The sequence below is a fragment of the Pseudophryne corroboree genome, chromosome 2, assembly GCF_028390025.1.
Source record: "Pseudophryne corroboree isolate aPseCor3 chromosome 2, aPseCor3.hap2, whole genome shotgun sequence".
In the NCBI taxonomy this organism is placed as follows: Eukaryota; Metazoa; Chordata; class Amphibia; order Anura; family Myobatrachidae; genus Pseudophryne; species Pseudophryne corroboree.
The window spans coordinates 321,636,631-321,708,719 of record NC_086445.1 but is presented as its reverse complement, the minus strand read 5'-3'; the positions used below and the strand labels follow the sequence as shown (position 1 = coordinate 321,708,719).

The window sequence follows — 72,089 nt, the reverse complement described above, 5'->3', positions numbered from 1 at the left end:
GGAGTGTGATGGTCCGGCTATTGAGGGGTGGAGGAGGCCGGAGTATTACTTCCCTATCATCCTCCCACGTGGGAGGCTGCTAGGGAAGTAAAACAGTAAGGAGTGTGACGGTCCGGCTATTGAGGGGTGGAGGAGGCCGGAGTATTACTTCCCTATCATCCTCCCACGTGGGAGGCTGCTAGGGAAGTAATACAGTAAGGAGTGTGATGGTCCGGCTATTGAGGGGTGGAGGAGGCCGGAGTATTACTTCCCTATCATCCTCCCACGTGGGAGGCTGCTAGGGAAGTAATACAGTAAGGAGTGTGATGGTCCGGCTATTGAGGGGTGGAGAAGGCCGGAGTATTACTTCTCTATCATCCTCCCACGTGGGAGGCTGCTAGGGAAGTAATACAGTAAGGAGTGTGATGGTCCGGCTATTGAGGGGTGGAGGAGGTCGGAGTATAACTTCTCTATCATCCTCCCACGTGGGAGGCTGCTAGGGAAGTAATACAGTAAGGAGTGTGATGGTCCGGCTATTGAGGGGTGGAGGAGGCCGGAGTATTACTTCCCTATCATCCTCCCACGTGGGAGGCTGCTAGGGAAGTAATACAGTAAGGAGTGTGATGGTCCGGCTATTGAGGGGTGGAGGAGGCCGGAGTATTACTTCTCTATCATCCTCCCACGTGGAAGGCTGCTAGGGAAGTAATACAGTAAGGAGTGTGATGGTCCGGCTATTGAGGGGTGGAGGAGGCCGGAGTATTACTTCTCTATCATCCTCCCACGTGGGAGGCTGCTAGGTAAGTTAAACAGTAAGGAGTGTGATGGTCCGGCTATTGAGGGGTGGAGGAGGCCGGAGTATTACTTCCCTATCATCCTCCCACGTGGGAGGCTGCTAGGGAAGTAATACAGCAAGGAGTCTGATGGTCCGGCTATTGAGGGGTGGAGGAGGCCGGAGTATTACTTCTCTATCATCCTCCCACGTGGGAGGCTGCTAGGGAAGTTATACAGTAAGGAGTGTGATGGTCCGGCTATGGAGGGGTGGAGGAGGCCGGAGTATTACTTCTCTATCATCCTCCCACGTGGGAGGCTGCTAGGGAAGTAATACAGTAAGCAGTGTGATGGTCCGGCTATTGAGGGGTGGAGGAGGCCGGAGTATTACTTTTCTATTATCCTCCCACGTGGGAGGCTGCTAGGGAGGTAATACAGTAAGGAGTGTGATGGTCCGGCTATTGAGGGGTGGAGGAGGCCGGAGTATTACTTCCCTATCATCCTCCCACGTGGGAGGCTGCTAGGGAAGTAATACAGTAAAGAGTGTGATGGTCCGGCTATTGAGGGGTGGAGGAGGCCGGAGTATTTCTTCCCTATCATCCTCCCACGTGGGAGGCTGCTAGGGAAGTAATACAGTAAGGAGTGTGATGGTCCGGCTATTGAGGGGTGGAGGAGGCCGGAGTATTACTTCCCTATCATCCTCCCACGTGGGAGGCTGCTAGGGAAGTAATACAGTAAGGAGTGTGATGGTCCGGCTATTGAGGGGTGGAGAAGGCCGGAGTATTACTTCTCTATCATCCTCCCACGTGGGAGGCTGCTAGGGAAGTAATACAGTAAGGAGTGTGATGGTCCGGCTATTGAGGGGTGGAGGAGGTCGGAGTATAACTTCTCTATCATCCTCCCACGTGGGAGGCTGTTAGGGAAGTAATACAGTAAGGAGTGTGATGGTCCGGCTATTGAGGGGTGGAGGAGGCCGGAGTATTACTTCTCTATCATCCTCCCACGTGGAAGGCTGCTAGGGAAGTAATACAGTAAGGAGTGTGATGGTCCGGCTATTGAGGGGTGGAGGAGGCCGGAGTATTACTTCTCTATCATCCTCCCACGTGGGAGGCTGCTAGGGAAGTTAAACAGTAAGGAGTGTGATGGTCCGGCTATTGAGGGGTGTAGGAGGCCGGAGTATTACTTCTCTATCATCCTCCCACGTGGGAGGCTGCTAGGGAAGTAATACAGTAAGGAGTGTGATGGTCCGGCTATTGAGGGGTGGAGGAGGCCGGAGTATTACTTCTCTATCATCCTCCCATGTGGGAGGCTGCTAGGGAAGTTATACAGTAAGGAGTGTGATGGTCCAGCTATTGAGGGGTGGAGGAGGCCGGAGTATTACTTCTCTATCATCCTCCCACGTGGGAGGCTGCTAGGGAAGTTATACAGTAAGGAGTGTGATGGTCCGGCTATTGAGGGGTGGAGGAGGCCGGAGTATTACTTTTCTATTATCCTCCCACGTGGGAGGCTGCTAGGGAGGTAATACAGTAAGGAGTGTGATGGTCTGGCTATTGAGGGGTGGAGGAGGCCGGAGTATTACTTCCCTATCATCCTCCCACGTGGGAGGCTGCTAGGGAAGTAATACAGTAAAGAGTGTGATGGTCCGGCTATTGAGGGGTGGAGGAGGCCGGAGTATTTCTTCCCTCTCATCCTCCCACGTGGAAGGCTGCTAGGGAAGTAATACAGTAAGGAGTGTGATGGTCCGGCTATTGAGGGGTGGAGGAGGCCGGAGTATTACTTCCCTATCATCCCCCCACGTGGGAGGCTGCTAGGGAAGTAATACAGTAAGGAGTGTGATGGTCCGGCTATTGAGGGGTGGAGGAGGCCGGAGTATTACTTCTCTATCATCCTCCCACGTGGGAGGCTGCTAGGGAAGTTATACAGTAAGGAGTGTGATGGTCCGGCTATTGAGGTGTGGAGGAGGCCAAAGTATTACTTCTCTATCATCCTCCCACGTGGGAGGCTGCTAGGGAAGTTATACAGTAAGGAGTGTGATGGTCCGGCTATTGAGGGGTGGAGGAGGCCGGAGTATTACTTCTCTATCATCCTCCCACGTGGGAGGCTGCTAGGGAAGTTATACAGTAAGGAGTGTGATGGTCCGGCTATTGAGGGGTGGAGGAGGCCGGAGTATTACTTTTCTATTATCCTCCCACGTGGGAGGCTGCTAGGGAGGTAATACAGTAAGGAGTGTGATGGTCTGGCTATTGAGGGGTGGAGGAGGCCGGAGTATTACTTCCCTATCATCCTCCCACGTGGGACGCTGCTAGGGAAGTAATACAGTAAAGAGTGTGATGGTCCGGCTATTGAGGGGTGGAGGAGGCCGGAGTATTTCTTCCCTATCATCCTCCCACGTGGGAGGCTGCTAGGGAAGTTATACAGCAAGGAGTGTGATGGCCCGGCTATTGAGGGGTGGAGGAGGCCGGTGTATTACTTCTCTATCATCCTTCCACGTGGGAGGCTGCTAGGGAAGTTATACAGCAAGGAGTGTGATGGTCCGGCTATTGAGGGGTGGAGGAGGCCGGAGTATTACTTCTCTATCATCCTTCCACGTGGGAGGCTGCTAGGGAAGTTATAAAGTAAGGAGTGTGATGGTCCGGCTATTGAGGGGTGGAGGAGGCCTAAGTATTACTTCTCTATCATCCTCCCACGTGGGAGGCTGCTAGGGAAGTTATACAGTAAGGAGTGTGATGGTCCGGCTATTGAGGGGTGGAAGAGGCCGGAGCATTACTTACCTATCATCCTCCCACGTGGGAGGCTGCTAGGGAAGTTATACAGTAAGGAGTGTGATGGTCCGGCTATTGAGGGGTGGAGGAGGCCGGAGTATTACTTCTCTATCATCCTCCCACGTGGGAGGCTGCTAGGGAAGTTATACAGTAAGGAGTGTGATGGTCCGGCTATTGAGAGGTGGAGGAGGCCGGAGTATTACTTCTCTATCATCCTCCCACGTGGGAGGCTGCTAGGGAAGTTATACAGTAAGGAGTGTGATGGTCCGGCTATTGAGGGGTGGAGGAGGCCGGAGTATTACTTTTCTATCATCCTCCCACGTGGGAGGCTGCTAGGGAGGTAATACAGTAAGGAGTGTGATGGTCTGGCTATTGAGGGGTGGAGGAGGCCGGAGTATTACTTCCCTATCATCCTCCCACGTGGGAGGCTGCTAGGGAAGTAATACAGTAAAGAGTGTGATGGTCCGGCTATTGAGGGGTGGAGGAGGCCGGAGTATTTCTTCCCTATCATCCTCCCACGTGGGAGGCTGCTAGGGAAGTAATACAGTAAGGAGTGTGATGGTCCGGCTATTGAGGGGTGGAGGAGGCCAGAGTATTACTTCCCTATCATGCTCCCACGTGGGAGGCTGCTAGGGAAGTAATACAGGAAGGAGTGTGATGGTCCGGCTATTGAGGGGTGGAGGAGGCCGGAGTATTACTTCCCTATCATCCTCCCACGTGGGAGGCTGCTAGGGAAGATAATACGGTAAGGAGTGTGATGGTCCGGCTATTGAGGGGTGGAGGAGGCCGGAGTATTACTTCCCTATCATCCTCCCACGTGGGAGGCTGCTAGGGAAGTAAAACAGTAAGGAGTGTGACGGTCCGGCTATTGAGGGGTGGAGGAGGCCGGAGTATTACTTCCCTATCATCCTCCCACGTGGGAGGCTGCTAGGGAAGTAATACAGTAAGGAGTGTGATGGTCCGGCTATTGAGGGGTGGAGGAGGCCGGAGTATTACTTCCCTATCATCCTCCCACGTGGGAGGCTGCTAGGGAAGTAATACAGTAAGGAGTGTGATGGTCCGGCTATTGAGGGGTGGAGAAGGCCGGAGTATTACTTCTCTATCATCCTCCCACGTGGGAGGCTGCTAGGGAAGTAATACAGTAAGGAGTGTGATGGTCCGGCTATTGAGGGGTGGAGGAGGTCGGAGTATAACTTCTCTATCATCCTCCCACGTGGGAGGCTGCTAGGGAAGTAATACAGTAAAGGAGTGTGATGGTCCGGCTATTGAGGGGTGGAGGAGGCCGGAGTATTACTTCCCTATCATCCTCCCACGTGGGAGGCTGCTAGGGAAGTAATACAGTAAGGAGTGTGATGGTCCGGCTATTGAGGGGTGGAGGAGGCCGGAGTATTACTTCTCTATCATCCTCCCACGTGGAAGGCTGCTAGGGAAGTAATACAGTAAGGAGTGTGATGGTCCGGCTATTGAGGGGTGGAGGAGGCCGGAGTATTACTTCTCTATCATCCTCCCACGTGGGAGGCTGCTAGGTAAGTTAAACAGTAAGGAGTGTGATGGTCCGGCTATTGAGGGGTGGAGGAGGCCGGAGTATTACTTCCCTATCATCCTCCCACGTGGGAGGCTGCTAGGGAAGTAATACAGCAAGGAGTCTGATGGTCCGGCTATTGAGGGGTGGAGGAGGCCGGAGTATTACTTCTCTATCATCCTCCCACGTGGGAGGCTGCTAGGGAAGTTATACAGTAAGGAGTGTGATGGTCCGGCTATGGAGGGGTGGAGGAGGCCGGAGTATTACTTCTCTATCATCCTCCCACGTGGGAGGCTGCTAGGGAAGTTATACAGTAAGGAGTGTGATGGTCCGGCTATTGAGGGGTGGAGGAGGCCGGAGTATTACTTTTCTATTATCCTCCCACGTGGGAGGCTGCTAGGGAGGTAATACAGTAAGGAGTGTGATGGTCCGGCTATTGAGGGGTGGAGGAGGCCGGAGTATTACTTCCCTATCATCCTCCCACGTGGGAGGCTGCTAGGGAAGTAATACAGTAAAGAGTGTGATGGTCCGGCTATTGAGGGGTGGAGGAGGCCGGAGTATTTCTTCCCTATCATCCTCCCACGTGGGAGGCTGCTAGGGAAGTAATACAGTAAGGAGTGTGATGGTCCGGCTATTGAGGGGTGGAGGAGGCCGGAGTATTACTTCCCTATCATCCTCCCACGTGGGAGGCTGCTAGGGAAGTAATACAGTAAGGAGTGTGATGGTCCGGCTATTGAGGGGTGGAGAAGGCCGGAGTATTACTTCTCTATCATCCTCCCACGTGGGAGGCTGCTAGGGAAGTAATACAGTAAGGAGTGTGATGGTCCGGCTATTGAGGGGTGGAGGAGGTCGGAGTATAACTTCTCTATCATCCTCCCACGTGGGAGGCTGTTAGGGAAGTAATACAGTAAGGAGTGTGATGGTCCGGCTATTGAGGGGTGGAGGAGGCCGGAGTATTACTTCTCTATCATCCTCCCACGTGGAAGGCTGCTAGGGAAGTAATACAGTAAGGAGTGTGATGGTCCGGCTATTGAGGGGTGGAGGAGGCCGGAGTATTACTTCTCTATCATCCTCCCACGTGGGAGGCTGCTAGGGAAGTTAAACAGTAAGGAGTGTGATGGTCCGGCTATTGAGGGGTGGAGGAGGCCGGAGTATTACTTCTCTATCATCCTCCCACGTGGGAGGCTGCTAGGGAAGTAATACAGTAAGGAGTGTGATGGTCCGGCTATTGAGGGGTGGAGGAGGCCGGAGTATTACTTCTCTATCATCCTCCCACGTGGGAGGCTGCTAGGGAAGTTATACAGTAAGGAGTGTGATGGTCCAGCTATTGAGGGGTGGAGGAGGCCGGAGTATTACTTCTCTATCATCCTCCCACGTGGGAGGCTGCTAGGGAAGTTATACAGTAAGGAGTGTGATGGTCCGGCTATTGAGGGGTGGAGGAGGCCGGAGTATTACTTTTCTATTATCCTCCCACGTGGGAGGCTGCTAGGGAGGTAATACAGTAAGGAGTGTGATGGTCTGGCTATTGAGGGGTGGAGGAGGCCGGAGTATTACTTCCCTATCATCCTCCCACGTGGGAGGCTGCTAGGGAAGTAATACAGTAAAGAGTGTGATGGTCCGGCTATTGAGGGGTGGAGGAGGCCGGAGTATTACTTCCCTATCATCCCCCCACGTGGGAGGCTGCTAGGGAAGTAATACAGTAAGGAGTGTGATGGTCCGGCTATTGAGGGGTGGAGGAGGCCGGAGTATTACTTCTCTATCATCCTCCCACGTGGGAGGCTGCTAGGGAAGTTATACAGTAAGGAGTGTGATGGTCCGGCTATTGAGGTGTGGAGGAGGCCAAAGTATTACTTCTCTATCATCCTCCCACGTGGGAGGCTGCTAGGGAAGTTATACAGCAAGGAGTGTGATGGTCCGGCTATTGAGGGGTGGAGGAGGCCGGAGTATTACTTCTCTATCATCCTTCCACGTGGGAGGCTGCTAGGGAAGTTATACAGTAAGGAGTGTGATGGTCCGGCTATTGAGGGGTGGAGGAGGCCTAAGTATTACTTCTCTATCATCCTCCCACGTGGGAGGCTGCTAGGGAAGTAATACAGTAAGGAGTGTGATGGTCCGGCTATTGAGGGGTGGAGGAGGTCGGAGTATAACTTCTCTATCATCCTCCTACGTGGGAGGCTGCTAGGGAAGTAATACAGTAAGGAGTGTGATGGTCCGGCTATTGAGGGGTGGAGGAGGCCGGAGTATTACTTCCCTATCATCCTCCCACGTGGGAGGCTGCTAGGGAAGTAATACAGTAAGGAGTGTGATGGTCCGGCTATTGAGGGGTGGAGGAGGCCGGAGTATTACTTCTCTATCATCCTCCTACGTGGAAGGCTGCTAGGGAAGTTATACAGTAAGGAGTGTGATGGTCCGGCTATTGAGGGGTGGAGGAGGCCGGAGTATTACTTCTCTATCATCCTCCCACGTGGGAGGCTGCTAGGGAAGTTATACAGTAAGGAGTGTGATGGTCCGGCTATTGAGGGGTGGAGGAGGCCGGAGTATTACTTTTCTATCATCCTCCCACGTGGGAGGCTGCTAGGGAAGTTATACAGTAAGGAGTGTGATGGTCCGGCTATTGAGGGGTGGAGGAGGCCGGAGTATTACTTCTCTATCATCCTCCCACGTGGGAGGCTGCTAGGGAAGTTATACAGTAAGGAGTGTGATGGTCCGGCTATTGAGGGGTGGAGGAGGCCGGAGTATTACTTCTCTATCATCCTCCCACGTGGGAGGCTGCTAGGGAAGTTATACAGTAAGGAGTGTGATGGTCCGGCTATTGAGAGGTGGAGGAGGCCGGAGTATTACTTCTCTATCATCCTCCCACGTGGGAGGCTGCTAGGGAAGTTATACAGTAAGGAGTGTGATGGTCCGGCTATTGAGGGGTGGAGGAGGCCGGAGTATTACTTCCCTATCATCCTCCCACGTGGGAGGCTGCTAGGGAAGTAATACAGTAAAGAGTGTGATGGTCCGGCTATTGAGGGGTGGAGGAGGCCGGAGTATTTCTTCCCTATCATCCTCCCACGTGGGAGGCTGCTAGGGAAGTAATACAGTAAAGAGTGTGATGGTCCGGCTATTGAGGGGTGGAGGAGGCCGGAGTATTTCTTCCCTATCATCCTCCCACGTGGGAGGCTGCTAGGGAAGTAATACAGTAAGGAGTGTGATGGTCCGGCTATTGAGGGGTGGAGGAGGCCAGAGTATTACTTCCCTATCATGCTCCCACGTGGGAGGCTGCTAGGGAAGTAATACAGGAAGGAGTGTGATGGTCCGGCTATTGAGGGGTGGAGGAGGCCGGAGTATTACTTCCCTATCATCCTCCCACGTGGGAGGCTGCTAGGGAAGATAATACGGTAAGGAGTGTGATGGTCCGGCTATTGAGGGGTGGAGGAGGCCGGAGTATTACTTCCCTATCATCCTCCCACGTGGGAGGCTGCTAGGGAAGTAAAACAGTAAGGAGTGTGATGGTCCGGCTATTGAGGGGTGGAGGAGGCCGGAGTATTACTTCCCTATCATCCTCCCACGTGGGAGGCTGCTAGGGAAGTAATACAGTAAGGAGTGTGATGGTCCGGCTATTGAGGGGTGGAGGAGGCCGGAGTATTACTTCCCTATCATCCTCCCACGTGGGAGGCTGCTAGGGAAGTAATACAGTAAGGAGTGTGATGGTCCGGCTATTGAGGGGTGGAGAAGGCCGGAGTATTACTTCTCTATCATCCTCCCACGTGGGAGGCTGCTAGGGAAGTAATACAGTAAGGAGTGTGATGGTCCGGCTATTGAGGGGTGGAGGAGGTCGGAGTATAACTTCTCTATCATCCTCCCACGTGGGAGGCTGCTAGGGAAGTAATACAGTAAGGAGTGTGATGGTCCGGCTATTGAGGGGTGGAGGAGGCCGGAGTATTACTTCCCTATCTTCCTCCCACGTGGGAGGCTGCTAGGGAAGTAATACAGTAAGGAGTGAGATGGTCCGGCTATTGAGGGGTGGAGGAGGCCGGAGTATTACTTCTCTATCATCCTCCCACGTGGAAGGCTGCTAGGGAAGTAATACAGTAAGGAGTGTGATGGTCCGGCTATTGAGGGGTGGAGGAGGCCGGAGTATTACTTCTCTATCATCCTCCCACGTGGGAGGCTGCTAGGGAAGTTAAACAGTAAGGAGTGTGATGGTCCGGCTATTGAGGGGTGGAGGAGGCCGGAGTATTACTTCCCTATCATCCTCCCACGTGGGAGGCTGCTAGGGAAGTAATACAGTAAGGAGTCTGATGGTCCGGCTATTGAGGGGTGGAGGAGGCCGGAGTATTACTTCTCTATCATCCTCCCACGTGGGAGGCTGCTAGGGAAGTTATACAGTAAGGAGTGTGATGGTCCGGCAATTGAGGGGTGGAGGAGGCCGGAGTATTACTTCTCTATCATCCTCCCACGTGGGAGGCTGCTAGGGAAGTTATACAGTAAGGAGTGTGATGGTCCGGCTATTGAGGGGTGGAGGAGGCCGGAGTATTACTTTTCTATTATCCTCCCACGTGGGAGGCTGCTAGGGAGGTAATACAGTAAGGAGTGTGATGGTCTGGCTATTGAGGGGTGGAGGAGGCCGGAGTATTACTTCCCTATCATCCTCCCACGTGGGACGCTGCTAGGGAAGTAATACAGTAAAGAGTGTGATGGTCCGGCTATTGAGGGGTGGAGGAGGCCGGAGTATTTCTTCCCTATCATCCTCCCACGTGGGAGGCTGCTAGGGAAGTAATACAGTAAGGAGTGTGATGGTCCGGCTATTGAGGGGTGGAGGAGGCCGGAGTATTACTTCCCTATCATCCCCCCACGTGGGAGGCTGCTAGGGAAGTAATACAGTAAGGAGTGTGATGGTCCGGCTATTGAGGGGTGGAGGAGGCCGGAGTATTACTTCTCTATCATCCTCCCACGTGGGAGGCTGCTAGGGAAGTTATACAGTAAGGAGTGTGATGGTCCGGCTATTGAGGGGTGGAGGAGGCAAAAGTATTACTTCTCTATCATCCTCCCACGTGGGAGGCTGCTAGGGAAGTTATACAGCAAGGAGTGTGATGGCCCGGCTATTGAGGGGTGGAGGAGGCCGGTGTATTACTTCTCTATCATCCTTCCACGTGGGAGGCTGCTAGGGAAGTTATAAAGTAAGGAGTGTGATGGTCCGGCTATTGAGGGGTGGAGGAGGCCTAAGTATTACTTCTCTATCATCCTCCCACGTGGGAGGCTGCTAGGGAAGTAATACAGTAAGGAGTGTGATGGTCCGGCTATTGAGGGGTGGAGGAGGCCGGAGTATTACTTCCCTATCATCCCCCCACGTGGGAGGCTGCTAGGGAAGTAATACAGTAAGGAGTGTGATGGTCCGGCTATTGAGGGGTGGAGGAGGCCGGAGTATTACTTCTCTATCATCCTCCCACGTGGGAGGCTGCTAGGGAAGTTATACAGTAAGGAGTGTGATGGTCCGGCTATTGAGGGGTGGAGGAGGCAAAAGTATTACTTCTCTATCATCCTCCCACGTGGGAGGCTGCTAGGGAAGTTATACAGCAAGGAGTGTGATGGTCCGGCTATTGAGGGGTGGAGGAGGCCGGAGTATTACTTCTCTATCATCCTTCCACGTGGGAGGCTGCTAGGGAAGTTATAAAGTAAGGAGTGTGATGGTCCGGCTATTGAGGGGTGGAGGAGGCCTAAGTATTACTTCTCTATCATCTGGGAGGATGATAGGTAAGTAATGCTCCGGCCTCTTCCACCCCTCAATAGCCGGACCATCACACTCCTTACTGTATTACTTCCCTATCATCCTCCCACGTGGGAGGCTGCTAGGGAAGTAATACAGTAAGGAGTGTGATGGTCCGGCTATTGAGGGGTGGAGGAGGCCGGAGTATTACTTCTCTATCATCCTCCCACGTGGAAGGCTGCTAGGGAAGTAATACAGTAAGGAGTGTGATGGTCCGGCTATTGAGGGGTGGAGGAGGCCGGAGTATTACTTCTCTATCATCCTCCCACGTGGGAGGCTGCTAGGTAAGTTAAACAGTAAGGAGTGTGATGGTCCGGCTATTGAGGGGTGGAGGAGGCCGGAGTATTACTTCCCTATCATCCTCCCACGTGGGAGGCTGCTAGGGAAGTAATACAGCAAGGAGTCTGATGGTCCGGCTATTGAGGGGTGGAGGAGGCCGGAGTATTACTTCTCTATCATCCTCCCACGTGGGAGGCTGCTAGGGAAGTTATACAGTAAGGAGTGTGATGGTCCGGCTATTGAGGGGTGGAGGAGGCCGGAGTATTACTTCTCTATCATCCTCCCACGTGGGAGGCTGCTAGGGAAGTTATACAGTAAGGAGTGTGATGGTCCGGCTATTGAGGGGTGGAGGAGGCCGGAGTATTACTTTTCTATTATCCTCCCACGTGGGAGGCTGCTAGGGAGGTAATACAGTAAGGAGTGTGATGGTCCGGCTATTGAGGGGTGGAGGAGGCCGGAGTATTACTTCCCTATCATCCTCCCACGTGGGAGGCTGCTAGGGAAGTAATACAGTAAAGAGTGTGATGGTCCGGCTATTGAGGGGTGGAGGAGGCCGGAGTATTTCTTCCCTATCATCCTCCCACGTGGGAGGCTGCTAGGGAAGTAATACAGTAAGGAGTGTGATGGTCCGGCTATTGAGGGGTGGAGGAGGCCGGAGTATTACTTCCCTATCATCCTCCCACGTGGGAGGCTGCTAGGGAAGTAATACAGTAAGGAGTGTGATGGTCCGGCTATTGAGGGGTGGAGAAGGCCGGAGTATTACTTCTCTATCATCCTCCCACGTGGGAGGCTGCTAGGGAAGTAATACAGTAAGGAGTGTGATGGTCCGGCTATTGAGGGGTGGAGGAGGTCGGAGTATAACTTCTCTATCATCCTCCCACGTGGGAGGCTGCTAGGGAAGTAATACAGTAAGGAGTGTGATGGTCCGGCTATTGAGGGGTGGAGGAGGCCGGAGTATTACTTCTCTATCATCCTCCCACGTGGGAGGCTGCTAGGGAAGTTATACAGTAAGGAGTGTGATGGTCCGGCTATTGAGGGGTGGAGGAGGCAAAAGTATTACTTCTCTATCATCCTCCCACGTGGGAGGCTGCTAGGGAAGTTATACAGCAAGGAGTGTGATGGCCCGGCTATTGAGGGGTGGAGGAGGCCGGTGTATTACTTCTCTATCATCCTTCCACGTGGGAGGCTGCTAGGGAAGTTATACAGCAAGGAGTGTGATGGTCCGGCTATTGAGGGGTGGAGGAGGCCGGAGTATTACTTCTCTATCATCCTTCCACGTGGGAGGCTGCTAGGGAAGTTATAAAGTAAGGAGTGTGATGGTCCGGCTATTGAGGGGTGGAGGAGGCCTAAGTATTACTTCTCTATCATCCTCCCTCGTGGGAGGCTGCTAGGGAAGTTATACAGTAAGGAGTGTGATGGTCCGGCTATTGAGGGGTGGAAGAGGCCGGAGCATTACTTACCTATCATCCTCCCACGTGGGAGGCTGCTAGGGAAGTTATACAGTAAGGAGTGTGATGGTCCGGCTATTGAGGGGTGGAGGAGGCCGGAGTATTACTTCTCTATCATCCTCCCACGTGGGAGGCTGCTAGGGAAGTTATACAGTAAGGAGTGTGATGGTCCGGCTATTGAGAGGTGGAGGAGGCCGGAGTATTACTTCTCTATCATCCTCCCACGTGGGAGGCTGCTAGGGAAGTTATACAGTAAGGAGTGTGATGGTCCGGCTATTGAGGGGTGGAGGAGGCCGGAGTATTACTTTTCTATCATCCTCCCACGTGGGAGGCTGCTAGGGAGGTAATACAGTAAGGAGTGTGATGGTCTGGCTATTGAGGGGTGGAGGAGGCCGGAGTATTACTTCCCTATCATCCTCCCAAGTGGGAGGCTGCTAGGGAAGTAATACAGTAAGGAGTCTGATGGTCCGGCTATTGAGGGGTGGAGGAGGCCGGAGTATTACTTCTCTATCATCCTCCCACGTGGGAGGCTGCTAGGGAAGTTATACAGTAAGGAGTGTGATGGTCCGGCTATTGAGGGGTGGAGGAGGCCGGAGTATTACTTCTCTATCATCCTCCCACGTGGGAGGCTGCTAGGGAAGTTATACAGTAAGGAGTGTGATGGTCCGGCTATTGAGGGGTGGAGGAGGCCGGAGTATTACTTTTCTATTATCCTCCCACGTGGGAGGCTGCTAGGGAGGTAATACAGTAAGGAGTGTGATGGTCTGGCTATTGAGGGGTGGAGGAGGCCGGAGTATTACTTCCCTATCATCCTCCCACGTGGGACGCTGCTAGGGAAGTAATACAGTAAAGAGTGTGATGGTCCGGCTATTGAGGGGTGGAGGAGGCCGGAGTATTTCTTCCCTATCATCCTCCCACGTGGGAGGCTGCTAGGGAAGTAATACAGTAAGGAGTGTGATGGTCCGGCTATTGAGGGGTGGAGGAGGCCGGAGTATTACTTCCCTATCATCCCCCCACGTGGGAGGCTGCTAGGGAAGTAATACAGTAAGGAGTGTGATGGTCCGGCTATTGAGGGGTGGAGGAGGCCGGAGTATTACTTCTCTATCATCCTCCCACGTGGGAGGCTGCTAGGGAAGTTATACAGTAAGGAGTGTGATGGTCCGGCTATTGAGGGGTGGAGGAGGCAAAAGTATTACTTCTCTATCATCCTCCCACGTGGGAGGCTGCTAGGGAAGTTATACAGCAAGGAGTGTGATGGCCCGGCTATTGAGGGGTGGAGGAGGCCGGTGTATTACTTCTCTATCATCCTTCCACGTGGGAGGCTGCTAGGGAAGTTATAAAGTAAGGAGTGTGATGGTCCGGCTATTGAGGGGTGGAGGAGGCCTAAGTATTACTTCTCTATCATCCTCCCACGTGGGAGGCTGCTAGGGAAGTAATACAGTAAGGAGTGTGATGGTCCGGCTATTGAGGGGTGGAGGAGGCCGGAGTATTACTTCCCTATCATCCCCCCACGTGGGAGGCTGCTAGGGAAGTAATACAGTAAGGAGTGTGATGGTCCGGCTATTGAGGGGTGGAGGAGGCCGGAGTATTACTTCTCTATCATCCTCCCACGTGGGAGGCTGCTAGGGAAGTTATACAGTAAGGAGTGTGATGGTCCGGCTATTGAGGGGTGGAGGAGGCAAAAGTATTACTTCTCTATCATCCTCCCACGTGGGAGGCTGCTAGGGAAGTTATACAGCAAGGAGTGTGATGGTCCGGCTATTGAGGGGTGGAGGAGGCCGGAGTATTACTTCTCTATCATCCTTCCACGTGGGAGGCTGCTAGGGAAGTTATAAAGTAAGGAGTGTGATGGTCCGGCTATTGAGGGGTGGAGGAGGCCTAAGTATTACTTCTCTATCATCTGGGAGGATGATAGGTAAGTAATGCTCCGGCCTCTTCCACCCCTCAATAGCCGGACCATCACACTCCTTACTGTATTACTTCCCTATCATCCTCCCACGTGGGAGGCTGCTAGGGAAGTAATACAGTAAGGAGTGTGATGGTCCGGCTATTGAGGGGTGGAGGAGGCCGGAGTATTACTTCTCTATCATCCTCCCACGTGGAAGGCTGCTAGGGAAGTAATACAGTAAGGAGTGTGATGGTCCGGCTATTGAGGGGTGGAGGAGGCCGGAGTATTACTTCTCTATCATCCTCCCACGTGGGAGGCTGCTAGGTAAGTTAAACAGTAAGGAGTGTGATGGTCCGGCTATTGAGGGGTGGAGGAGGCCGGAGTATTACTTCCCTATCATCCTCCCACGTGGGAGGCTGCTAGGGAAGTAATACAGCAAGGAGTCTGATGGTCCGGCTATTGAGGGGTGGAGGAGGCCGGAGTATTACTTCTCTATCATCCTCCCACGTGGGAGGCTGCTAGGGAAGTTATACAGTAAGGAGTGTGATGGTCCGGCTATTGAGGGGTGGAGGAGGCCGGAGTATTACTTCTCTATCATCCTCCCACGTGGGAGGCTGCTAGGGAAGTTATACAGTAAGGAGTGTGATGGTCCGGCTATTGAGGGGTGGAGGAGGCCGGAGTATTACTTTTCTATTATCCTCCCACGTGGGAGGCTGCTAGGGAGGTAATACAGTAAGGAGTGTGATGGTCCGGCTATTGAGGGGTGGAGGAGGCCGAGTATTACTTCCCTATCATCCTCCCACGTGGGAGGCTGCTAGGGAAGTAATACAGTAAGAGTGTGATGGTCCGGCTATTGAGGGGTGGAGGAGGCCGGAGTATTTCTTCCCTATCATCCTCCCACGTGGGAGGCTGCTAGGGGAAGTAATACAGTAAGGAGTGTGATGGTCCGGCTATTGAGGGGTGGAGGAGGCCGGAGTATTACTTCCCTATCATCCTCCCACGTGGGAGGCTGCTAGGGAAGTAATACAGTAAGGAGTGTGATGGTCCGGCTATTGAGGGGTGGAGAAGGCCGGAGTATTACTTCTCTATCATCCTCCCACCGTGGGAGGCTGCTAGGGAAGTAATACAGTAAGGAGTGTGATGGTCCGGCTATTGAGGGGTGGAGGAGGTCGGAGTATAACTTCTCTATCATCCTCCCACGTGGGAGGCTGCTAGGGAAGTAATACAGTAAGGAGTGTGATGGTCCGGCTATTGAGGGGTGGAGGAGGCCGGAGTATTACTTCTCTATCATCCTCCCACGTGGGAGGCTGCTAGGGAAGTTATACAGTAAGGAGTGTGATGGTCCGGCTATTGAGGGGTGGAGGAGGCAAAAGTATTACTTCTCTATCATCCTCCCACGTGGGAGGCTGCTAGGGAAGTTATACAGCAAGGAGTGTGATGGCCCGGCTATTGAGGGGTGGAGGAGGCCGGTGTATTACTTCTCTATCATCCTTCCACGTGGGAGGCTGCTAGGGAAGTTATACAGCAAGGAGTGTGATGGTCCGGCTATTGAGGGGTGGAGGAGGCCGGAGTATTACTTCTCTATCATCCTTCCACGTGGGAGGCTGCTAGGGAAGTTATAAAGTAAGGAGTGTGATGGTCCGGCTATTGAGGGGTGGAGGAGGCCTAAGTATTACTTCTCTATCATCCTCCCTCGTGGGAGGCTGCTAGGGAAGTTATACAGTAAGGAGTGTGATGGTCCGGCTATTGAGGGGTGGAAGAGGCCGGAGCATTACTTACCTATCATCCTCCCACGTGGGAGGCTGCTAGGGAAGTTATACAGTAAGGAGTGTGATGGTCCGGCTATTGAGGGGTGGAGGAGGCCGGAGTATTACTTCTCTATCATCCTCCCACGTGGGAGGCTGCTAGGGAAGTTATACAGTAAGGAGTGTGATGGTCCGGCTATTGAGAGGTGGAGGAGGCCGGAGTATTACTTCTCTATCATCCTCCCACGTGGGAGGCTGCTAGGGAAGTTATACAGTAAGGAGTGTGATGGTCCGGCTATTGAGGGGTGGAGGAGGCCGGAGTATTACTTTTCTATCATCCTCCCACGTGGGAGGCTGCTAGGGAGGTAATACAGTAAGGAGTGTGATGGTCTGGCTATTGAGGGGTGGAGGAGGCCGGAGTATTACTTCCCTATCATCCTCCCACGTGGGAGGCTGCTAGGGAAGTAATACAGTAAAGAGTGTGATGGTCCGGCTATTGAGGGGTGGAGGAGGCCGGAGTATTTCTTCCCTATCATCCTCCCACGTGGGAGGCTGCTAGGGAAGTAATACAGTAAGGAGTGTGATGGTCCGGCTATTGAGGGGTGGAGGAGGCCAGAGTATTACTTCCCTATCATGCTCCCACGTGGGAGGCTGCTAGGGAAGTAATACAGGAAGGAGTGTGATGGTCCGGCTATTGAGGGGTGGAGGAGGCCGGAGTATTACTTCCCTATCATCCTCCCACGTGGGAGGCTGCTAGGGAAGATAATACGGTAAGGAGTGTGATGGTCCGGCTATTGAGGGGTGGAGGAGGCCGGAGTATTACTTCCCTATCATCCTCCCACGTGGGAGGCTGCTAGGGAAGTAAAACAGTAAGGAGTGTGACGGTCCGGCTATTGAGGGGTGGAGGAGGCCGGAGTATTACTTCCCTATCATCCTCCCACGTGGGAGGCTGCTAGGGAAGTAATACAGTAAGGAGTGTGATGGTCCGGCTATTGAGGGGTGGAGGAGGCCGGAGTATTACTTCCCTATCATCCTCCCACGTGGGAGGCTGCTAGGGAAGTAATACAGTAAGGAGTGTGATGGTCCGGCTATTGAGGGGTGGAGAAGGCCGGAGTATTACTTCTCTATCATCCTCCCACGTGGGAGGCTGCTAGGGAAGTAATACAGTAAGGAGTGTGATGGTCCGGCTATTGAGGGGTGGAGGAGGTCGGAGTATAACTTCTCTATCATCCTCCCACGTGGGAGGCTGCTAGGGAAGTAATACAGTAAGGAGTGTGATGGTCCGGCTATTGAGGGGTGGAGGAGGCCGGAGTATTACTTCCCTATCATCCTCCCACGTGGGAGGCTGCTAGGGAAGTAATACAGTAAGGAGTGTGATGGTCCGGCTATTGAGGGGTGGAGGAGGCCGGAGTATTACTTCTCTATCATCCTCCCACGTGGAAGGCTGCTAGGGAAGTAATACAGTAAGGAGTGTGATGGTCCGGCTATTGAGGGGTGGAGGAGGCCGGAGTATTACTTCTCTATCATCCTCCCACGTGGGAGGCTGCTAGGTAAGTTAAACAGTAAGGAGTGTGATGGTCCGGCTATTGAGGGGTGGAGGAGGCCGGAGTATTACTTCCCTATCATCCTCCCACGTGGGAGGCTGCTAGGGAAGTAATACAGCAAGGAGTCTGATGGTCCGGCTATTGAGGGGTGGAGGAGGCCGGAGTATTACTTCTCTATCATCCTCCCACGTGGGAGGCTGCTAGGGAAGTTATACAGTAAGGAGTGTGATGGTCCGGCTAGTGAGGGGTGGAGGAGGCCGGAGTATTACTTCTCTATCATCCTCCCACGTGGGAGGCTGCTAGGGAAGTTATACAGTAAGGAGTGTGATGGTCCGGCTATTGAGGGGTGGAGGAGGCCGGAGTATTACTTTTCTATTATCCTCCCACGTGGGAGGCTGCTAGGGAGGTAATACAGTAAGGAGTGTGATGGTCCGGCTATTGAGGGGTGGAGGAGGCCGGAGTATTACTTCCCTATCATCCTCCCACGTGGGAGGCTGCTAGGGAAGTAATACAGTAAAGAGTGTGATGGTCCGGCTATTGAGGGGTGGAGGAGGCCGGAGTATTTCTTCCCTATCATCCTCCCACGTGGGAGGCTGCTAGGGAAGTAATACAGTAAGGAGTGTGATGGTCCGGCTATTGAGGGGTGGAGGAGGCCGGAGTATTACTTCCCTATCATCCTCCCACGTGGGAGGCTGCTAGGGAAGTAATACAGTAAGGAGTGTGATGGTCCGGCTATTGAGGGGTGGAGAAGGCCGGAGTATTACTTCTCTATCATCCTCCCACGTGGGAGGCTGCTAGGGAAGTAATACAGTAAGGAGTGTGATGGTCCGGCTATTGAGGGGTGGAGGAGGTCGGAGTATAACTTCTCTATCATCCTCCCACGTGGGAGGCTGTTAGGGAAGTAATACAGTAAGGAGTGTGATGGTCCGGCTATTGAGGGGTGGAGGAGGCCGGAGTATTACTTCCCTATCATCCTCCCACGTGGGAGGCTGCTAGGGAAGTAATACAGTAAGGAGTGTGATGGTCCGGCTATTGAGGGGTGGAGGAGGCCGGAGTATTACTTCTCTATCATCCTCCCACGTGGAAGGCTGCTAGGGAAGTAATACAGTAAGGAGTGTGATGGTCCGGCTATTGAGGGGTGGAGGAGGCCGGAGTATTACTTCTCTATCATCCTCCCACGTGGGAGGCTGCTAGGGAAGTTAAACAGTAAGGAGTGTGATGGTCCGGCTATTGAGGGGTGGAGGAGGCCGGAGTATTACTTCTCTATCATCCTCCCACGTGGGAGGCTGCTAGGGAAGTAAAACAGTAAGGAGTGTGATGGTCCGGCTATTGAGGGGTGGAGGAGGCCGGAGTATTACTTCTCTATCATCCTCCCACGTGGGAGGCTGCTAGGGAAGTTATACAGTAAGGAGTGTGATGGTCCAGCTAATGAGGGGTGGAGGAGGCCGGAGTATTACTTCTCTATCATCCTCCCACGTGGGAGGCTGCTAGGGAAGTTATACAGTAAGGAGTGTGATGGTCCGGCTATTGAGGGGTGGAGGAGGCCGGAGTATTACTTTTCTATTATCCTCCCACGTGGGAGGCTGCTAGGGAGGTAATACAGTAAGGAGTGTGATGGTCTGGCTATTGAGGGGTGGAGGAGGCCGGAGTATTACTTCCCTATCATCCTCCCACGTGGGAGGCTGCTAGGGAAGTAATACAGTAAAGAGTGTGATGGTCCGGCTATTGAGGGGTGGAGGAGGCCGGAATATTTCTTCCCTATCATCCTCCCACGTGGGAGGCTGCTAGGGAAGTAATACAGTAAGGAGTGTGATGGTCCGGCTATTGAGGGGTGGAGGAGGCCGGAGTATTACTTCTCTATCATCCCCCCACGTGGGAGGCTGCTAGGGAAGTAATACAGTAAGGAGTGTGATGGTCCGGCTATTGAGGGGTGGAGGAGGCCGGAGTATTACTTCTCTATCATCCTCCCACGTGGGAGGCTGCTAGGGAAGTTATACAGTAAGGAGTGTGATGGTCCGGCTATTGAGGTGTGGAGGAGGCCAAAGTATTACTTCTCTATCATCCTCCCACGTGGGAGGCTGCTAGGGAAGTTATACAGCAAGGAGTGTGATGGTCCGGCTATTGAGGGGTGGAGGAGGCCGGAGTATTACTTCTCTATCATCCTTCCACGTGGGAGGCTGCTAGGGAAGTTATACAGTAAGGAGTGTGATGGTCCGGCTATTGAGGGGTGGAGGAGGCCTAAGTATTACTTCTCTATCATCCTCCCACGTGGGAGGCTGCTAGGGAAGTTATACAGTAAGGAGTGTGATGGTCTGGCTATTGAGGGGTGGAGAAGGCTGGAGTATTACTTCTCTATCATCCTCCCACGTGGGAGGCTGCTAGGGAAGTAATACAGTAAGGAGTGTGATGGTCCGGCTATTGAGGGGTGGAGGAGGTCGGAGTATAACTTCTCTATCATCCTCCCACGTGGGAGGCTGCTAGGGAAGTAATACAGTAAGGAGTGTGATGGTCCGGCTATTGAGGGGTGGAGGAGGCCGGAGTATTACTTCCCTATCATCCTCCCACGTGGGAGGCTGCTAGGGAAGTAATACAGTAAGGAGTGTGATGGTCCGGCTATTGAGGGGTGGAGGAGGCCGGAGTATTACTTCTCTATCATCCTCCCATGTGGAAGGCTGCTAGGGAAGTAATACAGTAAGGAGTGTGATGGTCCGGCTATTGAGGGGTGGAGGAGGCCGGAGAATTACTTCTCTATCATCCTCCCACGTGGGAGGCTGCTAGGGAAGTTAAACAGTAAGGAGTGTGATGGTCCGGCTATTGAGGGGTGGAGGAGGCCGGAGTATTACTTCCCTATCATCCTCCCACGTGGGAGGCTGCTAGGGAAGTAATACAGTAAGGAGTCTGATGGTCCGGCTATTGAGGGGTGGAGGAGGCCGGAGTATTACTTCTCTATCATCCTCCCACGTGGGAGGCTGCTAGGGAAGTTATACAGTAAGGAGTGTGATGGTCCGGCTATTGAGGGGTGGAGGAGGCCGGAGAATTACTTCTCTATCATCCTCCCACGTGGGAGGCTGCTAGGGAAGTTAAACAGTAAGGAGTGTGATGGTCCGGCTATTGAGGGGTGGAGGAGGCCGGAGTATTACTTCCCTATCATCCTCCCACGTGGGAGGCTGCTAGGGAAGTAATACAGTAAGGAGTCTGATGGTCCGGCTATTGAGGGGTGGAGGAGGCCGGAGTATTACTTCTCTATCATCCTCCCACGTGGGAGGCTGCTAGGGAAGTTATACAGTAAGGAGTGTGATGGTCCGGCTATTGAGGGGTGGAAGAGGCCGGAGCATTACTTCCCTATCATCCTCCCACGTGGGAGGCTGCTAGGGAAGTTATACAGTAAGGAGTGTGATGGTCCGGCTATTGAGGGGTGGAGGAGGCCGGAGCATTACTTCCCTATCATCCTCCCACGTGGGAGGCTGATAGGGAAGTTATACAGTAAGGAGTGTGATGGTCTGGCTATTGAGGGGTGGAGGAGGCCGGAGCATTACTTCCCTATCGTCCTCCCACGTGGGAGGCTGCTAGGGAGGTAATACAGGAAGTAGTGTGATGGTACGGCTATTGAGGGGTGGAGGAGGCCAGAGCATTACTTCCCTATCATCCTCCCACGTGGGAGGCTGCTAGGGAAGTAATACAGGAAGGAGTGTGATGGTCCGGCTATTGAGGGGTGGAGGAGGCCGGAGCATTACTTCCCTATCATCCTCCCACGTGGGAGGCTGCTAGGGAAGTAATACAGGAAGGAGTGTGATGGTCCGGCTATTGAGGGGTGGAGGAGGCCGGAGCATTACTTCCCTATCATCCTCCCACGTGGGAGGCTGCTAGGGAAGTTATACAGTAAGGAGTGTGATGGTCCGGCTATTGAGCGGTGGAGGAGGCCGGAGTATTACTTCCCTATCATCCTCCCACGTGGGAGGCTGCTAGGGAAGTTATACAGGAAGGAGTGTGATGGTCCGGCTATTGAGGGGTGGAGGAGGCCGGAGTATTACTTCCCTATCATCCTCCCACGTGGGAGGCTGCTAGGGAAGTAATACATTAAGGAGTGTGATGGTCCGGCTATTGAGGGGAGGAGTAGGCCGGAGTATTACTTCTCTATCATCCTCCCACGTGGGAGGCTGCTAGGGAAGTAATACAGTAAGGAGTGTGACGGTCCGGCTATTGAGGGGTGGAGGAGGCCGGAGTATTACTTCTCTATCATCCTCCCACGTGGGAGGCTGCTAGGGAAGTAATACAGTAAGGAGTGTGATGGTCCGGCTATTGAGGGGTGAAGGAGGCCGGAGTATTACTTCTCTATCATCCTCCCACGTGGGAGGCTGCTAGGGAAGTAATACAGTAAGAAGTGTGATGGTCCGGCTATTGAGGGGTGGAGGAGGCCGGAGTATTACTTCTCTATCTTCCTCCCACGTGGGAGGCTGCTAGGGAAGTAATACAGTAAGGAGTGTGACGGTCCGGCTATTGAGGGGTGAAGGAGGCCGGAGTATTACTTCTGTATCATCTTCCCATAGGGAAGGGTGCTAGGGAAAATAAGAATTTACTCACCGGTAATTCTATTTCTCGTAGTCCGTAGTGGATGCTGGGAACTCCGTAAGGACCATGGGGAATAGCGGGCTCCGAAGGAGGCTAGGCACTCTAGAAAGATCTTAGACTACCTGGTGTGCACTGGCTCCTCCCACTATGACCCTCCTCCAAGCCTCAGTTAGGTACTGTGCCCGGACGAGCGTACACAATAAGGAAGGATTTTGAATCCCGGGTAAGACTCATACCAGCCACACCAATCACACCGTACAACTCGTGATATGAAACACAGTTAACAGTATGAAACAATAGAGCCTCTCAACAGATGGCTCAACAATAACCCGATTTAGTTAACAATAACTATGTACAAGTATTGCAGATAAACCGCACTTGGGATGGGCGCCCAGCATCCACTACGGACTACGAGAAATAGAATTACCGGTGAGTAAATTCTTATTTTCTCTAACGTCCTAGTGGATGCTGGGAACTCCGTAAGGACCATGGGGATTATACCAAAGCTCCCAAACGGGCGGGAGAGTGCGGATGACTCTGCAGCACTGAATGAGAGAACTCCAGGTCCTCCTCAGCCAGGGTATCAAATTTGTAGAATTTTGCAAACGTGTTTGCCCCTGACCAAGTAGCTGCTCGGCAAAGTTGTAAAGCCGAGACCCCTCGGGCAGCCGCCCAAGATGAGCCCACCTTCCTTGTGGAATGGGCATTGACAGATTTTGGCTGTGGCAGGCCTGCCACAGTATGTGCAAGCTGAATTGTACTACAAATCCAACGAGCAATAGTCTGCTTAGAAGCAGGAGCACCCAGCTTATTAGGTGCATATAGGATAAACAGCGAGTCAGATTTTCTGACTCTAGCCGTTCTGGAAACATATATTTTCAGTGCCCTGACAACGTCTAGCAACTTGGAGTCCTCCAAGTCCCTAGTAGCCTAGGCACCACAATAGGCTGGTTCAGGTGAAACGCTGACACCACCTTTGGGAGAAACTGGGGACGAGTCCTCAATTCTGCCCTATCCATATGGAAAATCAAATAAGGGCTTTTACAAGACAAAGCCGCCAACTTTGATACTCGCCTGGCAGAAGCCAAGGCCAATAACATAACCACCTTCCACGTGAGATATTTCAGATCCACGGTTTTTAGTGGTTCAAACCAATGTGATTTTAAGAAACTCAACACCACGTTGAGATCCCAAGGTGCCACAGGAGGCACAAACGGGGGCTGACTCTGCAGCACTCCTTTTATAAATGTCTGAACTTCAGGTACTGAAGCTAGTTCTTTTTGAAAGAAAATTGACAGAGCCGAGATCTGTACCTTAATGGAACCCAATTTAAGGCCCATAGTCACTCCTGCTTGCAGGAAATGCAGAAATCGACCTAGTTGAAATTCCTCTGTTGGGGCCCTTTCGGCCTCACACCATGCAACATATTTTCGCCATATGCGGTGATAATGAGTTGCTGTAACCTCTTTCCTGGCTTTAGTAAGCGTAGGAATGACTTCCTCCGGAATGCCCTTTTCCTTCAGGATCCGGCGCTCAACCGCCATGCCGACAAACGCAGCCGCGGTAAGTCTTGGAACAGACAGGGCCCCTGCTGCCGCAGGTCCTGTCTGAGTGGCAGAGGCCATGGGTCCTCTGATATAAATTCTTGAAGTTCTGGGTACCAAGCTCTTCTTGGCCATCCACGAGTATCGTTCTTACTCCTCGCCTTCTTATTATTCTCAGTACCTTTGGTATGAGAGGCAGAGGGGAGAACACATAAACCGACTGGTACACCCACGGTGTTACCAGAGCGTCCATAGCTATCGCCTGAGGGTCCCTTGACCCGGTGCAATATCTTTTATAGCTTTTTGTTGAGGCGGGACGCCATCATGTCCACCTGTGGCCTTTCCCAATGGTGTACAATCCTATTGGAAGACTTCTGGAGGAAGTCCCCATTCTCCCGGGTGGAGGTCGTGTCTGTTGAGAAGATCTGCTTCCCAGTTGTCCACTCCGGGAATGAACACTGCTGACAGTGCTAACACATGATTTTCCGCCTATCGGAGAATCCTTGTGGCTTCTGCCATCGCCATCCTGCTTCTTGTGCCGCCCTGTTGGTTTACATGGGCGACTGCCGTGATGTTGTCTGATTGGATCAGTACCGGCTGTTTTTGAAGCAGAGGCCTTGCCGGCCTCAGGGCATTGTAAATGGCCCTCAGGTCCAGAATATTTATGTGTAGGGAAATAACCTGACTTGACCAAAGTCCCTGAAAATTTCTTCCCTGTGTGACTGCCTCCCAGCCTCAAAGGCTGGAATCCATGGTCACTAGGACCTAGTCCTGTATGCCGAAACTGCGGCCCTCTTGAAGATGGGCACTCTGCAGCCACCACAGTAGAGATACCCTGGTCCTTGGAGACAGGGTTATCAGCCTATGCATCGGAAGATGCGATCCGGACCACTTGTCCAACAGGTCCCTCTGAAAAGTTCTTGTATGGAACCTGCCTAATGGGATTGCTTCGTAGGAAGCTACCATTTTTCCCAGGACTCGCGTGCAATGATGCACTGCTACCTATTTTGGCTTCAGGAGGTCTCTGACTAGAGATGACAACTCCTTGGCTTTCTCCTCCGGGAGAAACACTATTTCTGGTTTATGTCCAGAACCATCCCCAGGAACAGTAGACGTGTCATAGGAACCAGCTGTGACTTTGGACTGTTTAGAATCCAACCATGCTGTTGTAGCACTTTCCAAAATAGTGCTACCCCGACTACCAACTGCTCCTTGGACCTCGCCCTTATAACGAGATTGTCCAAGTACGGGATAATTACAACTCCCTTTTTTTGAAGGAGTATCAACATCTCGGCCATTACCTTGATAAAACACCCTCGGTGCCATGTACAGTCCAAACGGCAGTGTCTGGACTTGGTAATGGTAATCCTGTACCACAAATCTGAGGTACTCCTGGCGAGGATGGTAAATGGGGACATGCAGGTAAGCATCCTTGATGTCCCAGGATACCATGTAATCCCCCTCGTCCAGGCTTGGAATAACCGCCCTGAGCGATTCCATCTTGAACTTGAATTTTTGTGTTCAAGGATTTTAAATATAAAATGGGTCACACCGAACCATGCGGTTTCGGTACCCCAATCCGTGTGGAATAGTAACCCCGTCCTTGTTGAAGTAGGGGCACCTTGAGTATTACCTGCTGGGAATACCGCTTATTAATTGCCTCTAGCACAGCCTCCCTGCCTGAGGGAGTTGTCAGCAAGGCATATTTTAGGAAACGGCTGGGGGGAGACATCTCGAATTCCAGCTTGTACCCCTGAAATACTACTTGAAAGAAACAGGGATCCACCTGTGAGCGAGCCCACTAATTGCTGAAATTTTTTAGACGGCCCCTTACCGTACCTGGCTACACCTGTGGAGCACCCGCGTCATGGTGTGGCCTCACAGGAGGCGGGGGAAGAATCTTGATTCTGGGAACAGGCTGACTGGTGCAGCTTTTTTCCCCTTGTCTCTGTACAGAAAGGAAGCGCCATTTGACCCGCTTGCTTTTCTGAAGCCGAAAGGACTGTACCTTTGTCTGTGAGGAAACCTGAGGTAAAATTATTTCTTCCCAGCAGTTGCTGTGGATACGAGGTCCCAGAGACCATCCCCAAATAATTCCTCACCCTTATAAGGCTCTCTATGCGCTTTTTAAGTCAGCATCACCTGTCCAGTGACAGGTCTCTAATACCCTCCTGACAGAATGGACATTACATTTATTTTGGATGCCAGCCGGCAAAATATCCCTCTGTGCATCCCCCATATATAAGACGACGTCTTTAATATGTTTTTATGTTTGCCAACTAGTATCCCTGTTTGACAGGGTCACCGACCACGCTGCAGCAGCACTATCTGCAGGTCTCAGTCTAGTACCTGAGTGTGTAAATACAGACTTCAGGATAGCCTCCTGTTTTTTTATCAACAGGCACCTATTAAAGTGGCCGTATCCTAAGACGGCAGTGCCACCTTTTTTGACAAACGTGTGAGCGCCTTATCCACCCTAGGGGATATCTCCCAGCGTAACTTATCCACCTGGCGGGAAAGGGTACGCCATCAGTAACTTTTTATAAATTACCAGTTTCTTATCGGGGGAACCCACGCTTTCACACACTTCATTTATTCATCTGATGGGGGAACAAAACACTGCCTGTTTTTTCTCCCCAAACCTAAAACCCATTTTTAGAGGTGCTTGGGTTAAAGTCAGAAATGTATAACACATTTTTTATTGCCGGGATCACGTCACGGATGTTCCTAGTGGATTGTGTATATGTCTCCACCTTGTCGACACTGGAGTCAGACTCCGTGTCGACATCTGTGTCTGCCATCTGAGAGAGCGGGCGTTTTTGAGCCCCTGATGGCCTTTGAGACGCCTGGGCAGGCGCGGGCTGCGAAGCCGGCTGTCCCACAGCTGTTACGTCATCCACCCTTTTATGTAAGGAGTTGACACTGTCGGTTAATACCTTTCACCTATCCATCCACTCTGGTGTCGGCCCCACAGGGGGCGACATCACATATATCGGCCTCTGTTCTGTCACCATATAAGCCTCCTCATTCAACATGTCGACACAGCCGTACCGACACACCGCAGACACACAGGGAATGCTCTAAACGAGGACAGGACCCACAAAAGCCCTTTGGGGGGACAGAGTAAGAGTATGCCAGCACACACCAGAGCGCTATATATATACAGGGACTAACTGAGTTATGTCCCTAATAGCTGCTTTTTATATAATATATTGTATACAGTGCCAATTTTAATGCCCCCCCTCTCTTTTCCCTCTTACTGTACTGTAGTAATTGCAGGGAAGAGCCAGGGAGCTTCCTTCCAGCCGTACTGTGAGGGAAAAATGGCGCCAGTGTGCTGAGGAGATAGGCTCCGCCCCTTTTTCGCGGCCTATTCTCCCGTTTTTTATGGAATTCTGGCAGGGGTATTTACTAGAGATGAGCGCCTGAAATTTTTCGGGTTTTGTGTTTTGGTTTTGGGTTCGGTTCCGCGGCCGTGTTTTGGGTTCGACCGCGTTTTGGCAAAACCTCACCGAATTTTTATTTGTCGGATTCGGGTGTGTTTTGGATTCGGGTGTTTTTTTTCAAAAAACCCTAAAAAACAGCTTAAATCATAGAATTTGGGGGTCATTTTGATCCCAATGTATTATTAACCTCAAAAACCATAATTTACACTCATTTTCAGTCTATTCTGAATACCTCACACCTCACAATATTATTTTTAGTCCTAAAATTTGCACCGAGGTCGCTGTGTGAGTAAGATAAGCGACCCTAGTGGCCGACACAAACACCGGGCCCATCTAGGAGTGGCACTGCAGTGTCACGCAGGATGTCCCTTCCAAAAAACCCTCCCCAAACAGCACATGACGCAAAGAAAAAAAGAGGCGCAATGAGGTAGCTGACTGTGTGAGTAAGATAAGCGACCCTAGTGGCCGACACAAACACCGGGCCCATCTAGGAGTGGCACTGCAGTGTCACGCAGGATGTCCCTTCCAAAAAACCCTCCCCAAACAGCACATGACGCAAAGAAAAAAAGAGGCGCAATGAGGTAGCTGACTGTGTGAGTAAGATAAGCGACCCTAGTGGCCGACACAAACACCGGGCCCATCTAGGAGTGGCACTGCAGTGTCACGCAGGATGTCCCTTCCAAAAAACCCTCCCCAAACAGCACATGACGCAAAGAAAAAAAGAGGCGCAATGAGGTAGCTGACTGTGTGAGTAAGATAAGCGACCCTAGTGGCCGACACAAACACCGGGCCCATCTAGGAGTGGCACTGCAGTGTCACGCAGGATGGCCCTTCCAAAAAATCCTCCCCAAACAGCACATGACGCAAAGAAAAAGAAAAGAAAAAAGAGGTGCAAGATGGAATTGTCCTTGGGCCCTCCCACCCACCCTTATGTTGTATAAACAGGACATGCACACTTTAACCAACCCATCATTTCAGTGACAGGGTCTGCCACACGACTGTGACTGATATGACGGGTTGGTTTGGACCCCCCCCAAAAAAGAAGCAATTAATCTCTCCTTGCACAAACTGGCTCTACAGAGGCAAGATGTCCACCTCATCATCATCCTCCGATATATCACCGTGTACATCCCCCTCCTCACAGATTATCAATTCGTCCCCACTGGAATCCACCATCTCAGCACCCTGTGTACTTTGTGGAGGCAATTGCTGCTGGTGAATGTCTCCACGGAGGAATTGATTATAATTCATTTTAATGAACATCATCTTCTCCACATTTTCTGGATGTAACCTCGTACGCCGATTGCTGACAAGGTGAGCGGCGGCACTAAACACTCTTTCGGAGTACACACTTGTGGGAGGGCAACTTAGGTAGAATAAAGCCAGTTTGTGCAAGGGCCTCCAAATTGCCTCTTTTTCCTGCCAGTATAAGTACGGACTGTGTGACGTGCCTACTTGGATGCGGTCACTCATATAATCCTCCACCATTCTTTCAATGGTGAGAGAATCATATGCAGTGACAGTAGACGACATGTCCGTAATCGTTGTCAGGTCCTTCAGTCCGGACCAGATGTCAGCATCAGCAGTCGCTCCAGACTGCCCTGCATCACCGCCAGCGGGTGGGCTCGGAATTCTGAGCCTTTTCCTCGCACCCCCAGTTGCGGGAGAATGTGAAGGAGGAGATGTTGTTGACAGGTCGCGTTCCGCTTGACTTGACAATTTTCTCACCAGCAGGTCTTTCAACCCCAGCAGACTTGTGTCTGCCGGAAAGAGAGATCCAAGGTAGGCTTTAAATCTAGGATCGAGCACGGTGGCCAAAATGTAGTGCTCTGATTTCAACAGATTGACCACCCGTGAATCCTTGTTAAGCGAATTAAGGGCTCCATCCACAAGTCCCACATGCCTAGCGGAATCGCTCCGTGTTAGCTCCTCCTTCAATGTCTCCAGCTTCTTCTGCAAAAGCCTGATGAGGGGAATGACCTGACTCAGGCTGGCAGTGTCTGAACTGACTTCACGTGTGGCAAGTTCAAAGGGCATCAGAACCTTGCACAACGTTGAAATCATTCTCCACTGCGCTTGAGACAGGTGCATTCCACCTCCTATATCGTGCTCAATTGTATAGGCTTGAATGGCCATTTGCTGCTCCTCCAACCTCTGAAGCATATAGAGGGTTGAATTCCACCTCGTTACCACTTCTTGCTTCAGATGATGGCAGGGCAGGTTCAGTAGTTTTTGGTGGTGCTCCAGTTTTCTGTACGTGGTGCCTGTACGCCGAAAGTGTCCCGCAATTCTTCTGGCCACCGACAGCATCTCTTGCACGCCCCTGTCGTTTTTTAAAAAATTCTGCACCACCAAATTCAAGGTATGTGCAAAACATGGGACGTGCTGGAATTTGCCCAGATTTAATGCACACACAATATTGCTGGCGTTGTCCGATGCCACAAATCCACAGGAGAGTCCAATTGGGGTAAGCCATTCCGCGATGATCTTCCTCAGTTGCCGTAAGAGGTTTTCAGCTGTGTGCGTATTCTGGAAACCGGTGATACAAAGCGTAGCCTGCCTAGGAAAGAGTTGGCGTTTGCGAGATGCTGCTACTGGTGCCGCCGCTGCTGTTGTTGCGGCGGGAGTCCATACATCTACCCAGTGGGCTGTCACAGTCATATAGTCCTGACCCTGCCCTGCTCCACTTGTCCACATGTCCGTGGTTAAGTGGACATTGGGTACAGCTGCATTTTTTAGGACACTGGTGACTCTTTTTCTGAGGTCTGTGTACATTTTCGGTATCGCCTGCCTAGAGAAATGGAACCTAGATGGTATTTGGTACTGGGGACACAGTACCTCCAACAAGTCTCTAGTTGGCTCTGCAGTAATGATGGATACCGGAACCACGTTTCTCACCACCCAGGATGTCAAGGCCTCAGTTATCCGCTTTGCAGTAGGATGACTGCTGTGATATTTCATCTTCCTCGCAAAGGACTGTTGGACAGTCAATTGCTTGGTGGAAGTAGTACATGTGGTCTTACGACTTCCCCTCTGGGATGACCATCGACTCCCAGCAGCAACAACAGCAGCGCCAGCAGCAGTAGGCGTTACACGCAAGGATGCATCGGAGGAATCCCAGGCAGGAGAGGAATCATCAGAATTGCCAGTGACATGGCCTGCAGGACTATTGGCATTCCTGGGGAAGGAGGAAATTGACACTGAGGGAGTTGGTGGGGTGGTTTGCGTGAGCTTGGTTACAAGAGGAAGGGATTTACTGGTCAGTGGACTGCTTCCGCTGTCGGCCCAAGTTTTTGAACTTGTCACTGACTTATTATGAATGCGCTGCAGGTGACGTATAAGGGAGGATGTTCCGAGGTGGTTAACGTCCTTACCCCTACTTATTACAGCTTGACAAAGGGAACACACGGCTTGACACCTGTTGTCCGCATTTCTGGTGAAATACTTCCACACCGAAGAGCTGATTTTTTTGGTATTTTCACCAGGCATGTCAACGGCCATATTCCTCCCACGGACAACAGGTGTCTCCCCGGGTGCCTGACTTAAACAAACCACCTCACCATCAGAATCCTCCTGGTCAATTTCCTCCCCAGCGCCAGCAACACCCATATCCTCCTCATCCTGGTGTACTTCAACACTGACATCTTCAATCTGACTATCAGGAACTGGACTGCGGGTGCTCCTTCCATCACTTGCAGGGGGCGTGCAAATGGTGGAAGGCGCATGCTCTTCACGTCCAGTGTTGGGAAGGTCAGGCATCGCAACCGACACAATTGGAGTCGGACTCTCCTTGTGGATTTGGGATTTCGAAGAACGCACAGTTCTTTGCGGTGCTACTGCTTTTGCCAGCTTGAGTCTTTTCATTTTTCTAGCGAGAGGCTGAGTGCTTCCATCCTCATGTGAAGCTGAACCACTAGCCATGAACATAGGCCAGGGCCTCAGCCGTTCCTTGCCACTCCGTGTGGTAAATGGCATATTGGCAAGTTTACGCTTCTCCTCCGACAATTTTATTTTAGGTTTTGGAGTCCTTTTTTTACTGATATTTGGTGTTTTGGATTTGACATGCTCTGTACTATGACATTGGGCATCGGCCTTGGCAGACGACGTTGCTGGCATTTCATCGTCTCGGCCATGACTAGTGGCAGCAGCTTCAGCACGAGGTGGAAGTGGATCTTGATCTTTCCCTAATTTTGGAACCTCAACATTTTTGTTCTCCATATTTTAATAGGCACAACTAAAAGGCACCTCAGGTAAACAATGGAGATGGATGGATACTAGTATACAATTATGGATGGACTGCCGAGTGCCGACACAGAGGTAGCTACAGCCGTGGACTACTGTACTGTGTCTGCTGCTAATATAGACTGGTTAATAAAGAGATGTAGTATGTATGTATAAAGAAGAAAGAAAAAAAAAACACGGGTAGGTGGTATACAATTATGGACGGACTGCCGAGTGCCGACACAGAGGTAGCTACAGCCGTGGACTACCGTACTGTACTGTGTCTGCTGCTAATATAGACTGGTTGATAAAGAGATGTAGTATGTATGTATAAAGAAGAAAGAAAAAAAAACCACGGGTAGGTGGTATACAATTATGGACGGACTGCCGAGTGCCGACACAGAGGTAGCTACAGCCGTGGACTACCGTACTGTACTGTGTCTGCTGCTAATATAGACTGGTTGATAAAGAGATGTAGTATGTATGTATAAAGAAGAAAGAAAAAAAAACCACGGGTAGGTGGTATACAATTATGGATGGACTGCCGAGTGCCGACACAGAGGTAGCTACAGCCGTGGACTACTGTACTGTGTCTGCTGCTAATATAGACTGGTTAATAAAGAGATGTAGTATGTATGTATAAAGAAGAAAGAAAAAAAAACCACGGGTAGGTGGTATACAATTATGGATGGACTGCCGAGTGCCGACACAGAGGTAGCTACAGCCGTGGACTACTGTACTGTGTCTGCTGCTAATATAGACTGGTTGATAAAGAGATGTAGTATGTATGTATAAAGAAGAAAGAAAAAAAAAACCACGGGTAGGTGGTATACAATTATGGATGGACTGCCGAGTGCCGACACAGAGGTAGCTACAGCCGTGGACTACTGTACTGTGTCTGCTGCTAATATAGACTGGTTGATAAAGAGATGTAGTATGTATGTATAAAGAAGAAAAAAAAAAACCACGGGTAGGTGGTATACAATTATGGACGGACTGCCGAGTGCCGACACAGAGGTAGCTACAGCCGTGGACTACCGTACTGTACTGTGTCTGCTGCTAATATAGACTGGTTGATAATGAGATGTAGTATGTATGTATAAAGAAGAAAGAAAAAAAAACCACGGGTAGGTGGTATACAATTATGGATGGACTGCCGAGTGCCGACACAGAGGTAGCTACAGCCGTGGACTACTGTACTGTGTCTGCTGCTAATATAGACTGGTTGATAAAGAGATGTAGTATGTATGTATAAAGAAGAAAGAAAAAAAAACCACGGGTAGGTGGTATACAATTATGGACGGACTGCCGAGTGCCGACACAGAGGTAGCTACAGCCGTGGACTACTGTACTGTGTCTGCTGCTAATATAGACTGGTTGATAATGAGATGTAGTATGTATGTATAAAGAAGAAAGAAAAAAAAAACACGGGTAGGTGGTATACAATTATGGATGGACTGCCGAGTGCCGACACAGAGGTAGCTACAGCCGTGAACTACCGTACTGTGTCTGCTGCGACTGGATGATAAATAATGATATAAAAAATATATATATATCACTACTGCAGCCGGACAGGTATATATTATATAATGACGGACCTGCTGGACACTGTCTGTCAGCAGAATGAGTTTTTTATAGAATAAAAAAAAAACACCACACAAGTCACACGACGAGTGTTTAACTTTTTCAGGCAATCACAATATAGTATACTACTAACTATACTGGTGGTCAGTGTGGTCAGGTCACTGGTCAGTCACACTGGCAGTGGCACTCCTGCAGCAAAAGTGTGCACTGTTTAATTTTAATAATATGTACTCCTGGCTCCAGCTATAACCTATAACTGGCACTGCTCCCCAGTCTCCCCCACAATTATAAGCTGTGTGAGCACAGTCAGATATATACATAGATGATGCAGCACACTGGGCTGAGCAGTGCACACAGATATGGTATGTGACTGAGTCACTGTGTATCGTTTTTTTCAGGCAGAGAACGGATTATATTAAATAAAACTGCACTGTCTGGTGGTCACTGTGGTCAGTCACTACTAAACTCTGCACTCTCTACAGTACTCCTAAGCTCCAGTAAATCAAGTGTCTCTGTCTCAAATCAATCTCACTCTCTCTCTTCTAATCTAAATGGAGAGGACGCCAGCCACGTCCTCTCCCTATCAATTTCAATGCACGTGTGAAAATGGCGGCGACGCGCGGCTCCTTATATAGAATCCGAGTCTCGCGATAGAATCCGAGCCTCGCGAGAATCCGACAGCGTCATGATGACGTTCGGGCGCGCTCGGGTTAACCGAGCAAGGCGGGAAGATCCGAGTCGCTCGGACCCGTGAAAAAAAACATGAAGTTCGGGCGGGTTCGGATTCCGAGGAACCGAACCCGCTCATCTCTAGTATTTACCTCATATATAGCCCCTGGGGCCATATATTGAGGTATTTTAGCCAGCCAAGGTGTTTTTATTGCTGCCTCAGGGCGCCCCCCCCAGCGCCCTGCACCCTCAGTGACCGGAGTGTGAAGTGTGTGAGAGGAGCAATGGCGCACAGCTGCAGTGCTGTGCGCTACCTTGGTGAAGACAGAGTCTTCATGCCGCCGATTTTCCGGACCATCTTCTTGCTTCTGGCTCTGTAAGGGGGACGGCGGCGCGGCTCCGGGACCGAACATCAAGGCTGGGAATGCGGTCGATCCCTCTGGAGCTAATGGTGTCCAGTAGCCTAAGAAGCCCAATCCGGCTGCAAGCAGGCGAGTTCGCTTCTTCTCCCCTTAGTCCCTCGCTGCAGTGAGCCTGTTGCCAGCAGGTCTCACTAAAAATAACAAATTCTAAGACTATAACTTTCTAAGAGCTCAGGAGAGCCCCTAGTGTGCATCCAACCTCGGCCGGGCACGAAATCTAACTGAGGCTTGGAGGAGGGTCATAGTGGGAGGAGCCAGTGCACACCAGGTAGTCTAAGATCTTTCTAGAGTGCCCAGCCTCCTTCGGAGCCCGCTATTCCCCATGGTCCTTACGGAGTTCCCAGCATCCACTAGGACGTTAGAGAAAATAAGAATTTACTTACCGATAATTCTATTTCTCATAGTCCGTAGTGGATGCTGGGGACTCCGAAAGGACCATGGGGAATAGCGGCTCCGCAGGAGACTGGGCACAAAAGTAAAAGCTTTAAGACTACCTGGTGTGCACTGGCTCCTCCCCCTATGACCCTCCTCCAAGCCTCAGTTAGGATACTGTGCCCGGACGAGCGTACACAATAAGGAAGGATTTTGAATCCCGGGTAAGACTCATACCAGCCACACCAATCACACCGTACAACTTGTGATCTGAACCCAGTTAACAGCATGATAACAGAGGAGCCTCTGAAAAGATGGCTCACAACAATAATAACCCGATTTTTTTGTAACAATAACTATGTACAAGTATTGCAGACAATCCGCACTTGGGATGGGCGCCCAGCATCCACTACGGACTATGAGAAATAGAATTATCGGTAAGTAAATTCTTATTTTCTCTGACGTCCTAGTGGATGCTGGGGACTCCGAAAGGACCATGGGGATTATACCAAAGCTCCCAAACGGGCGGGAGAGTGCGGATGACTCTGCAGCACCGAATGAGAGAACTCCAGGTCCTCCTCAGCCAGGGTATCAAATTTGTAGAATTTAGCAAACGTGTTTGCCCCTGACCAAGTAGCTGCTCGGCAAAGTTGTAAAGCCGAGACCCCTCGGGCAGCCGCCCAAGATGAGCCCACTTTCCGTGTGGAATGGGCTTTTACAGATTTTGGCTGTGGCAGGCCTGCCACAGAATGTGCAAGCTGAATTGTACTACAAATCCAACGAGCAATAGTCTGCTTAGAAGCAGGAGCACCCAGCTTGTTGGGTGCATACAGGATAAACAGCGAGTCAGATTTTCTGACTCCAGCCGTCCTGGAAACATATATTTTCAGGGCCCTGGCTACGTCCAGCAACTTGGAATCCTCCAAGTCCCTAGTAGCCGCAGGCACCACAATAGGCTGGTTTAAGTGAAATGCTGAAACCACCTTAGGGAGAAATTGGGGACGAGTCCTCAATTCTGCCCTGTCCGTATGAAAAATTAGGTAAGGGCTTTTATAGGATAAAGCCGCTAATTCTGAGACACGCCTGGCTGAGGCCAGGGCTAACAGCATTACCACTTTCCATGTGAGATATTTTAAGTCCACAGTGGTGAGTGGTTCAAACCAATGTGATTTTAGGAACCCCAAAACTACATTGAGATCCCAAGGTGCCACTGGAGGCACAAAAGGAGGCTGTATATGCAGTACTCCCTTGACAAAACGTCTGAACTTCAGGAACTGAAGCTAGTTCCTTTTGGAAGAATATTGACAGGGCCGAAATTTGAACCTTAATGGACCCTAATTTTAGGCCCATAGACAGTCCTGTTTGCAGGAAATGCAGGAAACGACCCAGTTGAAATTCCTCTGTAGGGGCCTTCCTGGCCTCACACCACGCAACATATTTACGCCAAATACGGTGATAATGTTGCACAGTTACATCCTTCCTGGCTTTGATCAGGGTAGGGATGACTTCATCCGGAATGCCTTTTTCCTTCAGGATCCGGCGTTCAACCGCCATGCCGTCAAACGCAGCCGCGGTAAGTCTTGGAACAGACATGGTCCCTGCTGGAGCAGGTCCTTTCTTAGAGGTAGAGGCCACGGGTCTTCCGTGAGCATCTCTTGAAGTTCCGGGTACCAAGTCCTTCTTGGCCAATCCGGAGCCACGAGTATAGTCCTTACTCCTCTCCTTCTTATGATTCTCAGTACCTTGGGTATGAGAGGCAGAGGAGGGAACACATACACTGACTGGAACACCCACGGTGTTACCAGAGCGTCCACAGCTATTGCCTGAGGGTCCCTTGACCTGGCGCAATATCTGTCCAGTTTTTTGTTGAGGCGGGACGCCATCATGTCCACCTTTGGTTTTTCCCAACGGTTCACAATCATGTGGAAGACTTCTGGGTGAAGTCCCCACTCCCCCGGGTGGAGATCGTGTCTGCTGAGGAAGTCTGCCTCCCAGTTGTCCACTCCCGGAATGAACACTGCTGACAGTGCTATCACATGATTTTCCGCCCAGCGAAGAATCCTTGCAACTTCCGTCATTGCCCTCCTGCTTCTTGTGCCGCCCTGTCTGTTTACGTGGGCGACTGCCGTGATGTTGTCCGACTGGATCAGCACCGGCTGACCCTGAAGCAGAGGCCTTGCCTGACTTAGGGCATTGTAAATGGCCCTTAGTTCCAGGATATTTATGTGAAGTGACGTTTCCATGCTTGACCACAAGCCCTGGAAATTTCTTCCCTGTGTGACTGCTCCCCAGCCTCTCAGGCTGGCATCCGTGGTCACCAGGACCCAGTCCTGAATGCCGAATCTGCGGCCCTCTAGAAGATGAGCACTCTGCAACCACCACAGGAGAGACACCCTTGTCCTTGGAGACAGGGTTATCCGCTGATGCATTTGAAGATGTGATCCGGACCATTTGTCCAGCAGATCCCACTGAAAAGTTCTTGCGTGGAATCTGCCGAATGGAATCGCTTCGTAAGAAGCCACCATTTTTCCCAGGACCCTTGTGCATTGATGCACTGACACTTGGCCTGGTTTTAGGAGGTTCCTGACTAGGTCGGATAACTCCCTGGCTTTCTCCTCCGGGAGAAACACCTTTTTCTGTACTGTGTCCAGAATCATCCCTAGGAACAGCAAACGTGTCGTCGGAATCAGCTGCGATTTTGGAATATTTAGAATCCATCCGTGCTGTCGTAGTACTACTTGAGATAGTGCTACTCCGACCTCTAACTGTTCTCTGGACCTTGCCCTTATCAGGAGATCGTCCAAGTAAGGGATAATTAAGACGCCTTTTCTTCGAAGAAGAATCATCATTTCGGCCATTACCTTGGTAAAGACCCGGGGTGCCGTGGACAATCCAAACGGCAGCGTCTGAAACTGATAGTGACAGTTCTGTACCACAAACCTGAGGTATCCTTGGTGAGAAGGGCAAACTGGGACATGGAGGTAAGCATCCTTGATGTCCAGAGACACCATATAGTCCCCTTCTTCCAGGTTCGCTATCACTGCTCTGAGTGATTCCATCTTGAATTTGAACCTTTGTATGTAAGTGTTCAAGGATTTCAGATTTAAAATAGGTCTCACCGAGCTGTCCGGCTTCGGTACCACAAACAGCGTGGAATAATACCCCTTTCCCTGTTGTAGGAGGGGTACCTTGATTATCACCTGCTGGGAATACAGCCCGTGAATGGCTTCCAATACCGCCTCCCTGTCGGGGGGAGACGTTGGTAAGGCAGACTTCAGGAACCGGCGAGGGGGAGACATCTCGAATTCCAATTTGTACCCCTGAGATACTACCTGCAGGATCCAGGGGTCCACTTGCGAGTGAGCCCACTGCGCGCTGAAATTCTTGAGACGGGCCCCCACCGTGCCTGAGTCCGCTTGTAAGGCCCCAGCGTCATGCTGAGGACTTGGCAGTAACGCGGGGGAGGGCTTCTGTTCCTGGGAAGAGGCTGTCTGCTGCAGTCTTTTTCCCCTTCCTCTGCCCCGGGGCAGATACGAGTGGCCTTTTGCCCGCTTGCCCTTATGGGGACGAAAGGACTGAGCCTGAAAAGACGGTGTCTTTTTCTGCTGAGAGGTGACCTGGGGTAAAAAGGTGGATTTCCCAGCCGTTGCCGTGGCCACCAGGTCCGATAGACCGACCCCAAATAACTCCTCCCATTTATACGGCAATACTTCCATATGCCGTTTGGAATCCGCATCACCTGACCACTGTCGCGTCCATAACCCTCTTCTGGCAGAAATGGACAGCGCACTTACTCTTGATGCCAGAGTGCAAATATCCCTCTGTGCATCTCTCATATATAGAAATGCATCCTTTAAATGCTCTATAGTCAATAATATATTGTCCCTGTCCAGGGTATCAATATTTTCAGTCAGGGAATCTGACCAAGCCACCCCAGCACTGCACATCCAGGCTGAGGCGATTGCTGGTCGCAGTATAATACCAGTATGTGTGTATATACTTTTTAGGATATTTTCCAGCTTCCTATCAGCTGGTTCCTTGAGGGCGGCCGTATCAGGAGACGGTAACGCCACTTGTTTTGATAAGCGTGTGAGCGCCTTATCTACCCTAGGGGGTGTTTCCCAACGCGCCCTAACCTCTGGCGGGAAAGGGTATAATGCCAATAATTTTTTAGAAATTAGCAGTTTTTTATCGGGGGAAACCCACGCTTCATCACACACCTCATTTAATTCATCTGATTCAGGAAAAACTACGGGTAGTTTTTTCACACCCCACATAATACCCTTTTTTGTGGTACTTGTAGTATCAGAAATGTTCAAAACCTCCTTCATTGCCGTGATCATGTAACGTGTGGCCCTACTGGAAAATACGTTTGTTTCCTCACCGTCGACACTGGAGTCAGTGTCCGTGTCTGGGTCTGTGTCGACCACCTGAGGTAACGGGCGCTTTAGAGCCCCTGATGGTGTTTGAGACGCCTGTACAGGTATTAACTGATTTGCCGGCTGTCTCATGTCGTCAACAGTCTTTTGTAAAGTGCTGACACTATCACGTAATTCCTTCCATAAGACCATCCAGTCAGGTGTCGACTCCCTAGGGGGTGACATCACTAATACAGGCAATTGCTCCGCCTCCATACCATTTTCCTCCTCATATATGTCGACACAACGTACCGACACACAGCACACACACAGGGAATGCTCTGATAGAGGACAGGACCCCACTAGCCCTTTGGGGAGACAGAGGGAGAGTTTGCCAGCACACACCAGAGCGCTATATATATACAGGGATAACCTTATATAAGTGTTTTTCCCTTATATAGCTGCTGTATAGATTTATCTGCCAAATTAGTGCCCACCCTCTCTTGTTTTACCCTGTTTCTGTAGTGCAGGACTGCAGGGGAGAGTCAGGGAGCTTCCCTCCAACGGAGCTGTGAGGAAAAATGGCGCCAGTGTGCTGAGGAGATAGGCTCCGCCCCCTTCTCGGCGGCCGTTCTCCCGCTTTTTTATGGAAAAACAGGCATGAGTTAAATGCATCCATATAGCCCAGGAGCTATATGTGATGCATTTTTTGCCCCCTAAGGTGTTTATATTGCGTCTCAGGGCGCCCCCACCCAGCGCCCTGCACCCTCAGTGACCGGAGTGTGAAGTGTGCTGAGAGCAATGGCGCACAGCTGCGGTGCTGTGCGCTACCTTATTGAAGACAGGACGTCTTCTGCCGCCGATTTTTCCGGACCTCTTCTGCTCTTCTGGCTCTGTAAGGGGGACGGCGGCGCGGCTCTGGGACCCATCCATGGCTGGGCCTGTGATCGTCCCTCTGGAGCTAATGTCCAGTAGCCTAAGAAGCCCAATCCACTCTGCACGCAGGTGAGTTCGCTTCTTCTCCCCTTAGTCCCTCGATGCAGTGAGCCTGTAGCCAGCAGGTCTCACTGAAAATAAAAAACCTAAAACTAAACTTTTTTCTAAGCAGCTCAGGAGAGCCACCTAGACTGCACCCTTCTCGTTCGGGCACAAAAATCTAACTGAGGCTTGGAGGAGGGTCATAGGGGGAGGAGCCAGTGCACACCAGGTAGTCTTAAAGCTTTTACTTTTGTGCCCAGTCTCCTGCGGAGCCGCTATTCCCCATGGTCCTTTCGGAGTCCCCAGCATCCACTAGGACGTCAGAGAAATAATTCAGTAAGGAGTGTGATGGTCTGGCTATTGAGGGGTGGAGGAGGCCGGTGTATTACTTCTCTATCATCCTCCCACGTGGGAGGCTGCTAGGGTAGTTATACAGTAAGGAGTGTGATGGTCCGGCTATTGAGGGGTGGAGGAGGCAGGAATATTACTTCTCTATCATCCTACCACGTGGGAGGCTGCTAGGGAAGTAATACAGTAAGGAGTGTGACGGTCCGGCTATTGAGGGGTGAAGGAGGCCGGAGTATTACTTCTCTATCATCTTCCCATAGGGAAGGGTGCTAGGGAAATAATTCAGTAAGGAGTGTGATGGTCCGGCTATTGAGGGGTGGAGGAGGCCGTAGTGGGAATAGTCCGTGTTGTTCAGCATGCTGATCGTCTGGATTTTCAGGGGGCGGGATGTAGGTGGATGTGTTGTGACCGGTGGTCACATAACTACATCCCGCTTTCTAACGTGTTCAGAGTTGAATGTAAAATATGACCCAGTGGTATTGATGATGGCACATGCATGCACTGCTTACTTTCTCCTGTATTCAGGGTGTCCATTGATCTTCTTGATGTGCCATAAAGATCCAGTTATGCCTGTGCTTGAGCTGCTTATGGTAGGCTTGCTTGTAATAGAGCAACATGATCCAAAATACTCTAACAAAATAACAAATGTGACATATTTTAAAGGAAGCAAAAGGCATGCATCAGGACAAAGTGATGAAAATTGCTTGTACACAGAGGAACTCTAAGGATTCCTATTACAGGTTGAGTATCCCTTATCCAAAATGCTTGGGACCAGAGGTATTTTGGATATCGGATTTTTACGTATTTTGGAATAATTGCATACCACAATGAGATATCATGGTGATGGGACCTAAATATAAGCACAGAATGCATTTATGTTTCATATACACCTGATACACACAGCCTGAAGGTCATTTTAGACAATATTTTTTATAACTTTGTGCATTAAACAAAGTGTGTCTACATTCACACAAATCATTTATGTTTCATATACACCTTATACACACAGCCTAAAGGTAATTTAATACAATATTTTTAAATACTTTGTGTATTAAACAAAGTTTGTGTACATTGAGCCATCAAAAAACAAAGGTTTCACTATCTCACTCTCACGCAAAAAAGTCCGTATTTCGGAATATTCCGTATTTCGGAATATTTGGATATGGGATACTCAACCTGTAATAAGGTCAAAATTTCCATCACCAGAAATGAAAAACAAATGCAAAGTCCTTTAGTCCCACAAAGCAGGGAATGCCCGCTGAATGTATATTTTCCATCCAGTTAACTCTTTTAAATAATTCAAGTCCCTGCCCCCCCACCCAAAAAAAAGAAAAATATATGAATGTGTGCGCAAAACTGCAGACAGTGCACTTAGTCTGCCTTTACCATGAAATGTTCCTTATCCTAATAACTATCCCATTTTCGCATAGCGGTCAATCAGGTCTGTACTGCGCATGCATATGCACTGCAATGCACCGGCGCGTCGTACGACTGCACCGGGCATCACTGCATAGCGACGGGATGGTGCGAAGAAAGCAATTGCATGGGCGATCGCAAGGTGACTGACAGGAAGAAGCCGTTTGTGGGTGGCAAATGACCATTTTAGAGGAGTGTCCGGGAAAACGCAGGAGGGACCAGGCATTTGGAGGGAGGGTTTCTGACATCAGCTCCGGCCCTGATCATCGCAGCGGCTGAGTAAGTCCTGGGCTGAGCAAAAACTGCACAAACTGATGTTTGTGCAGTTCTGCTACGAATGCGATTGCACACCTGCATACAGCTAATACCCTCCCCTGTAGGTGGCGACTATCTGATCACAGGGATGCAAAAAATGCACCCTAGCGATCAGGTCTGACTTACCCCCCTTGTTCCATTTCAGTGTATCTGACACATGCTAACACAGTGTATAATCGTTTCAGTAGGAGCCAGAGGAGGATTCAGGGACAGGCTGCACCTGGCTACACACTAAGGGCCCAATTCCTAGATGTGGCTGGACTTGCTAACACTGCTGCTACCTTTAATAGAGCATGTTGGAAACAGGTTGAATTGCAATATATAAAGTTAATATCCATAATAATACCAACCAATCTATAGTAGAAGAAAACTTCAGGTCAGATGAGTGGCGGAATCGGGGTCGGTGACACCTGATGCAGCCAAAAAAAATACTTGCGTGAGCCAAAGATGCGTGCTAGAAAAGGGGCATAGTTTTGCGGTCTTGTGAGGCCCTGCTGATGTCACTAATGGCGGCGTTGCCTCGCAGAGTAAGCCCCTGATTACCTCACTGTAAAGGTTGTGCAGGCTGCTCCAGAGTCTCTTCCACCACTGGCGGCTCATTCTCAGTGACAGGAGCTGAGTGCTGTTCCTCCTGCAGAGGTGTCACACCTTGGAAGGATGATACCCGGGTGCAGCCTGCACCCCCTTGTGAAGCTTCTGCTTCAGGTAATACAGTACATACAAGTTTTGTTTCTGTCTGATGTAATGACCACAGATTTATATTAAAGTTTTTTTCTAAGACAGCATCTGAAGGGTTTGGTATGATATGTGGGCAGTCATAACGTCATCTTTCATCATGTGAACATGACGACATGCCCATAGACACTGATGAAATGTGGACATGTTAGAATGTTGAAATAGTGTATCTAGTGGCCCAGCGGTGACTCTACTTCTCCTGGCAGCTGTAGCATCTCCACCAGCATCTTGTGGGTCCCGGTGGTCATAACTTCCTGGTCAGACCTCTGATTCTCCTGCATTCCAGTAAGTTATTTCTTCACTATCCTTAACCCTAAACCCTACCCCTCCCTCTATTGCCCTCCGCTTCCTAACCAAACCTTCCTGCCCGCAGCCTAACCCTAACCCGGGGGACACAGTGGTGGCCAGGGGCTATGGAAAACTAGGTGAGAGCAGGCAGCACTTCGCATGTGATGCAACCAAGCCAGGTAATATACACCTAGCTCCGGTTGCATCACGCGCGACTATGCCAGTTAAGTGGTTAATATTTCCAATTGCCTCACCAACACCACTGCAAACATAATATGAAAAATAATGTTAATGTAACTTACTGCATCATAGCAAGCTGAGAGGGATAAGCCTTGCATGAGTACACAGTATTCACACTACCAACTGTATATTCAGTACATGTGGATGACAATTTACCTAGGAGATGGAACAAATGTTTTAGAGCTTCAGGAAAGAAATACATAAATAAAAATGCCTTAAATGATTCCACTGTAATAGAAATTAATTACAGGCGTATGTGCTTAATGATTTAATATTGCAGCTTCATGTTCTATACATTAGTGATACACTTAGCAAAGTGGGGTGGAGGAAACAAGTTCAACATTGCACTGATTGTATTGTACCTTTAATATATAATATATGAACCTACTATGCAAATGGGATATATTCTATATTTGCTAGGTCTTTTTATCCACCTATATCAGCTGGATGTCCCCCATTGTACTTTTATTTTTTGTACAATAAAGAACTTGGGGAAAGATGTAGTAATAATAAGATTTTAAACCTACCGGTAAATCTTTTTCTCGTAGTCCATAGAGGATGCTGGGGACTCCGTAAGGACCATGGGGATAGACGGGCTCCGCAGGAGACATGGGCACTTTAAGAAAGACTTTAGGTCTGGGTGTGCACTGGCTCCTCCCTCTATGCCCCTCCTCTAGACCTCAGTTAGAGAAACTGTGCCCAGAGGAGACGGACAGTACGAGGAAAGGATTTTTGTTAATCCAAGGGCAAGATTCATACCAGCCCACACCAATCACATCGTATAACTTGTGTATCTATTAAACAGTTAACAGTATGAAAAAACAACATAGCATCAGTCCAACCTGATGCAACTATAACATAACCCTTATGTAAGCAAAACTATATACAAGTCTCGCAGAAGTAGTCCGCACTTGGGATGGGCTCCCAGCATCCTCTACGGACTATGAGAAAAAGATTTACCGGTAGGTTTAAAATCTTATTTTCTCTGACGTCCTAGTGGATGCTGGGGACTCCGTAAGGACCATGGGGAATAGCGGCTCCGCAGGAGACTGGGCACAGCTAAGAAAGATTTAGGACTACCTGGTGTGCACTGGCTCCTCCCACTGTGACCCTCCTCCAGACTTCAGTTAGAATCCTGTGCCCGGCTGAGCTGGATGCACACTAGGGGCTCTCCTGAGCTCCTAGAGAGAAAGTATATTTTAGGTTTTTTATTTTACAGTGAGATCTGCTGGCAACAGACTCACTGCAGCGAGGGACTAAGGGGAGAAGAAGCGAACCTACCTAACTGGTGGTAGCTTGGGCTTCTTAGGCTACTGGACACCATTAGCTCCAGAGGGATCGACCGCATGGAACCGGCCATTGATGTTCGGTCCCGGAGCCGCGCCGCCGGCCCCCTTACAGAGCCAGAAGCAAGAAGAATCCGGAAAATCGGCGGCAGAATACATCAGTCTTCACCAAGGTAGCGCACAGCACTGCAGCTGTGCGCCATTGCTCCTCATACACACTTCACACTCCGGTCACTGAGAGTGCAGGGCGCGGGGGCGCCCTGAGAAGCAATAAAAACACCTTGGCTGGCAAATATATCACAATATATAGCCCCAGAGGCTATATATGTGATAAATACCCCTGCCAGAATCCATAAAAAAGTGGGAGAAAAGTCCGCCGAAAAAGGGGCGGAGCTATCTCCCTCAGCACACTGGCGCCATTTCTCCCTCACAGCTCCGCTGGAAGGAAGCTCCCTGGCTCTCCCCTGCAGTCTACACTACAGAAAAGGGTAAAAAAGAGAGGGGGGGCACTAAATTTAGGCGCAATATACATATAGCAGCTATAAGGGGATATAATTTAGTTAATCCCTGATTTATATAGCGCTCTGGTGTGTGCTGGCATACTCTCTCTCTGTCTCCCCAAAGGGCTTTGTGGGGTCCTGTCTTCTGTCAGAGCATTCCCTGTGTGTGTGCGGTGTGTCGGTACAGCTGTGTCGACATGTTTGATGAGGAGACTTATGTGGAGGAGGAGCAGGTGCCTATAAATGTGTTGTCACCCACTGCGGGGCAGACACCGGAGTGGATGGACTTGTGGAAGGAATTACGCGAAAGTGTCGACTCCTTACATAAAAAATTTGACGACATGCCAAATGCGGGGCAGCCGGCTTCTCAGCCCGTGCCTGCCCAGACGTCTCAAAAGTCATCAGGGGCTCTAAAACGCCCGCTACCTCAGATGGCAGACACAGATGTCGACACGGATACTGATACCAGTGTCGACGACGAAGAGACTAATGTAATGTCCAATAGGGCCACTCGTTATATGATTGAGGCAATGAAAAATGTTTTACACATTTCTGAGGTGACCCCAGGTACCACAAAAAAGGGTATTATGTTTGGGGAGAAAAAACTACCAGTAGTTTTTCCCCCTTCTGAAGAATTAAATGAAGTGTGTGAACTAGCGTGGGCTTCCCCCAATAAAAAATTGGTAATTTCAAAAAAATTACTAATGGCGTACCCTTTCCCGCCAGAGGATAGGTCACGTTGGGAAACACCCCCTAGGGTGGATAAAGCACTTACGCGCTTATCAAAAAAGGTGGCACTGCCGTCCCAGGATACGGCCGCCCTAAAGGAACCTGCTGACAGAAAGCAGGAGGCTCTCCAGAAAGCTATATATACACACACTGGTATTATACTGAGACCAGCTATTGCCTCAGCATGGATGTGCAGTGCTGCAGCTGCATGGTCAGACTCCCTGTCAGAAAACATTGACACCCTAGACAGGGACACTATATTGCTAAACGTAGAGCATATTAAAGACGCTGTCTTCTACATAAGAGATGCACAGAGGGATATTTGCCGGCTGGCATCTAAAATAAGTGCACTGTCCATTTCTGCCAGGAGAGGGTTATGGACCCGGCAGTGGACAGGTGATGCAGATTCTAAAAGGCACATGGAAGTTTTGCCTTATAAGGGTGAGGAGTTGTTCGGGGATGGTCTTTCGGACTTAAGTGTCCACAGCAACAGCTGGGAAATCAGCATTTTTGCCACATGTCCCCTCACAACCAAAGAGAGCACCGTATTATCAAGTACAGTCCTTTCGCCCCCAAAAGAGCAGACGGGGTAGAGGCGCGTCCTTTCTGCCCAGAGGCAGAGGTAGGGGAAAAAAGCTGCAGCATACAGCCACTTCCCAGGAACAAAAGTCCTCCCCCGCTTCTTCTGCTAAGTCCGCCGCATGACGCTGGGGCTCAACAGGCGGAGCCAGGTACGGTGGGGGGCCGTCTCAAAAACTTCAGCAATCAGTGGGCTCGCTCACAGGTAGATCCCTGGATCCTTCAAGTGGTATCACAGGGGTACAGGCTGGAATTCGAGACATCCCCCCCCGCCGTTTCCTCAAATCTGCCTTACCAACGACTCCTTCAGAAAGGGAGGCTGTGTTAGAGGCAATTCACAAGCTGTATTCCCAGCAGGTGATAGTCAAGGTGCCCCTACTTCAACAAGGACGGGGTTACTATTCCACAATGTTTGTGGTACCGAAACCGGACGGTTCGGTGAGACCCATTTTAAATTTGAAATCCTTGAACACATATTTAAGAAAATTCAAGTTCAAGATGGAATCGCTCAGGGCGGTTATTGCAAGCCTGGAAGAGGGAGATTACATGGTATCTCTGGACATCAAGGATGCTTACCTGCATGTCCCCATTTACCATCCTCACCAGGAGTACCTCAGATTTGTGGTACAGGATTGTCATTACCAATTCCAGATGTTGCCATTCGGCCTGTCCACGGCACCGAGAGTATTTACCAAGGTAATGGCCGAAATGATGATACTCCTTCGGAAAAAGGGAGTTTTAATTATCCCATACATGGATGATCTCCTGATAAGGGCGAGGTCCAGAGAGCAGTTGTTGGTCGGCGTAGCATTATCTCAGGAGGTGCTACACCAGCACGGTTGGATTCTGAATATTCCAAAGTCTCAGCTGGTTCCGGCGACACGTCTACTGTTCCTGGGGATGATTCTGGACACAGTCCAGAAAAAAGAGTTTCTCCCAGAGGAGAAAGCCAAGGAGCTGTCATCTCTAGTCAGAGGCCTCCTGAAACCAAAACAGGTGTCGGTGCATCATTGCACGCGAGTCCTGGGAAAGATGGTAGTTTCCTACGAAGCGATTCCATTCGGCAGGTTCCATGCCAGAACCTTTCAGTGGGACCTGTTGGACCAATGGTCCGGATCGCATCTTCAAATGCATCGGTTGATAACCCTGTCTCCAAGGACCAGGGTGTCTCTGCTGTGGTGGCTGCAGAGTGCTCATCTCAGAGAGGGCCGCAGATTCGGCATACAGGACTGGGTCCTGGTGACCACGGATGCCAGCCTTCGGGGCTGGGGAGCAGTCACACGGGGAAGAAACTTCCAAGGACTTTGGTCAAGTCAGGAGACTTCCCTACACATAAATGTTCTGGAACTGAGGGCCATTTACAATGCCCTAAGTCAGGCAAAGCCCCTGCTTCAAAACCAGCCGGTTCTGATCCAGTCAGACAACATCACGGCAGTCGCCCATGTAAATCGACAGGACGGCACAAGAAGCAGGACGGCGATGGCAGAAGCCACAAGGATTCTCCGATGGGCGGAAAATCACGTGTTAGCACTGTCAGCAGTGTTCATTCCGGGAGTGGACAACTGGGAAGCAGACTTCCTCAGCAGGCACGACCTCCACCCGGGAGAGTGGGGACTTCATCCAGAAGTCTTCCAACTGATTGTAAACCGTTGGGAAAGGCCACAGGTGGACATGATGGCGTCCCGCTTAAACAAAAAGCTAGAAAAATATTGCGCCAGGTCAAGAGACCCTCAGGCGATAGCTGTGGACGCTCTAGTGACACCGTGGGTGTACCGGTCGATTTATGTGTTCCCTCCTCTTCCTCTCATACCCAAGGTACTGAGGATAATAAGGAAAAAAGGAGTAAGAACTATTCTCATTGTTCCAGATAGGCCAAGAAGGTCTTGGTACCCGGAACTTCAAGAATTAATCTCAGAGGACCCATGGCCTCTGCCGCTCAGACAGGACCTGCTGCTGCAGGGGCCCTGTCTGTTCCAAGACTTACCGCGGCTGCGTTTGACGGCATGGCGGTTGAACACCGGATCCTAAAAGAAAAGGGTATTCCGGAGGAAGTCATTCCTACGCTCATTAAAGCTAGAAAAGATGTAACCGTACAACATATCACCGCATATGGCGAAAATATGTTGCGTGGTGTAAGGCCAGGAAGGCCCAAACGGAGGAATTCCAGCTAGGTCGATTTCTGCACTTCCTACAGTCAGGGGTGACTATGGGCCTAAAACTGGGTTCCATTAAGGTCCAGATTTCGGCTCTGTCGATTTTCTTCCAAAAAGAACTGGCTTCACTGCCTGAAGTTCAGACATTTGTCAAGGGAGTGCTGCATATTCAGCCTCCTTTTGTGCCTCCAGTGGCACCGTGGGACCTCAACGTGGTGTTGGGTTGCCTAAAGTCACATTGGTTTGAGCCACTTAAAACCGTGGATTTAAAATATCTCACGTGGAAAGTGGTCATGCTTTTGGCCTTGGCTTCGGCAAGGCGTGTGTCAGAATTGGCGGCTTTGTCATGTAAAAGCCCCTATTTGATTTTCCATATGGATAGGGCAGAATTGAGGACTCGTCCCCAGTTTCTTCCTAAGGTGGTATCAGCTTTTCACTTGAACCAACCTATCGTGGTGCCTGCGGCTACTAGGGACTTGGAGGACTCCAAGTTACTGGACGTAGTCAGGGCCTTGAAAATTTATGTTTCCAGGACGGCTGGAGTCAGGAAGACTGACTCGCTATTTATCCTGTATGCACCCAACAAGATGGGTGCTCCTGCTTCAAAGCAGACTATTGCTCGCTGGATTTGTAGCACAATTCAGCTTGCGCATTCTGTGGCTGGCCTGCCGCAGCCTAAATCTGTAAAAGCCCATTCCACGAGGAAAGTGGGCTCTTCTTGGGCGGCTGCCCGAGGGGTCTCGGCTTTACAACTTTGCCGAGCTGCTACTTGGTCAGGGGCAAACACGTTTGCAAAATTCTACAAATTTGATACCCTGGCTGAGGAGGACCTTGAGTTCTCTCATTCGGTGCTGCAGAGTCATCCGCACTCTCCCGCCCGTTTGGGAGCTTTGGTATAATCCCCATGGTCCTTACGGAGTCCCCAGCATCCACTAGGACGTCAGAGAAAATAAGATTTTACTCACCGGTAAATCTATTTCTCGTAGTCCGTAGTGGATGCTGGGCGCCCGTCCCAAGTGCGGACTGTCTGCAATACTTGTATATAGTTATTGTTAACTACAAGGGTTATTGTTGAGCCATCTTTTGAGAGGCTCTGTTATGTTCATACTGTTAACTGGGTATATTATCACGAGTTATACGGTGTGATTGGTGTGGCTGGTATGAGTCTTACCCGGGATTCAAAATCCTTCCTTATTGTGTCAGCTCTTCCGGGCACAGTATCCTTACTGAAGTCTGGAGGAGGGTCATAGTGGGAGGAGCCAGTGCACACCAGGTAGTCCTAAATCTTTCTTAGCTGTGCCCAGTCTCCTGCGGAGCCGCTATTCCCCATGGTCCTTACGGAGTCCCCAGCATCCACTACGGACTACGAGAAATAGATTTACCGGTGAGTAAAATCTTATTTTCTCTAACGTCCTAGAGGATGCTGGGGACTCCGTAAGGACCATGGGGATTATACCAAAGCTCCCAAACGGGCGGGAGAGTGCGGATGACTCTGCAGCACCGAATGAGCCAACCTTAGGTCCTCCTCAGCCAGGGTATCAAACTTATAGAACTTTGCAAAGGTGTTTGAACCCGACCAAGTAGCAGCTCGGCACAGTTGTAGTGCCGAGACCCCTCGTGCAGCCGCCCAAGACGAGCCCACCTTCCTAGTGGAATGGGCCTTGACCGATTTTGGTAACGGCAATCCAGCCGTAGAATGCGCCTGCTGAATCGTGTTACAGATCCAGCGAGCAATAGTCTGCTTCGAAGCAGGAGCGCCAACCTTGTTGGCTGCATATAGGACAAACAGTGCCTCTGTTTTCCTGACTCTAGCCGTTCTGGCCACATAAATTTTCAAAGCCCTGACTACATCAAGGGACTCGGAATCCTCCAAATCTCGTGTAGCCACAGGCACCACAATAGGTTGGTTCATATGAAAAGGTGAAACCACCTTAGGCAAGAATTGAGGACGGGTCCGCAATTCCGCCCTATCCATATGGAAAACCAGATAGGGGCTTTTATGAGACAAAGCCGCCAATTCCGACACTCGCCTAGCCGAAGCCAAGGCTAATAACATGACCACCTTCCAAGTGAGATATTTTAACTCCACCGATTGAAGTGGTTCAAACCAGTGCGACTTAAGGAAACTCAACACCACGTTAAGGTCCCAAGGTGCCAACGAAGGTATAAAAGGAGGCTGAATATGCAGCACTCCCTTCACAAAAGTCTGTACTTCTGGGAGAGAAGCCAATTCTTTTTGAAAGAAAATGGATAAGGCCGAAATCTGAACCTTAATGGAGCCTAACTTTAGGCCCAAATTCACTCCAGTCTGTAGGAAGTGAAGGAAACGGCCCAGATGGAATTCTTCCGTAGGAGCATTCCTGGCCTCACACCAAGAAACATATTTTCGCCATATCCTTCGTGGCCAATCTGGAACAATGAAAATTGTTCTCACTCCTCTTTTTCTTATTATTCTCAACACCTTGGGTATGAGAGGAAGAGGAGGAAACACATAGACCGACTGGAACACCCACGGTGTCACTAGGGCTTCTACTGCTACTGCCTGAGGGTCTTTTGATTTGGCGCAATACCTCTGTAGCTTTTTGTTGAGGCGGGACGCCATCATGTCTATCTGGGGCAGTCCCCACTGACTTGCAATCTGTGCGAAGACTTCCCGATGAAGTCCCCACTCCCCTGGATGCAGGTCGTGTCTGCTGAGGAAGTTTGCTTCCCAGTTGTCCACTCCCGGAATGAACACTGCTGACAGTGCGCTTACATGATTTTCCGCCCAGCAAAGAATCCTGGTGGCTTCCGCCATTGCCACTCTGCTCCTTGTGCTGCCTTGGCGGTTTACATGAGCCACTGCGGTGATGTTGTCTGACTGAATCAGAACTGGTTGGTCGCTTGACGTAGGGCGTTGTATATGGTTCTCCGCTTGACGTAGGGCGTTGTATATGGCCCTCAGTTCCAGGATGTTGATGTGAAGACAAGTCTCTTGACTTGTCCAAAGTCCTTGGAAGTTTCTTCCCTGTGTGACTGCTTCCCACCCTTGAGGCTCGCGTCCGTGGTCCCCAGGATCCAATCCTGAATGCCGAACCTGCGGCCTTCCAAAAGGTGAGCACTCTGCAGCCACCACAGGAGAGATACCCTGGCCTTGGGGGACAGGGTGATCAGCTGATGAATTTGTAGATGTGACCCGGACCACTTGTCCAATAGGTCCCATTGAAAAGTCCTTGCATGGAACCTGCCGAAGGGAATGGCTTCGTATGTTGCCACCATTTTTCCCAGGACTTGAGTGCAATGATGCACAGACACTTGTTTTGGCTTCAATAGGTTCTTGACTAGAGTCATGAGTTCCTGAGCTTTTTCCATCGGAAGAAAAACCCTTTTCTGGTCTGTGTCCAGAATCATGCCCAAGAAGGTCAGACGAGTCGTAGGAACCAGCTGTGACTTCGGGATATTGAGAATCCAGCCGTGTTGCTGAAACACCTTCAATGAAAGTGACACGCTGTTCAGTAACTTCTCCCTTGATCGCGCTTTTATGAGGAGATCGTCCAAGTATGGGATAATTGTGACACCTGCTTGCGCAGGAGCACCATCATTTCCGCCATTACCTTTGGATGAAAATCCTCGGGGCCGTGGAAAGCCCAAACGGCAACGTCTGAAATTGGTAATGACAATCCTGTACCGCAAATCTCAGGTACGCCTGGTGAGGTGGATAAATGGGGACATGAAAGTATGCATCCTTTATGTCCAGAGATACCATAAAATCCCCCCCTTCCAGGCTGGCGATGACCGCTCTGAGCGATTCCATCTTGAACTTGAACCGTTTTAAGTATAGGTTCAGGGATTTTAAATTCAATATGGGTCTGACTGAACCGTCCGGTTTCGGAACTACAAACAGGGTTGAGTAGTATCCCTTCCCTCTCTGAAGCAGGAGAACTTCGACCACCACTTGTTGAAGATACAATTTGTGAATAGCATTTAAAACTATCTCCCTTTCTAGGGGAGAAGTCGGTAGAGCCGATTTGAAAAACCGACGAGGAGGCACCTCTTCGAATTCCAGCTTGTATCCCTGAGAAACAATTTCTATTGCCCAGGGATCCACCTGTGAGTGAACCCAGATGTGGCTGAAAAGTCGAAGACGTGCCCCCACTGGGGCGGACTCCCTCAGCGGGGCCCCAGCGTCATGCGGTGGATTTTGCAGAGGCCGGGGAGGACTTCTGTTCCTGGGAACTAGCTGTGCTGTGCAGCTTTTCACCTCTGCCCTTACCTTTGGCAAGAAAGGACGATCCACGTACTCTTTTGCTTTTATTTGAACGAAAGGACTGCATTTGATAATGTGGCGCTTTCTTAGGTTGTGAGAGAACATAAGGCAAAAAAGTCGATTTACCTGCCGTAGCTGTGGAGACCAGGTCCGAGAGCCCTTCCCCAAACAATTCCTCACCCTTGTAAGGTAAGACCTCCATATGTCTTTTTGAGTCGGCATCACCTGTCCACTGCCGGGTCCAGAGGACTCGTCTAGCAGAAATTGACATAGCGTTTATTCTGGAACCCAGTAAACTAATGTCTCTTTGAGTATCTCTCATATATAAGACAGCATCCTTTATATGGCCTAGGGTCAATAAAATGGTATCCTTATCTAGGGTCTCAATTTCCGCTGATAAGGAATCTGTCCATGCTGCTACAGCGCTACAAACCCAGGCCGACGCAATTGCCGGTCTGAGTAATGTACCAGAATGTGTGTAAATGGATTTCAAGGTAACCTCCTGCTTGCGGTCAGCAGGATCCTTGAGGGTAGCCGTATCTTGGGATGGCAGCGCTATCTTTTTTGACAAGCGTGACAACGCTTTGTCCACCTTAGGGGAGGATTCCCACCGTATCCTGTCTGTTGGTGGGAAAGGATACGCCATAAGAATCCTTTTGGGAATCTGCAGTTTTTTGTCTGGAGATTGCCACGCTTTTTCACATAATTCGTTTAACTCATGTGAGGAGGGAAAAGTTACCTCAGGCTTCTTTCCCTTATACATGTGTACCCTCGTGTCAGGGACAGGGGGTTCCTCTGTGATATGCAACACTTCTTTTAATGCAATAATCATATATCGAATACATTTAGCCACTTTTAGCTGTAACTTTGCATCATCGTAGTCGACACTGGAGTCCGAATCCGTGTCGGTATCTGTGTCTCCTATCTGTGATAGTGGGCGCTTCTGAGACCCTGAAGGTCCCGGCGACATAGGAACAGACATGGGTTCACTCCCTGACTGTTCCTTAGCTTCAGCTTTGTCTAATCTTTTGTGCAATAAGTTCACACTAGCACTTGAAACATTCCACATATCCATCCAGTCAGGTGTCGGCACCGCCGACGGAGACCTCACATTCATACGCTCCCCCTCCTCCCTAGGTGAGCCTTCTACCTCAGACATGTCGACACACGCGTACCGACACACCACACACACAGGGAACCTCTTATCTGAAGACAGTTTCCCCAACAGGCCCTTTGGAGAGACAGAGAGAGAGTATGTCAGCACACACCCCAGCGCTATATGACCCTGGAAAAAAAACACTATGGGGTATATTCAATTAGCAGTGATAACGGACTTTTCCCGTGAAACGCAATTACAGCTTATTCAATTTTCCTGGAAAATTTATCGGTGATCATTTTTTCACTAATTCACTTCACCTACTCTGAAGCAGGTGAAAAGTTGGGAAAAGTCACTAATTTAAGGTAAAAATGTTTGGATATGGTCCAGAACTCCTGGGACACCCCCCTTAATGACTAATTAGGCACGTTGAGGTTTTTAATTATTTTTAATTGGCCAATAATGACATGTCATTTTTGGGGTGAAAAAGTACAAAGTGATGGAAATTGGGGTTCAAGGTATGGGACAGGTATATTGGGGTGCTTTATGAGTGGGACAGGTGTTTTTTAGGCTTGCAGATGGGAGTAATCGGTCTGTTTCCACTTTTTTTTAAAGTACCCTAAAATGACCCAAATATATACTTATACCCATTTTCATGTACCCCAAATTTAATGAGAGCATTTATTTTGCTAAAAAAAACTTGCTTTCTATCTTTTTTTTGCATTTTTTAAGAAATGCATATAACAGCCATTTCACACAATTTAAGTCCCCAAAAACTCTCTAATGTGATCTCTAACACACTTCTCTTATGTTTTCCTATGTTAGTTTAGCATTTTTTGGGGTACAGGCTGATTTCCCCATTTTCACCTGCACTTTTCACTGCAAGAATTTTCACGTGAAACCCGTTTGGAATCGAATAGAATCGAATCGAAAAATTGCCGCGAATTTGCGGATAATTGAATACCCCACTAAATGTTTATCCAGTAGCGCTGTTTATACTTTATATCCGCCAAATTTGTGCCCCCCTATTAAAACCCCTCTATCACCGTGTATTAGCAAGGGAAAGTCAGGGGAGCTTCCTCTCAGCGCTGTGCGTGCTGAGGGAGAAGCCCCGCCCCCTCGGCGGCGGGCTTCTGTCCCGCTCAAAATTCCTGAAAACTGGCGGGGGCTCTATTATATACATGTACAGTGCCCATCTGTACATGTATATACTTATTTTGCCAATGGAGAGGTTTTATTGCTGCCCAGGGCGCCCCCCCTGTGCCCTGCACCCTTACAGTGACTGCGTTGTGTGAAGTGTATGGGAGCAATGGCGCACAGCTTTACTGCTGTGCGTTACCTCAGTGAAGATCATGAAGTCTTCTGCCGCCTCTGAAGTCTTCTTTTCTTCTCATACTCACCCGGCTTCTATCTTCCGGCTCTGCGAGGAGGACGGCGGCGCGGCTCTGGGACGGACGGCGAGGGTGAGACCTGCGTACCAATCCCTCTGGAGCTAATGGTGTCCAGTAGCCTAAGAAACAGAGCCTTGAAACTCACAGAAGTAGGTCTGTTTCTTTCTCCTCAGTCCCTCGATGCAGGGAGTCTGTTGCCAGCAGGCTCCCTGAAAATAAAAAACCTAACAAATATACTTTCTGACAGGAAGCTCAGGAGAGCTCCCTGTAGTGCACCCATCTCCTCTGGGCACAGTATCAAACTGAGGTCTAGAGGAGGGGCATAGAGGGAGGAGCCAGTGCACACCCAGACCTAAAGTCTTTCTTAAAGTGCCCATGTCTCCTGCGGAGCCCGTCTATCCCCATGGTCCTTACGGAGTCCCCAGCATCCTCTAGGACAGGGGTGGCCAACCAGTCAGAGACAAAGAGCCCCAAAAAATGTGTTAGGTGCGTCAAAGAGCCGACTTCGAGCCGAAAGCGCACATGCAAAAATGGGGTGTGGCCTTGTGCCTTCTAGGCCACGCCCCTGGTATAAAATACATTGAAAAAGCCAGATACAACATAAAATACATTGAACAAAAGCCACTTCCACATAAAATAATTGTAAAAGCCAGATCCACATAATATATATATATAAAAGATCCAGATTCACATAATACACTTCAGCTCCCCCATGTGTCACTCCAACCAGCCCCCTCTTGTCACTCCAACCAGCACCCTCTTGTCACTTCAGCCAGCACCCTGCTGTCACTTCAGCCAGCACCCTCATGTGTCACTTCAGCTTCCCCCAATTCATGCCACTGCAGCAACCCCTTATGTGTCCTCTGTTGGCTGGTAGGTGTCTCATCTCTAGTATTTGGCTCCCTCAGTTCTAAGTCCCCGTAGTGCTGCTACGTGTTTTTCTGGAGAGCAGTGGTTACCGGATCTGTTGTGGTCATGTGACTTTGTGTGTTAGGAGCCACATTTGAAGAAAGAAAGAGCCACATGTGGCTCAAGAGCCACAGGTTGGCCACCGCTGCTCTAGGACGTTAGAGAAATGTTATTAACGATTCTTCAGTGTCCTGACCAGCTTTGCCCATTATCGAGGTGAAGCAGGGTCATTTACTGTCCGGATGTAATAAAAAAGTAATTGTTTTAGGGGAAGTGTACTCTGCCTCTGTCGGCTCTAGCTGCTCTCCGGGGCCGGCGCTTGCATAGATTGTGCGTATGCGCCAGTCAGAAATCTTCCGTCAGAAATTTCCCTGCAACATCAGCAACTTTTTTTTTTTAAACAACATATTTTTTGTTGTTGGCGTAAATCTCTTGCTGTCGGAGCAAACAGCCAGGGATAGTGCTGTGCATGTGGCAACGACAGCTACAGTTGTCGGAACAGCCAGTGCCACTGACCAGTCAAGCATTTGCTGCCACATTAGCTCCTATCTTGACGATTGTAGCACCAATAATGACGGAGGCACATAACACCACAACAATACATGGAGTGAAGCAGTATCTGAAGCACATACCTTGCTCAGATACCACTAAACTCCATAAGGCAGTATCGTACATCTCCCCTTTGGTATGATATTTGCTGTGCATGGTGTTACGTACAAATGTATGATGCACATATACTCCTGTTAGCTCCTCATCTAGCAATCATTGGGGCTGATGTATTAACCTGGAGAAGGCATAAGGAAGTGATAAACCAGTGATATGTGCAAGGTGATACACAGTGATCCAATTAGATCCTAACTGTTAATTTACATATTGGAGCTGATTGGCTGGTGCCTTTATCACCTTGCACATATCACTGGTTTATCACTTCCTTATGCCTTCTCCAGGTTAATACATCTGCCCCACTAGGTGGAGAGAAAAGACACCTTTTCTCCTGCAAACTGACACACATTGTGCTCGCCCCCTTACTTTGAACATTTTTCCAGGCATGGACATACCCTGAGGTGCTACTGGTTTGTGGGAACATTTTTACTTCAGAAATGGTAGAAATGCGACTCCAGCTTCAAAATAAATATCATAAATGTTTACTAACATTTTAAGAACTATTTGTGTCCAAAGAAGAGTATGGCTAGATAACATATTACAAAAGGTGGGTCTCAGAGCATAACTTAAGGCCCATACACATTAGACGATGTCGCTCTGTGAGCGACATCGTCTAACGTTTCCCCCTCCCGGGCCGGCCGGTCGGCGGCCGCCTGTACGCACTGAGCGATATGACCGCTCATATCGCTCAGTGACGTCACGCCCCCGCCAGCCCTGCATGAAGGTCGTGGACGACAGTCCACATCCTTCATGCATGCCTGACCGACAGCGACGATCGTTGCCGACCCGCAGGGCCGCGCATCGGTCGTCGCTGGCGGCATACACACTTAACGATATAATGAGCGACGTCGCTCAAGGAGGGGGAAAATGAGCGACGTCGCTCATTATATCGTTAAGTGTGTATGGACCTTTACAGTATTAATAAAAGGTTGAATACATTATGTTATTAAGTGACAATAAAGTTTATTAAATGGTTATAAGCAAACTGTAAAACAGTAAAAAAAAAACCTTATAAAATGAAGAATTATAAATATAGCAATCAGAAATTGTATAATACCAGTATATAACACATGGGAAAGGGGAATCCCTAATTGCCCTGAAGAAGCCTCACAGTAGGTGAAATGCATTGAAAGAGTGAGGAAGCATTGCGGGTACAGTGCGCTCTTTGATTCAAGACATTCACCTGAATTATTACCCGCAAAAAACCTTTTGACCCACTTTACGCCTATGGATTAAAGGTAAAAGAGTATACTTCATTGGTGGCTATCCAGGATATTGAGCCGCTGATTTGGTCATTCATATATAATAATAATAATAATTTTATTTATATAGCGCTCTTTCTCCAAAATATAGTGCCTTTTATTATTGGACGTCCCTTGTACTACCCATAGGGCACATATACCTTATAAAACTTTTGGGACCTGGACGTTTACTGATACATGTGAGGAACCATCATTTTTAATATCTATCATTTTTTTTCTTTTTTTGTGTCCCTCCTCTTCCCCATGCCCCTATGTGTAATACCGGTATTAGACAATTTTTGATTGCTATGTTTATGATTTGGCATTTTATACTATTTTACAGTTTGTTTATAACCATTTATGGGGGTATCCAATTAGCAATTTTCCTGCTGAAGGCTATCTACAGTAATTAGCCCCGATAAGCCAGCAAGGGCCTCAGTTTATTGGGGATTTTGTTTCACCTGCCTCAGGCAGGCGAAACCAAATCCCTGAAAACAGCCCCATTTTCATCCGAAAACGGGGCTGTTTCTACCGGAAACACAGAGATTTCACTAAACCTGTGTGTTTTCAGGATAGAATATATTTTTTTACTGGCAACCAAATTGGATAGCCTGTAAAAAAAAATGGGTGAAACATCGAGAAAAAAACGTCCGTTTTTCACGCCCGATGTTTTTTCACAAGTAATTGGATACCCCCTTAATAAACTTTATTGTCACTTTATAACATAATGTACTCAACCTTCTAATGATACTGTAAGTTATGCGCTGGTACCCATCTTTTTGTATTTTAGCCATTATTGATCTATAGGGGTAGAGAATACCCTTCCCATAGTAGCAGACAAACAGTATCTGCCCCATGCCTTTTGAGAGCGCAGTTTGTTACTAGTTCTTTTAAAATGTGAATGGCCAAATATTCACTGTAAAGCACTAAATATGTGTGCGCTATAGAAACAACTGGTTAGAAATAATAAGATTTTACTTACCGATAAATCTATTTCTCGTAGTCCGTAGTGGATGCTGGGACTCCGTCAGGACCATGGGGATTAGCGGCTCCGCAGGAGACAGGGCACAAAAATAAAAGCTTTAGGACTAGGTGGTGTGCACTGGCTCCTCCCCCTATGACCCTCCTCCAAGCCTCAGTTAGGATACTGTGCCCGGACGAGCGTACACAATAAGGAAGGATTTTGAATCCCGGGTAAGACTCATACCAGCCACACCAATCACACCGTACAACTTGTGATCTGAACCCAGTTAACAGTATGACAAACGTAGGAGCCTCTGAACAGACGGCTCACAACAATAACAACCCGATTTTTTTGTAACAATAACTATGTACAAGTATTGCAGACAATCCGCACTTGGGATGGGCGCCCAGCATCCACTACGGACTACGAGAAATAGATTTATCGGTAAGTAAAATCTTATTTTCTCTGACGTCCTAGTGGATGCTGGGACTCCGTCAGGACCATGGGGATTATACCAAAGCTCCCAAACGGGCGGGAGAGTGCGGATGACTCTGCAGCACCGAATGAGAGAACTCCAGGTCCTCTTTAGCCAGGGTATCAAATTTGTAGAATTTTACAAACGTGTTCTCCCCCGACCACGTAGCTGCTCGGCAGAGTTGTAATGCCGAGACCCCTCGGGCAGCCGCCCAAGATGAGCCCACCTTCCTTGTGGAATGGGCCTTGATAGATTTAGGCTGTGGCAGGCCTGCCACAGAATGTGCAAGTTGAATTGTGCTACAAATCCAACGAGCAATCGTCTGCTTAGAAGCAGGAGCACCCAGCTTGTTGGGTGCATACAGTATAAACAGCGAGTCAGATTTTCTGACTCCAGCCGTCCTTGAAATATATATTTTCAATGCCCTGACAACGTCCAGCAACTTGGAATCCTCCAAATCGCTAGTAGCCGCAGGCACCACAATAGGCTGGTTCAGGTGAAACGCTGAAACCACCTTAAGCAGAAACTGAGGACGCGTCCGCAGTTCTGCCCTGTCCGAATGGAAAATCAGATATGGGCTTTTATACGATAAAGCCGCCAATTCTGACACTCTCCTGGCTGAAGCCAGGGCCAGTAGCATGGTTACTTTCCATGTAAGATATTTCAAATCCACCGATTTGAGTGGCTCAAACCAATGGGATTTGAGAAAATCCAAAACTACATTAAGATCCCACGGAGCCACTGGGGGCACAACCGGGGGCTGTATATGTAGTACTCCTTTTACAAAAGTCTGGACTTCAGGAACTGAAGCCAATTCTTTCTGGAAGAAAATCGACAGGGCCGAAATTTGAACCTTAATGGACCCTAATTTGAGGCCCATAGACAATCCTGTTTGCAGGAAATGTAGGAATCGACCAAGTTGAAATTCCTCCGTTGGGGCCTTCCTGGCCTCACACCACGCAACATATTTTCTCCAAATGCGGTGATAATGTTGTGCAGTCACCTCCTTCCTGGCTTTTACCAGGGTAGGGATGACCTCTTCCGGAATGCCTTTTTCCCTTAGAATTCGGCGTTCAACCGCCATGCCGTCAAACGCAGCCGCGGTAAGTCTTGGAATAGACACGGTCCCTGCTGAAGCAGGTCCCGTCTTAGAGGTAGAGACCACGGATCTTCCGTGAGCATCTCCTGAAGTTCCGGGTACCAAGTTCTTCTTGGCCAATCCGGAGCCACGAGTATCGTTCTTACTCCCCTTTGCCGTATAATTCTCAGTACTTTTGGTATGAGAGGCAGAGGAGGAAACACATACACTGACTGGAACACCCACGGTGTTACCAGAGCGTCCACAGCTATTGCCTGAGGGTCTCTTGACCTGGCGCAATACCTGTCCAGTTTTTTGTTGAGGCGGGACGCCATCATATCCACCTTTGGTTTTTCCCAACGGTTCACAATCATGTGGAAGACTTCTGGATGAAGTCCCCACTCTCCCGGGTGTAGATCGTGTCTGCTGAGGAAGTCCGCTTCCCAGTTGTCCACTCCCGGAATGAACACTGCTGACAGTGCTATCACATGATTTTCCGCCCAGCGAAGAATCCTTGCAGCTTCTGCCATTGCCCTCCTGCTTCTTGTGCCGCCCTGTCTGTTTACGTGGGCGAATGCCGTGATGTTGTCCGACTGGATCAACACCGGCTGACCCTGAAGCAGGGGTTTTGCCAGGCTTAGAGCATTGTAAATCGCTCTTAGCTCCAGTATATTTATGTGAAGAGACATCTCCAGGCTTGACCACACTCCCTGGAAGTTTCTTCCCTGTGTGACCGCTCCCCAGCCTCTCAGACTGGCATCCGTGGTCACCAGGACCCAGTCCTGTATGCCGAATCTGCGGCCCTCTAACAGATGAGCACTCTGCAACCACCACAGAAGAGACACCCTTGTCCGTGGAGACAAAGTTATCCGCTGATGCATCTGCAGATGCGATCCGGACCATTTGTCCAGCAGATCCCACTGAAAAGTTCGTGCGTGGAATCTGCCGAATGGAATCGCTTCGTAAGAAGCCACCATTTTTCCCAGGACTCTTGTGCATTGATGCACAGACACTTTTCCTGGTTTTAGGAGGTTCCTGACAAGTTCGGATAACTCCCTGGCTTTCTCCTCCGGAAGAAACACCTTTTTCTGAACCGTGTCCAGAATCATTCCCAGGAACAGCAGACGTGTCGTCGGGGTCAATTGAGATTTTGGAAAATTCAGAATCCACCCGTGCTGTTGCAGCACTACCTGGGTTAGTGCTACTACGTCCCCCAGCTGTTCTCTGGACCTTGCTCTTATCAGGAGATCGTCCAAGTAAGGGATAATTAATACGCCTTTTCTTCGCAGAAGAAACATCATTTCGGCCATTACCTTGGTAAAGACCCGAGGTGCCGTGGACAATCCAAACGGCAGCGTCTGAAACTGATAATGACAGTTTTGCACCACGAACCTGAGGTACCCTTGATGTGAAGGGCAAATTGGGACATGCAGGTAAGCATCCTTGATGTCCAGGGACACCATAAAGTCCCCTTCTTCCAGATTCGCTATCACTGCTCTGAGTGACTCCATCTTGAACTTAAATTTTTGTATGTACAGGTTCAAAGATTTCAGATTTAGAATAGGTCTTACCGAGCCGTCCGGCTTCGGTACCACAAATAGTGTGGAATAATACCCCTTTCCCTGTTGTAGGAGGGGTACCTTGACTATCACCTGCTGAGAATACAGCTTGTGAATGGCTTCCAATACCGTCGCCCTGTCTGAGGGAGACGTTGGCAGAGCAGACTTTAGGAACCGGCGAGGGGGAGACTTCTCGAATTCCAACCTGTAACCCTGAGATACTACCTGCAGGATCCAGGGGTCCACCTGTGAGTGAGCCCACTGTGCGCTGAAATTCTTGAGTCGACCCCCCACCGCCCCTGAGTCCGCTTGTAAAGCCCCAACGTCATGCTGAGGGCTTTGCAGAAGCCGGGGAGGGCTTCTGCTCCTGGGAGGGAGCTGCTTGGTGCACTCTCTTACCCTTTCCTTTGCCTCGGGGCAGATATGACTGTCCTTTTGCCCGCTTGTTCTTATAGGAACGAAAGGACTGCGGCTGAAAAGACGGTGTCTTTTTCTGTTGGGAGGGGACCTGAGGTAAAAAGGTGGATTTCCCGGCTGTTGCCGTGGCCACCAAATCCGATAGACCGACCCCAAATAATTCCTCCCCTTTATACGGCAATACTTCCATATGCCGTTTGGAATCCGCATCACCTGACCACTGTCGCGTCCATAAACTTCTTCTGGCAGATATGGACATCGCACTTACTCTCGATGCCAGAGTGCAAATATCCCTCTGAGCATCTCGCATATAAAGAAAAGCATCCTTTAATTGCTCTATAGTCAATAAAATACTGTCCCTATCCAGGGTATCAATATTTTCAGTCAGGGAATCCGACCAAACCACCCCAGCACTGCACATCCATGCAGAGGCGATGGCTGGTCGCAGTATAACACCAGTATGAGTGTATATACTTTTCAGGGTAGTTTCCAGCCTCCTATCAGCTGGATCCTTGAGGGCGGCCGTTTCAGGAGACGGTAACGCCACTTGTTTTGATAAGCGTGTGAGTGCCTTATCCACCCTAGGGGGTGTTTCCCAGCGCGCCCTAACCTCTGGCGGGAAAGGATATAATGCCAATAACTTCTTTGAAATTAGCAGTTTTCTATCGGGGTTAACCCACGCTTCATCACACACTTCATTCAATTCCTCTGATTCAGGAAAAACTACAGGTAGTTTTTTCAGACCCCACATAATACCCCTTTTTGTGGTACTTGCAGTATCAGAGATATGCAAAGCCTCCTTCATTGCCGTGATCATATAACGTGTGGCCCTACTGGAAAATACGTTTGTTTCTTCACCGTCGACACTAGATTCGGTGTCCGTGTCTGGGTCTGTGTCGACCGACTGAGGTAAAGGGCGTTTTACAGCCCCTGACGGTGTCTGAGACGCCTGGACAGGTACTAACTGGTTTGCCGGCCGTCTCATGTCGTCAACTGATTTTTGTAACGTGCTGACATTATCACGTAATTCCATAAACAAAGCCATCCATTCCGGTGTCGACTCCGTAGGGGGTGACATCACCATTACCGGCAATTGCTCCGCCTGCACACCAACATCGTCCTCATACATGTCGACACACACGTACCGACACACAGCAGACACACAGGGAATGCTCTTATCGAAGACAGGACCCCACTAGCCCTTTGGGGAGACAGAGGGAGAGTTTGCCAGCACACACCCAAGCGCTATAAATATATAGGAACAACCCTACAGAAGTGTTGTTTCCTTTATAGCAGCTTAATATATCAATATCGCCAAAAAAGTGCCCCCCTTCTCTGTTTTTTTACCCTGTTTCTGTAGTGCAGTGCAGGGGAGAGTCCTGGGAGCCTTCCTCGCAGCGGAGCTGTGCAGGAAAATGGCGCTGTGTGCTGAGGAGATAGGCCCCGCCCCCTATTTCGGCGGGCTCTTCTCCCGGTGTTTGTGAGACCTGGCAGGGGTTAAATACATCCATATAGCCCCAGGGGCTATATGTGATGTATTTTTAGCCAGAACAAGGTATTATCATTGCTGCCCAGGGCGCCCCCCCCCAGCGCCCTGCACCCTCAGTGACCGCTGGTGTGAAGTGTGCTGACAACAATGGCGCACAGCTGCAGTGCTGTGCGCTACCTCATGAAGACTGAAAAGTCTTCTGCCGCCGGTTTCTGGACCTCTTCACTTTTCGGCATCTGCAAGGGGGTCGGCGGCGCGGCTCCGGGACCGGACTCCATGGCTGGGCCTGTGTTCGATCCCTCTGGAGCTAATGGTGTCCAGTAGCCTAAGAAGCCAATCCATCCTGCACGCAGGTGAGTTCACTTCTTCTCCCCTAAGTCCCTCGTTGCAGTGAGCCTGTTGCCAGAAGGACTCACTGAAAATAAAAAACCTAATAACTTTTTCTAAGCAGCTCTTTAGGAGAGCCACCTAGATTGCACCCTGCTCGGACGGGCACAAAAACCTAACTGAGGCTTGGAGGAGGGTCATAGGGGGAGGAGCCAGTGCACACCACCTAGTCCTAAAAGCTTTTATTTTTGTGCCCTGTCTCCTGCGGAGCCGCTAATCCCCATGGTCCTGACGGAGTCCCAGCATCCACTAGGACGTCAGAGAAAAGTAATAATCTTCTATCTCATGAAATAAAATACTATTTGAAAGTTAATTAAATTATGCAGCACAAACATGTAATAACCCTTAGATCCAAATTGTAGACTAAATAAGAGTGCATGTAAAATATAAATTTGCCATTTACGAAGGAGCCGAACCGCAGTAAAAGAGAGGAGCTGTGTGCTTGGTGTACTGGCTCCACAGCTCCGGTACATAGTCATGTCATCATAAGAAGGGGGCACAGAATGAGGAGAGGCAGCTGTATTGAGCTTCATCCCTCAGTGTATAAGGTAAAGCTGGGTACACACTGAAGCGAGATGTCGGCATACCTGAGATGTCGGCATATTCCAGGTAAGCACATACACTTATCTATTGGCTGCTTGATATCTCGGTACCGTCATCCAGCTGGGTGGGCATTTCAATTTGTCTACCCAGCTGTGAAGTCAGTCCCTGCATCAAGTGTAAGGCAGGCTTTCCTGCCCTCCCACAATGAGCGGGAGGCTCACGTTTTTTAATTGATCCTTCCGCTGCCCCGCAAACCCTGCTGTTCTTCCCAGTTTTTGCCGCCTCGTTGCGAAAATTGTTGCGAAAATCTGTACTGCACATGTGCAAGTCCTGAAAATTTAGGGGACAGAGACTGCACGGGAGATTGTATGATGTCATGGTGCTTGACGTCATGTTACTTAAATGCTGGCCAACGCTGTGTTGTGGATGTGGATAGCAGTGGCCAATCTACAGTGCACAGAGAGAGCCGGGGCAGTCTGAGGCGGCAGTGCTTATAGCAACCAGCAGGGAGAGGAAAGGGGAAAGGCTGTCCCAGCCTCTAGCAAGTTCCCACACCTACAGTATGAGATTGTGCAGTGGCAGCCTGACATTCCCCATTGAGTAAGGTCAGGAGAGGGTGTCTGCTTACCGATGACAGCCTTTTCTTCATGTACAGCAGTCTCCAGGCTTCCTCATAGCTGCTGCTCTTCTCTTACACATGGCTGGTAGCTCCGCCCCCCTCCAGCACACATGCAGCTGAAAGTCAGTCAGAGCTGGACACAGGCAGACCCCGCTCCACTGCTGCTGCTACTACTAGTACAGGGAGAGAGAAGAGGTGATTGACACAGGGCAGGGGTTTATACTGTAGGGAGGTTGCTGGGTGCAGAGCTGGACCAGATCTGTGTGAGGGCAGCTGCTGGGTGCAGGGCTGGGATGTATGGGTGTGAGGGAGGTTGCTGCTTGCAGTGCTGGGGTATATGGGTGTGGGAGGTTGCTGGGGCATATGTATCATTCTGAGATGACTGGGGCATATGTGTGCTGGATGCAGGCTCGTGGGTATATGACCAAGATACCGGCTGTCATATTGCCGACACTCGTCAGAACACCCACGCTGGAATCCCAACACCCATCAGAACACCCACACACCGGAATCCCGAACAGGTCAACATCCCGATATCGGAATCCCAAAGGTAAGTATAGTCAGGAGGGTTAGGCTGTGGGGGAGGGGGTTAGGTTTAGGTGCCACCCAGGGAGGTTAGGCTGCGAGGGAGGGTTAGGCAGCACCTGGGGAGGGGATTTAGGTTTAGGCACTAAGGAGGGGGAATTAATGTTAGCCTGCAGGAAGAGGGGGTAGGTTAGGGTTATGCACTAAGGGGGAAGTTAGGGTTAGGCTATGGTAAGGGAGGGTTAAGGTTATGGGGGTAGGAGGTAAGGTTACAATACTTACCTCGCCCTTGTCGGCAGGGGCATAGCTATAAATGTGTGGGCCCCATAGCAACATTTTGATGGGGCCCCTGTCCCAATGCTTCTAGAGAGACACAGCAGTTGTTCATTTTAACAATTGACCTAATAGGGTTTTAGTTCATTTTCTGATCCACGGTAGTGCCTTATTTAATGTTATGCCACATAGTAGTGCCCTACTTCATTTTGTGAACCATGGTAGTACCCTAGTTCACATTATGTCACATTGTAGGGCTGCCAGTACACATTATGACATATAGTGTCGGTACCTCACATTCTGCCACATTACAATACCTAAGTTCATATTACTTAACAGTATAATGCTCTCCATTTCATGTTATACTATATATACAATTAACAGGTCCAGGGGAATATCTAGATATACAATATTGCAGACCCCAAGGCAAAAGTTTATAAGGACCCCTATGCCCTTATAAACTTAATACATGTAAGATGTAACACATGTAACTTTGACAGGGAACGTGGTCCCTCTCAGCTCAGGGGCCCATAGCAGCTGCACTCCCTGAACCTATGGTAGCTACGCCCTTGCTTGTCGGGGTTGTGACCATCCAGATGCTGCTGTCGGTATTGTTACCACCTGCATCTCATCCGCTGGTCACGCATACTGATCCTGGCTGGTGTACAGAGTGTGAGAGAGGTGACTGGGGCAGGGCTGGGGTATATGTGTGAGTGGGAAGTGGTTGGTGTAGGGGGTTATTTCTTTATCGGAATACTGTACAAATGTTTTACCGTCAGATGGGATGCCGGCAGTCGGTATACCGACAGCGGCACCCCGGCTGTTGGAATGCCGTCACGAGTGCGATTGCCATGCTTCAGGCACGGTGGCTCACTGTAGGTTATATTCCCACTTGGTTGGTGTCATGGACAAACCAACTGAGGGAGGAATAACCTACCATGGTCGGGATTCCACCCAGTGGCATATCACCTGTTGTCGGGATTCCAGCGTCGGTCTCCTGATCGCTGGTATCCCGACAGCCGGTATTTTAACTGCATCCCTCTGTATCTGACTGAGGTTGCTGGAGCAGGGGTATCCAGCAGATGGCTGGTATATTTTGTGTGTAGTAGGTTATTGAGTATTACTGGTCATGTACACATTACTGCATGATTTCCTAACCTACTACCGCTGCCCTGGAAAGTTATACATTCTTGGATTCTCCACTGCCCCGTTGCAAATCCGAGTGCCAGTGAGACTCGGATGTTTATGTGATCCAATCGGCTGATATATCGGCACATCTGTCTGTGTGTACGGGCAGTCCACCGACTGCCCTTGCACCATACTTACAAACTTTGGAAACTGGTTTCAGGGAAACTACAGCTGGTGTCGCACAGCTGTTGAGGAGGTGTGTCTTGCACCACCTGAAGGGTGTGCTTAGCTCCACCTATGGGCATATCGATTGCCACTGTGTCCAGCAGTGGCAAGTGAAAATTAAAATACTAAGGGCAGCATGCTGCCTGAGGTATTTTTTGTATTGGTGGTATGTAAAGTCACAAAAAATAGCTAATGTACATGATCATTGGCATTGGTTAAGAGTCCAAATCAGCCATAATACAGATGTGTCCTTTTACATCCTGCCCACGATGCGTTCGCATCGCAGGCTATAAGGCATGGCACGGCACATTGTAGCGCGCCCGCTACACTAAAGAAACGGGGACACACAGTCCCCGCAGGTAGCGGGGAGTGACGCTTCCTCTACCCATACATGGAAGGAGAAGGCAACAGGGCTAAATTGATGTTGGTAACGCATTCAGACTGGTGTCAGGATTCCGGCGTCGGTAAGTGGGATAGGGCTGCTGCTGCTGGGTGAGTGATAGTGTGATGCTGGGAGAGTGATAGTGTGATGCTGGGTGAGTGATAGTGTGATGCTGGGTGAGTGACAGTGTGATGCTGGGTGAGTGACAGTGTGATGCTGGGTGAGTGACAGTGTGATGCTGGGAGAGTGATAGTGATGCTGGGTGAGTGATAGTGTGATGCTGGGTGAGTGACAGTGTGTGAGGACTGCTGCACATGAGGTTGTGTCTTAAATTAAGAGAGCAGGGGCTTGGAGACAGCGTCTGTATTGGAGTCAAAAATTGGTTGGAAAATAGAGAACAGTGAGTGGCAGTCAATGGAACATTTTCGAGTTGGACTAAAGTATTAAGTGGTGTACCTCAAGGGTCTGTACCCTCTGCTGTTTAATATATTTATAAATGATATAGGAAATGGTATTGAGAGTAAATTATCAATTTTTGCGGATCATACTAAACTGTAGGATAATTAGATCAGATCAGGATGTTGACTCTCTTCAGAACGATTTAACTAAACTGGGGGGTTGGGCAACAAAGTGGAATATGCGGTTCAATATAGAGAAAAGTAAAGTTATGCATTTTGGGATCAAAAACAAACAGGCAATCTATACATTGAAAGGGGTAATTCTTGGAAAATCAATATTGGAGAAAGATTTGGAGGTAATCATTGAAAAGACTTAGCAGTAGTCTGCAATGTTGAGATGCTGCAGTAAAGGCCAATAGGGTATTAGCATGCATAAAACTAATAGAATAGAGACCAGGGATGAAAGTGTAAATCCTGCCACTGTATAAAGCGTTGGTACTGCCCCATCTAGAATACTGTGTACAATTTTGGGCTCTGCACTATAAAAAAGACATAGGGGGTAATTCCAAGTTGATCGCAGCAGAAATTTGGTTAGCAGTTGGACAAAACCATGTGCACTGCAGGGGAGGCAGATATAACATGTGCAGAGAGAGTTAGATTTGGGTGTGGTGTGTTCAATCTGCAATCTAAATTGCAGTGTAAATATAAAGCAGCCAGTATTTACCCTGCACAGAAACAAAATAACCCACCCAAATCTAACTCTCTCTGCACATGTTATATCTGCCTCTCCTGCAGTGCACATGGTTTTGCCCAATTGCTAACAAAGATCCTGCTGCGATCAACTCGGAATTACCCCCATAGTTGAACTAGAAAGGGTTCAGAGAAGAGCTACAAAATTAGTTAAGGGCCTAGAGTCATTGGATTATGAGAAAAGACTACTTAGGCTGGATATGTTTACACTGAGAAAAAAGGCGCATAAGAGGGGACATGATTAATATTTTCAAATATATCAAGGGACAATATAAGGAACTTTCAAGTGATTTACTTATTAAGAGCTCTGTACACAGGACACGGGGTCATCCTCTAAGGTTGGAGGGGAGGAAGTTTAAGACCAAGCATAGGAAAGGTTTCTTCATAGTGCGGACAGTGAGTTTATGGAATTCACTGCCAGAGAGAGTGGTAATGTCGGATTCAATCGAGGCATTTAAGAAAGGATTAGACAATTTTTTTGCGGAAAATAGCATTGAAAGTTAAAAGTAAATTGGAGATAATACAGCATATAGCACTATAGGTTGAACTCGGTGGACAGTTGTCTTTTTTCAACCTCGACAACTATGTAACTATGTAACTATTCTGACTGCTGGGTTCCCGACAGCCAGGATCCTGACTGCATCCCTACATGAGACCAGAGCAGGAATCCCAGGTTGTTTTGCTACCTTACCTTTGTTAGACATACTGTAACTGCAAGGTGTGTACACACAATATGGTAATGTGCATACAATTGACAGTGATCCTACACAAACACAATAATTTATAAGGACAGCTAGAAGCTGGGTAAAGAGTGTGTGTGTGTGTGTGTGTGTGTGTGTGTGTGTGTGTGTGTGTGTGTGTGTGGGGGGGGGGGGGCAGATGCTGGGCAGAGAGAGGGGGATGACATATGTTGGGTAGAAAGGAGGGGACAGGTGCTGGGCAGAGAGAGTGCGGAGATAGATGCTGGGGAAAGAAGGGGGGGCAGATGATGGGTAGGGAGAAGGGGGACAGATGCTGGACAGAAAAAGAGGGGAGAGACTGATGCTGGAGAGAGAAAGGGGCAGAGAGAGGGGGGCAGATGCTGGGGGTATGGGGCAGATGACGGGCAGAGAGAGGAGAGGGACAGATGCTGGGGAGAGAGGGGAGACAAATTCTGGGGAGAGAAGGGACAGATGCTGGGGAGAGAGAGGACGGACAGATGCTGAGGAGAGAGTGGGGACAGATGCTGGGGAGAGAGGGGGCAGATGCTGAGGAGAAAGCAGGGCAGATGATGGGCAAAGAGAGAGGTGGGGACAGTTGCTGGACAGAGAGAGGGGGGTAGATGCTGGGGAGAGAGGGGGAAGATGCTGGACTGAGAGAGGGGGACAGATGCTGGGGATATGGAGCAGATAACGGGTAGAGAGAGCGGGGGGAAAGATGATGGACAGAGCAGTGGCGCAGCCATGGGGGGTTTTCGAGCACCCAGAAACCCCCCTCCTGCATGAGTATTATTAATGGCTGTCTAGCGTCCTCTGCAGCCTGCTGTCTTCCTGGTGGCACTTGTAAGTGGTTAATAAAAGTTTATTTTAATTATAGGACATATATATCCATGTGCATACATATATACACACATGTATATACATACATATAAACACACACATATGATATATATACATTAGAGATGAGCACCTGAAATTTTTCGGGTTTTGTGTTTTGGTTTTGGGTTCGGTTCCGCGGCCGTGTTTTGGGTTCGAACGCGTTTTGGCAAAACCTCACCGAATTTTTTTTGTCGGATTCGGGTGTGTTTTGGATTCGGGTGTTTTTTTCAAAAAACACTAAAAAACAGCTTAAATCATAGAATTTGGGGGTCATTTTGATCCCAAAGTATTATTGACCTCAAAAACCATAATTTACACTCATTTTCAGTCTATTCTGAATACCTCACACCTCACAATATTATTTTTAGTCCTAAAATTTGCACCGAGGTCGCTGTGTGAGTAAGATAAGCGACCCTAGTGGCCGACACAAACACCGGGCCCATCTAGGAGTGGCACTGCAGTGTCACGCAGGATGTCCCTTCCAAAAAACCCTCCCCAAACAGCACATGACGCAAAGAAAAAAAGAGGCGCAATGAGGTAGCTGTGTGAGTAAGATAAGCGACCCTAGTGGCCGACACAAACACCGGGCCCATTTAGGAGTGGCACTGCAGTGTCACGCAGGATGTCCCTTCCAAAAAACCCTCCCCAAACAGCACATGACGCAAAGAAAAAAAGAGGCGCAATGAGGTAGCTGACTGTGTGAGTAAGATAAGCGACCCTAGTGGCCGACACAAACACCGGGCCCATTTAGGAGTGGCACTGCAGTGTCACGCAGGATGTCCCTTCCAAAAAACCCTCCCCAAACAGCACATGACGCAAAGAAAAAAAGAGGCGCAATGAGGTAGCTGACTGTGTGAGTAAGATTAGCGACCCTAGTGGCCGACACAAACACCGGGCCCATCTAGGAGTGGCACTGCAGTGTCACGCAGGATGTCCCTTCCAAAAAACCCTCCCCAATCAGCACATGATGCAAAGAAAAAGAAAAGAAAAAAGAGGTGCAAGATGGAATTGTCCTTGGGCCCTCCCACCCACCCTTATGTTGTATAAACAAAACAGGACATGCACACTTTAACCAACCCATCATTTCAGTGACAGGGTCTGCCACACGACTGTGACTGATATGACGGGTTGGTTTGGACCCCCCCCAAAAAAGAAGCAATTAATCTCTCCTTGCACAAACTGGCTCTACAGAGGCAAGATGTCCACCTCATCTTCACCCTCCGATATATCACCGTGTACATCCCCCTCCTCACAGATTATCAATTCGTCCCCACTGGAATCCACCATCTCAGCTCCCTGTGTACTTTGTGGAGGC

The 72,089-nt window shown here is 49.7% G+C and overlaps 1 long non-coding RNA gene across 1 annotated transcript; it reads right to left on the bottom strand.

Moving 5' to 3' along the window:
- Positions 1–40,713: 40,713 nt before the first annotated feature.
- Positions 40,714–65,593, bottom strand: LOC135050770 (uncharacterized). The gene is made up of 3 exons (XR_010241804.1): positions 65,526–65,593; positions 43,255–43,348; positions 40,714–40,828 (listed from the first exon to the last, which is right to left on the bottom strand). It is a non-coding gene; the product is annotated as an uncharacterized LOC135050770 (long non-coding RNA).
- Positions 65,594–72,089: the final 6,496 nt, after the last annotated feature.